The sequence below is a fragment of the Gavia stellata genome, chromosome 7 (assembly GCF_030936135.1).
Source record: "Gavia stellata isolate bGavSte3 chromosome 7, bGavSte3.hap2, whole genome shotgun sequence".
NCBI lineage: Eukaryota > Metazoa > Chordata > Aves > Gaviiformes > Gaviidae > Gavia > Gavia stellata.
In genome coordinates, this window is record NC_082600.1 from 10516283 (window position 1) to 10587453 (window position 71171).

At 42.8% G+C, this 71171-nt stretch overlaps 3 protein-coding genes across 5 annotated transcripts; all 3 read left to right on the forward strand.

The window, feature by feature from the left end:
* The first annotated feature begins 16735 nt into the window (after positions 1-16735).
* Positions 16736-21269, forward strand: GPR132 (G protein-coupled receptor 132). The gene is made up of 2 exons (XM_009819828.2): positions 16736-16792; positions 20142-21269. Exons 1-2 carry the CDS (start codon positions 16736-16738, stop codon positions 21267-21269), a joined length of 1185 nt encoding a protein of 394 aa, XP_009818130.2.
* Positions 21270-36942: 15673 nt separating this feature from the next.
* CDCA4 (cell division cycle associated 4) lies at positions 36943-45168 on the forward strand. 2 transcript variants are annotated; one of them, XM_059819510.1, is made up of 3 exons: positions 36943-36982; positions 40896-40976; positions 43266-45168. In XM_059819510.1, exons 2-3 carry the CDS (start codon positions 40938-40940, stop codon positions 44019-44021), a joined length of 795 nt encoding a protein of 264 aa, XP_059675493.1. In that variant the 5' UTR covers positions 36943-36982; positions 40896-40937; the 3' UTR covers positions 44022-45168. The 2 variants fall into 2 exon arrangements, with proteins under 2 accessions (XP_059675493.1, XP_009816790.1); XM_009818488.2 differs by lacking the exons at positions 36943-36982; positions 40896-40976 and adding an exon at positions 42962-43112.
* Positions 45169-53082: 7914 nt separating this feature from the next.
* Positions 53083-67857, forward strand: LOC104259919 (SERTA domain-containing protein 2-like). Of its 2 annotated transcripts, XM_059819516.1 has the most exons (3): positions 53083-53133; positions 56130-56248; positions 64222-67857. In XM_059819516.1, the coding sequence occupies exon 3, from the start codon at positions 64226-64228 to the stop codon at positions 65075-65077; it is 852 nt and encodes a 283-aa protein (XP_059675499.1). In that variant the 5' UTR covers positions 53083-53133; positions 56130-56248; positions 64222-64225; the 3' UTR covers positions 65078-67857. The 2 variants fall into 2 exon arrangements, with proteins under 2 accessions (XP_059675499.1, XP_059675500.1); XM_059819517.1 differs by lacking the exons at positions 53083-53133; positions 56130-56248 and adding an exon at positions 58461-58528.
* The last annotated feature ends 3314 nt before the right edge of the window (positions 67858-71171 follow it).

The window sequence follows — 71171 nt, forward strand, 5'->3', positions numbered from 1 at the left end:
GATAAGGGCTAGCATGCCTGGGGTGATTCCAGCTGTATACATGAGGGAATTCCTGGTGCAGGAGAATCCCAAGATGATGCAAGTCGCCCATCTTGTTAAATAAATACAGACATTTCCTTTTGAATCAAAGTACTCAGTGTTCATGTGTGACCGCAGACCTCCACAACACATCGTGATCAGGAGAAAACCCAGGACATTAAATCCTGTCCCCAGTGAAATCTGCCAACCTGTTTTGTTGTCCTGCAGCCTTTTTCCTCCCACTCCTCCTCCGTCCCATTTCCTTTTCCTGTGATGCTTACATGACAGCTCCTGTACATGCGAATCAGTAAATCAAACCATTTACAGACTATTATTTTCAATGTTATCTCTGCTCTGCAAAATGTTTCCTGCTTTCCTGTCTGCGGCATTTCTCTAAGGTGCCCCTCAGCAACGAAGTCCCAGCGCAGATGTGCTGGGGGTAACCCATGGGCGCCTGCCAGTTCAGTGGCAATTTCCCCTAGCAGGGTACAAGCTTCCTCAAGCCACTCACCCTCCGAGGGCTTGGTGCAGCTCTCCAAGGCAGACTGCCAGGGTCTTTGCCACGGAGAGCTGGCAGCAAGGCTCCCTGACCATACTAGGAGGAGCTGATGCAATGTAAACACCAGAGCCCTCTGAATCTCTGCTGCATCAGCCTGGTCAAGCCTAGCTGCAGAGCAACCCATTGGAGGCTAAGGGGAAAACAACAGGAGTAAAAAAATTTTTGGATATATGGCAGAGGTGTTTGGGTGGGATTTGGCTGATCCAAAACCCAGGTTTGTCCAAGGCACTTACTCCGTGTATGCCAATTCCGCGTCCTTCAGCCATTCACCTCACTGGGGATTTTGAATGAGGGGACAAATTTTATGACTTTGTTTCCATGGTTAACACAGTTTTTGTATTAACCTGAGATATAACAACAAAAAACAAAAGAGCCAGGCAGTAGCCCAGAGCTCTGGGTAGCCACATTAAAAAGTCGCGCCTCCTCAGTAAATCATCCCCTTAATGTGTACTGAAATACTGCAATTTCATCAGCTTTTGGCTCTTTCATGGAAGCCTTCCAAGTTAAAAACAAAGTGAGGCTTGAAATTAGTGAGCTGTGTGTAGAGGCTGCAAAACCAGCCTGAATTTCTGTGTATTTGCACCACAGGATGAATGTGGTGGCTCAGCAGTGTAGATCATGCTATAGATGCGCAATTGGTTCTTCCCTCCAAGTTTGCTAAGGTTAAACTGACTTCAGGTGTTGGCCGACCACTGCTGCTACTTCGAGTTTGTAAAAAAATCAGAAACGCGTATTCTTTGAACCGCACCCTTTTCCTCCCACACACACTAACAACTGTAACCTTTTTAACTTTGTGTGTGTTATAGTTTCCTAGTAAAAGGAGGGGTTTTTATAAAAAAAAAGCCAGACATATGTGACAAAAGGCTGCAACCCAGGCTGCAAGCGCGGCGTGAGCGGCAGAGCCGAGCCGGCAGTGCAGCACGGCAATCAAGGCGGCCGGGCAGCGATCGGCATCTGCTATCCAATTCTATTTATAGTTTTCAGTTGCCTTTTGTTCTGGCAGTTTGAGCTGAACAAAAGAACAACGTGGACAGGCTGGGATGTTTGGGGACATGCATGGTCAGAGATGGAGTTCAAAGCGTGGAGCCAAATCCATCGCTGCTGCAGCACACTCACTCATCTCAGCTTCGGCTGCGGGTGCGTCACTGGCAGCAGGCTCTGCCAAAAAGGCTGTTAGATATAACACAGCTGTGTACCCCACCTCTTCCAAAGGACCCCAACGTACAGACTGGCACCTCTTTACTCTTCCCATACAGAAGACAAATCTATCGTTGCCCCAGAGAAGTCAGTAGAGTCAAAGGTCTCTAAGATGCACCATGTGACAACCAGCTGCGCTATGCCAGGGAGCTCTTGCCAGGGTACATGTTAATCCCAGTGCATGAAGGGGTAGGACTGTCAAACGTGATAGGGATTTTCTCTTCAGGGTGAGAGACATTTCCTTGGTGAGGGCATGATCAGTCACATATCTGAATTAACGGATTTCCACCCCTGAGGCACACAGCACATCACTGCATCAGTGAAACTGAGGATGACCAAATTTCTACATGCCATTCACACAAACAAGCAAATCAAAAGCAGGAGGACTTTCAAGCACAGATGTGAGACATTTATGCAGCCTGACAAACCAGAACGAATTTGACTGCGTCACCCCCTCTATAATAGCGCAGCATGTATCACATGTAGAAAAGCCAGTGCATCAAAAATCTCAGCAGCTCACACTTCTGCGTTTCATTTCCAGCAGCAGAACAGGAAGGTTTCTACGTTCCCTGCAGACTGCGTGCTATGAACTGGACATGCATGGGAAACCAGAAAGCTATGTGAGCTCTGTGCAGGGCTCAGCTCAATGGTTTTGCCACTCAGCTGGCCTGATTGCCAGGGTGGAGTGGAGCTACACTGCATATGTAAGGGGAAGACTCTGCAGGTAGGCGGTTGCTGGGAGGAAGCTGAGCTTTGATTTTAGCACAGAACTCATCCCACACTATCTGGCTTGAGGGATCCAACCTATGGTTGATCCTGATATCAACTGAAAAAAAGACCACGGATGGTGTTTGTCCCTGTCCCAGATCAACAGCATCACAGCCACTGTCACAGATAAACCAAGTTTGAACCACAAGCTACTGAGACTCTTTATTAGGCACAGTTGTATATCATACCAGTGCAGGAGGACTTGCACAGTGCTTGGCCAGAGGAGCACGGAGTTGAGCAGACTTCAGTCCTCAATGCTTCTTAGCTCCTGGCCATTGCTGTTCTAGAGAGACTCTTGAGCACTTTTCTGCCTTGCTTTTTTCATAAAAAAGTCCTTTTTGCCACCTGTACATGCAGTATATCGCAGACAGGTCTGCAGCTCAGTCCCCATTCAGTGTGCTGTCTGATAACAGAAGAGCCAGACATTTGGCTTTTTCCTACAAAGACCCATACTTCAAGGAGCTGTTTTCATTTCCTCATTTTCCGCGCTGCAAAATTTAAAGCCATATTCCATCATTTTCAAAGAAAAACGAGCCTCAGTTGCTTACAAAAAAGATCCACAACTGTACAAAAATTGTCTTCTTGGGTAATCTTTTGCAGAGGTGTTATGTGAGTGTAACTCTGTGTTCATTTGTATGTGAAGGTAGGACAGGCAGATGATCTGAGGTTTCCTCCATTCATAGGTTCTTGTTGGTCACAACCAGGGGAAGATAACGCTAAGACAGAGCATTTTCATGTGTGGTGGAATAGAAGTGCCAAATATCCTGCCAGCTTTTCTCTTGATAGTTTCTAAATGAAAAAGGGAGTGAAAACCTCAGTCTGAAAGTTTTTCAAATACATTGGACCCAGTCAGTCTTCCACAGTTATTTCTGTTTACTGGTGAATGGTGCACAAGCATTTTCTCTATCACAGTGCTGTGAAAATCCCCAAAAAAGGTCTGTGTTATGCACCAGTGATCTAAAACAAAGCTGGATTCTTTTCTCCCTTATTCTTTGGACAGTCACTGTACCCCAGTAGGAAAATGATGAAGAGTGCAGAGAAGATATCTTGTATGCAGCATAACTTGCTTAAACATTTTACCTTAAAGGCAACTATGTAAATAGCACCCCGAAATTAAAAGGTAGAAAGAAATATGCTCAAAATGCCCAATCTAAACTCATTGAGGCTCAAAGAAACATTTCCATTACTTCAGTTTGGTTTAGACAGAGGCCAGAGCATTTCTGCCTTCTGCTATAAATGGTTCTTTATCTGATCTTTTTTCTGCCTGGATATGACATCAGTACAACACAACTCTGGCCAAAAATTTATATTGCTGTACTGCTTGTATTATCTCCACTGAATACAGACTAAACTTACTTGAAATGTTTGATTTGTTTTTGCCACCCACGGAAGTGCTAGCTCTGTTTTCATCTCCAGTCACAGAAGATCTTGTCAAACGTTTTTGAAAGCAGTTTCCAATGTGAAAACTTGGCATCAGTCTTCAGCTTGCTAGGGCAATGGTTGTGGGTGATGTTGATTGGGGCCATATTACTGAGAGAAGCATGAAGCAGCAGTGACTCTAAATAGTAATGATGTTTTTCAGGTCCATCTGGAAGATTCAAGGGCACAGAGATGTGTTGTCTTCCATTTCTATGTGGTGGACCATGCAATTTTCAATGTTTCACCATAAAATCCAGTTGGCAAATGCATATGTGTCTCTGAATATCCTAAACCCTGTATCAGTGTGTGCAAGTAAGCTTCACAGAGAGCATAATCAGGCAGGTAATTTGACTGCACAGTTGACTGCACCCAAATGGGAACTGTGATCTGGTACATCAAAAATACCACAGAGCTACCCACTGGTCTCTACGAAAACTCCAGTTCTTCATGACGGAGAGCACTCTCCTCTTTTCTGTCCCACATCTCTGAATGAAGATGGTCACCTACACAGAGAAATCAGTTCTAGCCATCTCAGAAATATTATTCCCATCCCTCTTCATAGTTTCCTTTGGGTTTGATATCTATGCAGAGGAGGATGAAGATGAAATCATGGAGCAGTGCACAGACTGGGTCCAGCAATCTGTCCAGCCAGGCTGAGCTGGTACAGACTAAAATTTCACGTGTTCTCCTCCACAGATGGAGGCTACCAAGCTGGCTTCAGCCCCTTCTTCCCCAGTTCCTTCTGGCCCCTGAGAATGAACTGCTCTTCACAGAAAGACCCTTTCTCAGAAACCCTCTCCAGCAGAACTGAACCAAAGTAACTTTTCCACCCCAGAATGAAAGTACATGCCAAGAATTTATTTAATTTTCCAGAAGAAATGTTTCACTTTCAATACAGCTATCAAAAGTAAATTCAGTTATCTGCTTTGCCTTAGGTTGCCACCCAGTTCCTTCCTGTCCTACCTTAGCCCCCAGCAGTCTGCAAGCACTGACAGACCCTCATGGGCTGCTGTAAGCACCTCACTGGAGGTGGAATTGGTAGAATTTGATCGGGAAGTTGCTTGAAAACGTAATAAATCTGGTCATAACTGTCTTTCACAGGGTCACACACACCATCTACAATGACACATGGAACAGGTCTCACAAACAAGGTCTAGGCTGGCAACATAACTTTGGGATCTTCTTCCTCCTTCACTTAAAGCCTAGGGCACTTGGTAAAGCTCATATGCTCCTTTGTATCAATGCTCTTTGCCATTAAGGAACTCCTGCAAATGAACTCTTCTTCTCAAAGCTGCTCAAACCACCATCTCATCTTTTTTAGCGTTCTTAGCCTTTTCTAGCACCACTGGCACCAGAACGGTCTTTCCCTCATGTCACCACCCCATTCTGTTGGGCTCTGATATTGTTCCTCATCCATTCAAATACCTAGCCATTTCATATATTTTCAAGTGAATATATGTGTAGCACGCAGAGCGGGTATTACCTCCGCTGTACAAATAAGGAATGAGCACCTACTGCAGGCATCCTGCTCCTGACAGAGCCTGGCAGCCCAAGCCAGTAGAGTTTGGGGCAGTTTGTTGGTCTCTTGTCCCTCCAGGGCACGTTAGCACCGTGATTAAGATGAACACCCAGAACAGGAGCCCAAGAGATGAAACTTCTGGTCACAAATGGAGTCTGGCAGTTACAAGAGTTGAACGTACATCTTCTCTCCCCTGTACAAGTGACAGAATTTGAAAGCAATCACTTCCCTTGTTAAGGTTTTCTTTTCTCTTAGCTGGTCTTCTGACTGCACTGGTCAGTCTCTGCTTCCTCCATCAGCCAGTCAGAGCAGCTCATCGTGCCACAGCTCCACATGCCCAGCAAAGAGCCTAAGCATACCTAAGCGTGTCTCACAGCCCTGCTGGCACAGCAAAAAGGATAGATGAAATGGAGGCTGAAGTCAAACAGCAACAGCCCAAACTCCCCCAAGCCGGGTTGCACTGCCTGGTTTGGCACAGGGGGCAGGAAACATGGCCTTTCTTACAGGTCCCCTCCTAAAATGCAGCCACGGTTGCTGAGCCTCTGACTTGTGAAAGGCAGCAGCCATGCATGGCTGATCTCAAGTCCACTGTGCAAGAGCGTGAGCACTATTTCATATCTGAAAGCAATTCAGGGGACAGCAATGAGAACAGGCTGTTTCAGAAGACTTTTTGAAACCTTTGACTTTGCAGCAATATTGCAGAAACTCTGATATCCTGCGTGCTGTGCTTGGTAAAAACATTATAGCCCTCAGTCCCTGGGCTGCACTTACACATAGACCCACCAGCACAGTGCTTTTTATTCCTTCTGTCTTCCTGCTAATTCCACATTTTCCCATCCTGACCATTTGTTTTTTCACCTTTCTGATTATCCTCTGCTTACAGGAACTAGTAAATAGTTTCTTCTGCCTCTTCTCACTCTTTCAGTATGTTTTCCGGAGCGGATCTTCCACGAAGATATTCCTTGCCATAGATGTCTTTTTACAATGACTTTCTCAAGAGATGACACAACTAAGATTTTCAAGGCTGGGGTATTCCAGTCACCCTCCTACCTATAAATGTGCGCCTAACTACAAGTGACACACTTTGGGAGCCTGATGAAGTCACGAGCAATCTACTTTCTTTTAGCTCACACCACTTATGACTGTGCATGGTATCGTTAGCAACTTCCTGCAGTTTTTACAGAGCAGCCTGTGAGTACGGCACGAGTTGGAGCACTTCATCGTCTCCTCTGCAAAAGACAGAGAAAAAAGAAGTAAGTGATTTCTGTCCCTGAGGCAAGGCATTACTTCTACTTAGCAGTATTTTGCTTTGTTCTGCTTTGATTACTGCTTCTCCATGCTGTGCGTTTGAGCTTCAGAAATGTAGACTCTGTTGATGTTTCACCATAGTCTAAATCTCCTTGTGACTGATATAACAGACATAAAGTGTTGTTGGGTCTGTATTAATTAGAGTTCATTGCAGCTGATGGAGTCTTTGCTACCTGTCTTCCTTATGAATTCCCTTTCCTATAACAAAATCATTTCCCTCTTACAAAACAATTTTAATTCCAATCAGGGATAGATGATTATTAGGATTAAAGGATTTTGGCAGGATACAGGTTGCTGTGAGGTTAGATTTGACTATCACTGAGCATGAGGCATGAATACAGAATTATATTAGAAACATGAATGCTGGGCTTCCTTTGGTAGACCATAAGGAGAATTCACATCCAGCCTTTCCTCTCATCCTTACTCTGCTGGAAAAGCAAGACAGGCATTTTACTGTGATGTTTACCTCCTGGTTTATTGTGACTAATTGGATGCACTACATTTCTTCCTTTTCTCCATCTTTTATTCACACAGTAGTTCCGATCTCGGGCACTCAGAAATGTGGAGACTGAGTTAAGATTTTTTTTTGACAAATTTTTTGGGATTTGACTAGTTTCTCTGAGACTTCAAAAATACCAGGACCAGGCTAATGCTCTCCTCAGCAAACCAAAGACCTTGCTTTTGAATGAAAGCTGATACTCCTTTGCACTTAGCATAGCCGTTATTTTGCGTAGTAGCTGCAGCTTTAAGGAGACCACAAGCCTTGTGATAAAGTCATAGGTTGGTAACAGCAATCGCACCACACTGGTAGGTGGGCAGAATGAATCAGTTTGGGTTCCTTCCTTTGAGACTTTAAAGGATCCTACTTTTCCTTTAAGAGATTCTGAGATTGGAAAGGATCTTTCCTACGCCAAATAAGATTTAGCAAAGGGTAAGCATCCTACCAGAGCCAGGCTGACCTGTTGACTTGATCAAACTGAATTGTTTCCTGAATTTAGTTTCTCATAGGGTCTTCTTGGTTGGTTTTCTTCTCCCTGTTACCTCCCCCATTTGTTTGTATTTATGTTGCAATAGAAAGCACTACAGATCATAGCTACTGGCTTCTCTTGAAATTTTAACACGAAGTTTGCTACTCTGCCAAAGACCAAGGAGCATCTGGGCGTAGTTTTAACCTGCCTGTCCCATAATCCCATTTAGATCAGCTGCTGCCTCTAAACCAGCAGTTCCTTAACTTCCAGTAACCTCATTTGTGGCGGCGGGGGAGAAGAAAAAAAACTCCACTTATTCTGCTCTTTAGCACTCAGTGGGCAGGGCTGATTTTCTTCTGAGGACTTTTCCACAGTTCTGTACCCATGACACTACATGTAAGCAAATACTCACAGTTTGAATTGAGCACCCTTCTGTACAGATTTCTCCCTGGAACTGCAGACAGCTCTTTCAGGTTCAGCATTTCCCATGTCTCTCCGGGAGACATTGATCATACAGCCTCATCACGACCACACAAATAGCGTTGCTGTCAAAGTAGAAGAGCCTAAAGGCAGTGTTTCAACTATCTCAGGCTGCCCTGAAAAAACTCAGTCCCACTTCGGGGCTGAAATGGAAATTTCACAGCTTTGTACAGATGATTTTGCCCTCCCAGCCAGGTTCCTTTATTTTTGTATACAAGAGGCTACAAAAGTGCATGTAAGTCAGTGGCTCCCAAACCAGAAAGAGCTGGGAGTGGGGAAGTGGAGACCAGTATTGCCGCAGTTACCAAGAGTAACACATTAGCAGTTGTGGTCCCAAGGCAACAGAAACGTGGCTGGAGCAGCGGTGGCAGTAACTGCAGTGCCAGACAACATGAGGAGAGGTTTCTGTGGCTGCTCTCCGTCACACAGTGCCTGTACATCTGCTCTGAGCTCAGCACGAGCTCAGGTGTTGCTTGCCTTTCTTGATACTCAGTGCAAACCTATTGTGTTCTGAGTGTGCCATGGGTGTAATTAGCAATGAGCAGTTCAGTGCTGAAACTAGTGTTGTCCCATTTTCACCTGAGGTTGTTGTTTCCCCTTTTACCCCTTTTCCCTCCCTGCACAGACTCAGGTGCCTGTCCAAAAACATCTGGATATCTCCACATTGCTGCTGGCTCCAGGGTTGCTGTGCATATCTCATGCATGGAGCCAGGACTGGTCTGGCAGGGTTTAGCAGATAGGACATCTTCTCGCAACACGTTATTGCCTCCTGAGTGGGGTGTGCCTCACTGTGTGAAAATCACTGCTTTAAACACAACCCTTTTGGGGCCAATGGATATGGGGGTTGCTATTTTTGCTTAGCCCTGTCTCCTATGCCGAAGCTGTAACGGAGCAGTGGAGGAGGAAGTAGTGAAGGATCCCACCGTACCAGCAGAAATCCCATCATCTTTACAGCTGCTTTCTGTAGAGCATGTCAGACTTGACAGAATCTGTTTCTTAGACTACCACTACTTTGATCTTATCTGCTTTCATGAATCAAGGCTACTTTTAAAGCAGGGTATTTAGTGCAGATAGGTACTACCAAACACATCTAAGGTTCAGACCTGGCTGCTGCTGTTGGTGGAGCGCAGCATGTGACAAAAAAGTTCTCCAAAGACGAAATATCCCACTGCAGACCTGAAGTCTGTAAACACAAAGGATTCAGCATTGAGTCTTGGACCTGGAAAATGAAGTGGGTTGTATCAGTGCACAGGCAAGCAGGGCCTGACTGGAGTGGAAAGGTCTGAGAGAACTGGGGAATTCAGAACAGGGTCTATCAGAAACAATGTATGATTTTGATATCGCTAAAGAAGGACACTTTGGGGAATAACTGGTAGCTGGGATTTTTACATCAATATCTTCCAGTCTAGACTCTAAGGTTCCCAACCAAGAATGAGATGCTCATTGTGGTTGATGAACAAACAGCTGGAAAAGATCGCAGCTGAGGGTTTGGACAAGGCACTACAGGAGATTTAGCAGTGGGGTAAGTGGGCTCACAGAGACGTCAGAGACATGTGTAGGTGCAAAGGGGAATCTTTGAGTGTCACAGTTTTTGCTGGTATAACTAAGGTCTCAAGGGGAAAACCCTGCCACTGGTATGTGAACTAGCTAGCTATAGGCGGTGACCAGATGGCAAAAAAAGAAAAATGGTAGTTCTGCAAGGACAAGAAGGAACAAAGAAATTGAGTTTCACGGTAAATGGAAAAGAAGGAAATACTGGTGTCTGAGTTCAAAGTACTTGTAAATAACATCTTTAACTCCTCTGTTAAAAATAGGATTGTTTCAAGTATAAAACGCACTGTGGTTTTCACAAGGCTTTGCAGATCCCACCTGCTGAGACACATTCACTTTAGCCAAAAGTAAAACAATTTTGAGCGGAAACTAGCTAGACTTTTCAGTGACAAGCAATATGTCAGTGAGCCCAAGTCTGGCAGGTCATGAAATGATTTTTGACATCTTTTTGCTGTATTTCCCTGACAGTCTCTTTAGTACTGATGATGCTACCAGCAGCAGTGCAGCTCCCATGTCACAGCAGCTCCCACGCAGACCCACAAGGGCAGTGCCAAGAGCAGTAAGTCCCCCACAGGAGAGAGTTAATCTACTGCCACAAGGTCAAAGCTCAGCACCATCTTTGCATTTTCCTACTACTGGCAGAGAGCAGCCATCCTGTCTACACTCACTCTCTTCAGTACAGCTGAGCTGTCCTGAAGGATTTCAGGGGGATGAAAGGGACAATCATATTTTGGGGATGGAGGAAAAGCCTGTGATCCCTGAGACTGTCGCTATTGCAATCGAGGTGTCAGTGCAGGAAGGGAGGAAGCATGTGAATTTAGGAGTTTGATCAGGAGATGTGTTTGGTTATGAATAAATATACTACACAAGCGTTACTGCCTGGTGGCAGTCCTGCCTGGACACTTGTCCCCTGAACCATCATCATCTGGCTTCCTTGGGAACCTGAGCGACGAAAGAGGTATGAGTTACCATTTGTGGATCTCCTGGGACAGCAGTGGTTTGAAAACCACCGACTGACTTGGGACAAAGGCAGGGAAAGCAGCAGCGGGATGGTGAAAGGCAGGAACGAACAATGGCAATGCAGAGACCACATATAGGGAAAGACAGACCCAGCTGATGACAAGCCGGCAGGATGTGACCAGGTCAGCAATGGAGGACAGAGCCTGGGCAGGGCTCAGCAGTGACAGGCCAGTGGCATGCAGGACCAAGCTGTGGTTGGACACAACCCTTGGCCATTCATAAAAATAAACCAATATAGGGAAACAAACAGAGCCATTGGCCAGCCACAATCCGCAGCCAACTTACAAACAAGCAAAGAAGCTGACCACAGGGTAGGATAACCGCATGGTCACTAAAACACATGCCCTCTACCTGACTCTGCTCCAACAGCATTGCTCTGTTCATGTGTGGCAGCAGTAGAGCCCAAGGTCCACAGAGGCTCTGTGGGTCCAGGAGCGGAGAGGTGCGGGGTGCCAGCTAAGGGCTACCCCAGGCCATAGGCATGTCTATGCCGTTCCCACGCCGATCACCCTGCCTGCCTGAGAGATAATGGATGGAATGCTCACACCTCTGGACACGGTGCTCCTCCTAGCAGGGACAAGTCCCTCCCCTGGCCACGGGGTGGCTGTGGTTGTCCTTCGCTTGCTCAGACAGGGACTTGAGGGCCTTTACTTAGGCCTTGCGTTGGTCCAGGTGTCACACATGGCCACCTGCCAGCATTCACTGAAGGGCGAAAAGGTATATGGCCTCAGTCCAGAAATCTCCAGCAACTCCAGCTGAACAGTTGCTGCCCCAGAGATGATTTTGAGTCATGATAGTTTGGGGTGAAAACATCTCTAGTACAGGTCTTTCTGCGGGTGCTAGTGTGTTTCTAACTGGAGATGCCAGAGGTTTGGCAGGAGTCTCCTGTTTGGAGGCCTGAATGACTGAGGCCCAGAAGAAGGAGGAAGGTGTCCATAAATAGCTGCTGGGGAGATCCTGAAGTCTAGAGGGTGACAGAGCATCTCTTTGTGGGGGCACACCTGGGGGTTTGAACATAGGTCTTGGCGTTTCTTTGTTCAGCCACCCAAAGTCAGATTTTCTTTAAACCTGTCAATTAGACACACTCAGCTCTAGCACCATGCCAGCATGTCCAGACCTTCTTGTCTTGTTAAAACAGCTGCTCCCTCATACCTTAGCCTGCTCTTTCAAGAGTCTAGAGTAATATTCATCCACATACAAGCCCTCAGTGTCAAATCTGCCGGCATTTGGCTGTGCTTTGACATCCTGGAGCACCCCGGGGTGGGTCAAAGAAGCTGTGCATGGGTATCCCTCCTCTCATCTCCTTCTTCCAAGACTTTGTAGTTCCAACACGAGCCAGCAAGAAAGTCTGGCCAGTTAGGTTTCCAAATGAGTAACTCAGGTAACAGAAGCCTTATTGAAGTAGCCCCCACTGCCAAGGCTATCAATTAAGCTGTGATAGCTTTAGGGCGGCATCGAGCACGAGTGCCTGCTGGTTTCCTGTGCGTGAAGAAGAGGGTGTGAATCAGCAGCACAAAACTAGCCAGTCTCAGGGCTGCTCTCAGCTCTTCACTTTCACTGCTGCTGCTCCAAAACCTATGCTTTCCTCAGCCTTTTGACTTGATGGGCTTTGTAGTTTAGCCTTAAATTTATGACAGCATTTCTGGGGTTCCTGATGGCTCTCCTGGCCATGAAGCCATTCCTCTGGCTGCAGGACATTTTCTAGACAAGCTGGGAGGTAGAAGGGAGCAAATCTGCCCTGCAACAGCCACCCTCTGATGCTTTCAGGGAGCAATGAGAAACTTTGCAAGGTCCAAAAGTCCCAAAATCATGAGTCATGGCCTCCAAATCATGAGACTGGGGAAAAAAGTCCACTGGTATGGGGGGGATTTTGGGATCTGTTTTTCTCCTGTGAACGTCCCCTATCTATTCCATATGACACGTATGTAATTTTACCTACCTTTAGATGTGTTGAATAAGATGGTTTTAAACCCTGTAGCAGGAGCTTTCATTTACACATTTCTCTCTTACCTGCCTGGCATTTTTCTCTCCTTTGCAGTCCCTCACTAGGTAGTGTAACATGGCACTAAGACACTCAGTTTATGGAAGGATCACAATTTTAAGCCAGATCCTTTGTCAGTCCTGAATTATGTGACAGTTCACTCACAGCTGCTTATTTTAGCAAAATAGTACATACTGGGAATCCAGCCTGAGCACAACTTCATCTTAAAATATCTGCCTCCATCCTAGCTTGATCAGAAGGAAACGACGGATGGGATTTGAATGCAGAGACAAATACAGTCCTGTAGCTTTAAAACACCCTTTTTCCTCTACAGAGCTTTGAAATTATATAGTTTCAAAATTACCTATTCATATATTATATCACCTTCAAATTTGAAACCATATAGTTTCAAATCCCACTATTATCTTGTGTGTGTCAGTAAAAATGATCAGTCTGCTGGGTAAATAAGTGGAGCCATTGCTGCTTTTTCTTTGTATGCTGAGACTTGCTTATAGGATTGACTTCATCTACTAATTTGTTTATTACTAATGGAAAAAAAAAAACAAAATAAACCAGTTCACTGACTTGCTGGGCTAATGGGTCATAATCTTTTTTTATCCACAAAGATACCACAAACATTTTTCCTACTTTCAAGAACAGCAGACCAAATAATCCACAGCAATTTCTTATTTTCTATTGAAGTTAACAGACACAAAAGCTAGTGTCTGGAAAGTTTAATAGTTCATAAAGTTTACAGACAGGTAATGTAGGTTCTGCATGAGAAAGAGAAGTCCAGGTTCAGAAGAGGAGTAATATTGCTGGTGATGAGTATTGTAGGTGGCATATCTGTCATATCTGGGAATTGATGTCTTACGATACTAGAATTGAGCAGTCAGACTGACATCATGTTAGTTCAATTGTGTCAAATAATAGTTACAGTACCACATGCTGCTAAGGAAAGCACACAAAACCTCTCAGGAGAAAATCAGGTCCTGTTTCACTGAAGGTTGATTTATGCTTTAAAACATGCAGGCTGTTAATATTTCCAAATACGGGGGGCGGAAAGGAAGGTGTGAAGGGATGGTTTGTTTTTATCTTAACCATTATAAGCATGACATTTTTTTAAATTATTCTTAATATCCACAGAAACTCCTCAAAATTTTCAGCTCTAACGATAATCCTTGGCATAGAAGGATGATCAGAAAATTATTAGAAAATGAAAAATATATAAAGAGTGTGCTCTGCTGATCTAATTGTACTCATATGGATTTTGCTGTGTCTTTTTTTTCTTGTGTCCCTCTGTATCTCAAGTGAATTAATCCAAAAACTTTCAACCACTGATTTTTTCAACTATTGTGCTTTTTTTGACTACTCCCTCTCTCCCCTGTAACTGTATCTACAATTTTCTTTTTTATCTTTCCTAATAGGGGTTATTTTTATCACTCCAACTTCTCTGTTGGAAATTGAAACAGTTTTACATGAGTAGCTCATAGACAAATAAAATGAAATAAAGCAAAATAAAGCCTTTTGCTTTCCCCCTTGTTTTCACTTCCCTCTTTACACCTCAGTGTTAGCAAAAACATTTCAGTCTCTTGAGGGAAGACCAAATATTAATGCAACTGGCCTGAATGAGCAGCAGGAGCCCCCAGTCAAGTCTCTGCACCTCTCAGGACCCTTTTCTGCTTCATTCAGGGACCAGACTCCAGTGAAAATCTTAACATTCACTCTGAAGCAAAAAGCTCTAAGCCAACAGGTTTACAAAAGTCCACACACTTTTCAGGGCTTACCGGTGGCATTTTCAAGTCAAAAGAACTGAAGAGAGTGATGTGGTTAGAGCTGCTGGCCACCTCCACGTGACTCCAACAGCCAGATGCACTGCTTGTCCAAAGCGCTCTGCTTAGCGCTTGCAGCATCCACAGAGAAAGAGCCTGGTGGGGAAATTCGGTTGCAAAGACCCCTAAATAGTCCACAGAGATCGGCAGCACCTCTGGAGACTGATGGAGGGTGCAGCTCACAATGCGGCCGTGCTGCTCTCAGTACAACCCCTACCTCCACCTGCCTCTGGCTGCTCCACTCCTGGCCGTGTGCTACTTACTACTAATTCCCTTGTGCCAGCCCTGGTGCTGCTTTGACCCTGGTGAGCCACTTCAGAAAGGTCAACTGGTGGACAACTGACCCAGTTAGCAAAAGGCGACAAGTTTTCTGCTAGCTTACCACTCTGTGGGCATTCACTGCAGGGGCAGCTGACCTACTGGTCAGGGGCATGGCAGAGAGGAAAAAAGGTGACAGCCAGGCTGTTATTCTGGCATGGCTGGTATGTGAAACCACATCCTCACAGATTTCATCTCCCATGAGCTGTGCAGGACACCTATGTAGGATGTTCAGCACCTATGTTCAGTGCTGGGTAGGAGAGAGGACAGATGACCATCGCACAGGCTCTCCTGCACAACAAAGCAGTGCTTTGGCCCCTGTCCACAAGATGGAAGATCTGATTTCTAGACCAGACACCAGTTTGGTATTTGAAATCTACCACTTTCAAGGAAAGCCTGAGAAAGAGCACCTTTCCATTCCTCCTGGTAAATCCGAGCCACCTGCCATGAGGAATGCAAGGTGCAGTGGATCAAAGACAAGGTGAGGAAAGGGCAGTCAGTCTCAATCTGGTTTCACAGCCCTGCTTGGTGGGTCTGCAGTAAGACACTTCTACTACTTTCTCACCACGCTCCAAGAAAATGGGATTTCACGTTCATCACGCCTCTTTCATCCACAATCCTTTTTACTTGGGCATCTCCAGGTGCCCTGTCCTTTTCCAGGGTTTTCCCTCCACAAGGTCTCAATACATTAGAGCATGTAGGCACTCCATTTTAGGAGTAAGAAATGCAATTACTCACCTAACAGTGTGAACATAACACAACAACATTAGAAATGCTAGGCCCACCTACCCCAATATTGTGGCTATAACCTAGGCCAAGAGCAGATGTCCAGGGAAGAGTGTAAATGCAGAGCAGGCACACAGCAAATCTTCCTTAGTGGATTACCCCATCTTCCAGTGATTCGTGCTCAGGTGCTACCTGAGCCAGAGGTGATGTCTCTGTCCTGGAAGATGAGATGTTTTGCACATCTTGACGGTGAGAAACATGCACGTGCTGACAGCTGTTTGTCGAGTCCAGTGAGTCGCAGGGAGCAAGGAGCCTCAGAGTGCTGCTAAATATATGTTGAGCTGTTGATGCAAAACACGACCAGGACCTGATGTAGCACCTCGTAATGGTTGCTGAGCCCTAGCAGGACAGGCCAGCTAAGAAACCGAATGCATCGAAATAGCATGTCTCTCTCACAAATGCGTTCTTGAACATTGCACATCCTTGGCATCACAGCTACGTTTGACCCTTTATAAATGCTTGAAAATTACTGGATGTGATAAATCTCTTAAGTTCTGCTGTTCCAACAAATGTTTCTATCGCTAAAATTGCTCACCACAAATATTAGCAGAAAATGAACCCTGAAACGGCATATGTTTTTTTCAGCTGTGTAATTATTATTAATTTTTATTTGAATTAATATCTGAGATGCAGGTTAGCCTGCTCCAGTCCTGCACCAGTGTGGGACAACAACGAAGTGCTCACAGGTAACCAGCTGCCTCTTTAGCTAAAGCAGTACAGTTATGAATGCTACATTTGAGAGATGTGGGGATACATCCATCCCAGCCCAGCTACCACAGAAGACGACAAACTGGGAATCTTCTGGGCTGAGCCAAGTATCAAAACAGCAAACTCTAAAGGCCTGACAACAGGATGAAAATGTGCATTCAGTTGCAGAGGGGCAATGTCAGAGGGAGAAATTTCATACATTGTTGGCTGAGTGCTGCTTTCTGATCTTCAGTTTAAGGAGGAAACCTCTCCACAGGACTGAAGAGCAGAGCAGAGACAAGTGAAGCTCAGAACTGGGGCTGGATGCAGAGGCCAGGGACAGAAGACTCTTTCCTGGACAGGGCAGAGAGCCAGGAGAAGGTGAGGGAGGGGAGCAAATGGATGTCCTACTCTCCTCCTTCCTGATACGGGGCTGAGACATAGAACATTGCTGCTGGGAAGGATCCAGGCTCCTGAGATGACAGTCCAGACCTTCAGGAGAGGCATTCAGCACATGGTTTTTCTCTACAAGTGTAAATTCACGTCTATGGCTGCACTTTGCCAGTTGAGGCTTTGCGCTTGGCAGCTGATAGTCATTTAAGGTTGAAGGTCTCTTCAGCTCAGTCTCAGCCCTGTGGCTTAGGTCATATACCAAAAGCCAAGAAAAAAAAGCATGCGCTGTGCAGGCAGCTTAAAAAATCACAGGCATCTCCTTCCTGAGGCTCACTCATGGGTGCTAAGTGCAGGAAGGAGACTTGGAGCAGAGTGGAAAGGGAGGAGGCAAAGGAAGGAGGCAAGAAAAAGAAACATTGGGAACCATGTGTCTACCGAATAACTCTTCTACCACTTCCTTCCTGCCCTGCACCATCGTCGGCTGCTTGCTGGCGAGACAGGTGCCTCCGGGGGAAGCATGCCTTCGCACAATGAGCAGCGAACAACAGGCGTAGGCAGTGCAGAAAGGAGAATATTCAGACAAACACAGGGTCAAGAGAAGTGTGCAAAGCCCAGTGGGAGGGGAGGAGAGCGCACCTTCAACCACTCTTGAAGGTTTTTTTGCTAAGGCACAAGGGGTAGACAGCCGCTGAGTAACTGAGATGGCGTGCAACTCTGCCGTGTCCCCACCTCAGCTGCTGCCATCTCCCTCACGTATGAGTTGTATTCACCTGCTGTGCTTCACCTTAGAAGGGGAGGTCTCCAAGACCGCTCTGTGGCGTGCAGGTGTACAGCAGCTCTCACATCAGTCAGACGTGTCTGAGTCAAGGACAAGCTCTCGTATGCCACGTCCCAGGAGAAGTCTGGGCAGAGAACCGCTGCTGACCCTGAAACCAAGCAGTGTTTTTATCCCCTCTAGACAGCGGCTCAGTAGGTGGCCCAGAGAAGACCCCACATCATTCACCAAGGGTGGCATATGCCCAGAGGCAGCAAAAATCTCAAGTTACCACCAGCCCTTATTGTAACCATCATTTTTCTGACTTAACACCAGCTATCAGTACACTTTCACTTCTAGGAAAGAAGGGAAGTAATTTTAAACCCTCTCACACAGAAACCTTGTGGCAGCCCTGCTATGTACAGCACCGTCTTCCCCCCAGGCAGCAGTGAGGATCCTCTTCTCCAGTCATTCTTAAGATGGAACATTTGAAACTAAAGGAAACTTCAGATCCCCCTTGAGAGGGCCTGAACATACCCACTGGACTCCAGACGATCCGATTCTCAGATGTGGAGGGACACGGCCCTCTGGCAAGACACTCTGGCCCAACTAGCGCGGTGACCGCTGCCTGCTAACCCTTGTCAATGTGTCAGCACGTGAGCGGAGCATGGTTTGCTGCAGGGGGAAGTGGAAGGTAGTCGCAGAGTGTGGTCGCACCCTCCAGTGTACTTCTTCCACACACAGAGCACTTTCTCAGTTCCTCTGTCTGTGGAGGCCCCTTCCAAATGTCCTCACCCTGGGGAACAGCTTACGCTGCCGACAGGGACAGGGACAGCAGGTACTGCTGCCTCTGCCCCGTCTGCTCGCTTGCCAGGATGTCTTCACTCAGAAGCTGCTGTCATTGAGCAGGCTCTGACTGCGTTGGGGTACTTGCTGTAAATGAACAACTTTTGGCATGGGCCAGGAGAACCTCTCTTGGTGTTTATGGCTGTGGCTAGCACCGTGCTGCTGTGAGGGTCTCGCAGGCTAAGACAACCCATGTCCATTTTCTCATATCGTTCTCATCATCTGGTAACTAAACTAAGTCAGGGGACCTGATTGCCCTTCCAGGTCTAGGGATCTTGCATGGCAGGTGCTCTGTCAGGCATTCAGGGTGGACCTGCTTATGCCACCCCAGGGACTGCTCTTGCCCACATGGACGGGAAGGAAGGTCCCACCACCTTGTCCACCCTTCCAGAGATGCAGGAGACAATCCCACTGCACAGGGAGCAGACTGCTTCCCCTTGGTCTGCTTGAGACGGGCCCAAACAAGCAACAAACAAATGTCTGCTAAAAGCTACCTTCTCCCCTGCATGAACTCAGGGTTAAAGAAATTGCTCATGCACAGTGTGGGCCAAGAAAGCTCATGCCCCTCCTCTGTCTGAAGGGACTCAATCTCCGTCAACTCATCTCCTTCCAGAGTTAGCTGACTGTTCCCTGGAGCCGGTGTCCACCCCATAAGAGAATGCCCAAAAGATTAGGCCAGACAAGACCTTTTTTTATCAAGGATGTTATACAGTGGACACCTTCAACTCACAAATACAGCAAAGTACAAATTTTAAGAGCACACAACACCATTATGGTGCACCCACCTCCATATTCCTCTTTTCATTTGGAGAAGACTTCTGCATGGAAATCATTATATGACTTTGCAAGAAATGCTTCTCCTAGCACTACTTAACACTAACCAAATGCCAGGTCTGCTCTTGTGTATGGTTATCTTGGAAAGATGGAGTTTTTTGTAACCACACCTGTTCAAAGAGCATTAATTTTCTTCGCTTCCATTTCTTAAATGTGTGTATATTCTTCTCTTGTTTACTTCCTCTAGCTGCCCTTATTTCCTGTTGTTTCCTAGAGGCATCATAGACATGTGGTGTACAGTGGGTGTTGTATCGTACTACAAGTTTATGTTCTTCAGCTGCAGTTACTCATTAAGAGGAGGGAGGAGAGAAGTACGAATTAGCTAGATCTGACCCACTATGTTGTAATACAGTGTGGAGGTAAACACCAGTGGCCAGATTCTCGTTCCTGTATGCTGGGTAGTCTCTGATACAACTACCACCACCACTTCAGACGGTTCCCCCATCTGACTTACCATAAATGATAGCTTCTTTTGCAAGTCTGCCTGTGAAACCTCTATGGTTTGCATTTTTTGCTACTCAGTTTGAAAAAAAATAATTGAAGACTAATGCCCTTCATTTCCTCTGGGAAGTGACTTTAGTAATTGATCAGCAGTTCTGTCTTATTTATGAAGCAGCCTGGTTTAGGGACAGTCCCCAATACCCTGTTTTAGTGAATAAGCATGCTGTAGTCAAGAAATTCTTTGTGAGGAAAGGCACTTTTTCCTAGAAGTAAATCAGACCTGACTCCCAGGGGACACTACAGGAGGTTTTGGAAAACTTGCCTGTCTTACATTCTTCCCCAAGACAGCATCTCACTTGTTGCCCTGACATGTCCTGTTGGCATCTATGGGACCATAACCTTTACTGACACATTTTTAAGTCATGCAAATGCTAACTTTCCACCTTATCTTCTGATTTGCAGGAAACATCAGCTGGAAAAAGAATAATGGAAAATTGTACAGACACAAATAATAGCTCCACTTGCCCAGGAATTCCCTACAAAGACAGCAAGACACTTCTGGTTGCTGTTTACAGCATCGTTTTTGCCATAGGCCTTCCAGCAAATTGCTTAACTTCCCTGCTTACGTTTGTACAAATCCAAAGGAATAAAGTAATTGCCATCTACATTTTCAGTTTATCGTTGTGTGAGCTGATGTATTTAAGTACCTTGCCTCTCTGGATTATCTACGTGCAACATGAGCACCAGTGGAATATGGGTCTAAATGCTTGCAGAGTAACAGGATTCATCTTTTTCTGCAACATATACATCAGCATTCTGCTTCTGTGCTGCATTTCTGTGGATCGTTATGTGGCACTGGTGTATGCTCTGGAGTCAAGGGGGAGAAGAGAACAGAAAAAGGCAATCATAATAGTGTGTTTTCTCTTTGCTGTGGTTGCAGTAATCCACACTCCAGTATTTTACATGGAAGATAATTCAGAACATAAGCGTAACAATACCTGCTTTGAGACTTTGCCCCTTGACATAAAATTGGCTTCTTTCAGCTTTGCCAGATTCCTATTTGGATTTGCCATACCTTTCGCAGTCCTCATTTTCACAAACTATAAAATTTTCCAAAGTACAAAAACAAGCAGCAGCTTGACTTGTCGCCAAAAAGCCAAAGTGAAGTATCTGGCTATCGCCATTATTGTCATTTTCCTGATCTGCTTTGCTCCCTACCATGTGGTACTCATAACAAGATCCATATACTTTATGTTTCATCAAAATTGCTCATGTCCATTTGAAAAAGATATCTATTCAATTTTTACAGTGTTTTTGTGTTTAGCCACTGCGAACAGCATTGCCGATCCAATCATCTACGTGCTAGTTAGTGAAAATGTCAGAAAAGATTTTTATAGAAGTCTCAGAAGATGGAGATTGAACTCAGCCAGGCTGAATTCATCCATTAATCATAAGACTGACAGCACAAAATCAAAAATGTCAAAAGAATCACAGGAAGGAGGGCTAAGAGAAGAAAACAAAGAAATACCAGGTTCATCTGATATTCAAAAGACCTGTAATAGTGGTAAAGACCAAGAAGATGGTAGCTAGCAGTTAGCTGCTAACACAAAAGAGAAGTTCCCAACACCAGCTGCGGGCTGCAGACTGCAGCACACAAGTATTTACACACTTTTTGTATTTACACACAAGTTTTGTCAGAGTGCATGGGCCAGCAACTCCTTGAGGACGCTACAGAAGTGATACTTCTTATTTCTGTTTGTCTCCTACAATAAAGTTTGTCCACCGCTATCATTGGTGAAAATATCGCTTTGCTAAGGACATGTGGAATAAACTAAGTAATCTACTTTGACTCAAATTGAAATCTTAAAAGCTTATTTTTTGGACTGGCTCTTTCCTTCATACGAATTCAGAACTAGTTTTTTCTTCTGAGATAGACAAAAAAACCCTGCTGACGAGAACAATGTAGGGCCCATTCTTATGGTTGAAACGTTTGGTTTTTGAGGAGGTACATGTTCAGGTTCTAATACACGTACTCTGTTGTTAACGTTTGTGGTTAACCAGTGGAAAATATTAAAAATGAGGAAGTCTTTCAACAAGAGCCTTGAAAATGTTCCTAATACTTCAGTATGGAGCTTTATCTACCTTGCACATTCTGGGGAGAATTAAAGGGCAGAACAGTGGCCCGATAACACAGACCAACAGTACTTCTACTGTATTAGTCAAGATCCTGCACTGTCCTGAAATTCTTAAGATGTACAATTCTACTGCTTGATATTTTACAATTAGTAAATTTTACTTATTTTGCAGTTAAATCTGGAATGCACTGAAGTATATAGAAAATTTATGCACTTCCAAGTGGTGTCATGGGCTGTTTTGATACAATCTCCGAGCATTTGTTGAACTTGTGTTTCATTTCTGACTAAGCTAACACTTCCCTTTTGGTATTGATCCAACTTTTACTGTGTAGGAGTCTGTACAAGAGTTAAGTGACTTACTGACAAGGAAGGGTTGGCAGCATGGAGAACACAGTCCCTTCTCCCCGTAGATGGGAACTCCCTCGGACATGCTGGTGGTGCATACATGAGAGTATGCTGGGGCAGATTTTGTTGTTGCTACTGCCACTTTTGCTATGAATAAATTATTGATGGTAGTTTCCTGTGCTTTCAAACCAGAAATTAAAAAACAAGTATGATACAAATCTGGCAAGATTTATCTAAACAGCTTCTTCATATTTTTCTGTGATCCAAGTAAAACAGACAAAGATCATGAATCAGTTGGATGTTTATTTGAGTATGAGTTTGTAAAGTGTTTCACAGCATCATTCTGCTTCATCTGTAATGTTGTGTTTCTGTAATATTTTTAAATTGTCATTAATGTTGGCATTTCTGAATTGAACTAACATTAGCCAATGTTAATGTAAATACAATACTTGTTAATGTTTTTAAATCGTCATAAGTATTTCTGTATATTATTCTTTATTCTTATACACTTTTGCAAAGAAGCACTGTGCCAAAATGGCATTTCCTCAAGTTATTGTATTTATGACATATTTAATTTTTGTATTATTTAATGACTCCTCTGGCATCTACCTGTGAAATGCTTGTGTCCTCAAACATATTTCACATAATACTGAATTGAATAGGAGATGATTGTTTCGTGGAAAAATGTCAGATTCTGTTGTGATGCTAATTAACAAACTGTGGGTTTGTATTTTCATGTGCATCCCAGCGATCAAACTAAGGTATTGAGGAGAGATCTGCAAAGTGCTGAATATCCGTAATTTTGCTGAAAATCAAACTTTCCATTACTAAAAAAATCATCAGCAGGCATTGCTCGTAACAGCCCCAGCTGACCAGAGCATTGTTGATTAATCTCTGAAGACGCATATGCAAACTGCCCCAACCTCAGGATTTTCATAGCCTAAATGTAAAACACTGATGAATAATAGCAGTGAATTTAGAAGAAACCAAAGATACAGACTTCTGAACGGATTGAAATGGATGCAAATTAGATATTCACCTCGATGAATTTTGAAATCTCTCTGATGTTTTTCCTCTGATAAAACATGACTGTCTTTAGAGCAACCAATATTGGAGCCCAGTGCCGTAGGTGCAAGGGACAGGGATTACCAAGGTCTGATGCAACATCTGTAATTCTTTTGCCTTGCCTAATTTACATGCTGTTCTAAATTACTATATTGTTATGCATCTTCTTTTAATGAAAATCCTTGGAGCCTCTTTGTTCAGACGCATTCTGAAATAAAAGCCTTAGGGGCGACAAAAGCCCTGTGCAGCCTGGTCTAACTTTGAGGATGACCTAGATGACTTCCAGAGTGCTTTCCAAACTAAAATATTCTGTGACAGATTACTGAAGGGATTAGGGGCCAGGTATCAAGGAATGTATCCACATGGGAAAACTGCAAATCCTGACTTCTTTGGATAAACGGAAAAGCAGCTTTACTTCTGAGTGAGGACATCAAGAAATATTATTTCCACGTTGTTAAAATATTCCATCAGATAAATGGACTGTTTCTCATATGATAAACTGAAGCACGTGATCCGTTTTGTCACACAGTATCTGACTGTGCCATACAGGCAAAGGAAGGGTCTCAGCACTGGGACACTTGCTAGAGACACAGCAAAGGACACTACTCAGGTCAGAGCAGATCTGAAGGGTGGATTGATTGTGTGGATCTTTCCATCCCTTCCTTCTGCAGGGACAGCACCAGTGAGCCTGCAGGCACTCCTTCGTGCTGTGAAGAAAGGTTCGCCTGCTACATCAGATCTGCAGTTCTCAGCCCAGTTATTTGGATCTGTCCCCTGACTTCCTCAACTCAGCTTAAGCTATAAGATGACTTGGAGAGAGTACAGAACCAAACCTAGGCTGTGCTTCCCAATTTGATCTTTAGACGGTCAAGTCTTCACACATATGGCTCAGAGTGGGTACGTGGCTCACCAGTGTAACAGGAGTGAGATTTGACAATTTCACTCTCCTTTGTATTCAGTATTTACTCAGGTATAACTTCCATAATTTGATTTAAAGAGTGGTCTACTTAATAAATAAAACATGTTTTTATTTTTACATCTGTCTCAGACATTCATAATGTACCTGGGAGATAAGTGGATGGCTGATTATTTTAAGTATGACTGTGAAGCATAAAGTGAACAATTTCTGGCTATGAACTAGAGCTGGCCAAACTAGTTTTTGTAGACAATATATCTGATTTGTTTGTTTATTCATCAGTTCTAAGTTATTTCTAAATACTGCATTTTTTAAGTCATTGTTTGGGGTAACTGACTTATAAAACTCTATTTCTGTCTAAGAAATGCTTTCATGTTCTCTATTAAATTTTACTTCAAGAGGATAGTTATACAAAACAGGCAAAACCAGATACAAATTAACTCAGACTCTCTAAGCGTGACAAAGTTTCATCTGCAGTTGGTGACCTGGTAGCTGGTCCAATTTAGTCCCTGCTATCATGTACAACCCAATGTCGAATTTCTGTTGAGTAGTGAGTGACGAAACCTAACTCAGAGCCAAGCCTTGAAAAACATCCACAATCTGATAGCTTTTCTTTGTAAGCATGTTGTCTTCCTACATGTCACGCTACGGGATAGGTCTTTTAGGGAACATCCTCTATATAGTGAAATGACGTCAAAGTCGCTTCATAGGTTGGAATATCTGTCTTATTTTCAAACCAGCACAAACTAAAGTTGGCAAATAAGGGTGGGGGGATTGCACCAAAGAGATGCAATGTTTTTTTTATCCTCTTTGGTGTGCAGGGAAGCATACGGGTGACAGCACCCCCAAAGCTGGATCGATCTCCCAGCATGTCTTCTGCAACTAGTGTCTAGAGACGGGGACATCTACCAGTCCTCTCCATCTCTTCCAGTGCCTGCTGGGGTGGTTTGCATCCCGCTGCACTCCCTCTTTCCCCTGCGCAATTAACCTTCGCACAGGAGAGGGCGCTTCTCATACTCTATTTGCACCAGGGCTGCCTCATTGCCTCATGACATGCAATCTTCAAGTGAAAGCAATGTGAACCATAAAAAGAGAAATCTGTTGTCCCAAATTAGACTAATACTAATATCCTGGTAATAGATGTTAGTTGCTGCCATCATGAGCAATTGGTAAGAAAGAGGACTCATTATGTCTCATCGTTGTAATTCAGATCACTGATAACTTCTAGGGTTTTACTCTCTTACTCCATCCTGTTAAGAAATGCTCAGAGATAACGAAGCAAAAACCAGCCCCACAGACAGATGGAAAGTCTGCTGAGGAGAGGTGACAAGCTATGTGGTAAGAATTTCATAGAACGTCACATGAATATCACCAACATGAGCAACCTCAAAATAAGCCTTCTCAGTTCGCCACGAAATGATCCATCCTGTTTGGCAGCCTCAGTCTGTGACAGGGCCCATACATTTCAGCCCATGATCACAAAGCATCCCCTGCATGTTCAGAGGTCTGTCTTGAAATATTTTCTTGAGGTAGATGAAGAATCAAAGAGAAGAGAGATACTGTGGGAAAAGGGTGTTGTACAATAGACAAAGTCCTGGAAAGCCTTGTAAACCTAAAGTCGCAGATGTTCTGAACAAGTATGCAAATACCTGAGTGTTCAGAAAGCTACTTACAAATGCATCAGTCTGTATCACAGTTCCCCATCTGTAAAATGGGACACTTCTTCCCTTGAGCATTGTCTGTCTTCTGGGTTTATAATACAAGCCCTTGTAGGAGATACTAGAAAGAGCAAGCAGGTGTGTCATATGCATATTCAGAGCTTACTGCAATATGGCAGTGAACAGCACTTTCAGGGTCAGACTCAAAGCACTTTATTTGCTTCTATTTATGCTGGGGCATCAGAAAAAAAAATATGCAGACTTGCATTTTAACTTTGGGTCTCCTTCTGGTAACATGGGCACTAGACCCTTGGGGACTTCATTGGGATTTTTCCTCACTGGGATATTCTGGCGTTTGGAGGTGTTTTGTTGCTTTCAAAAGGTAAGAGTACTACTGATCCACCGAGTTGACTTCTAGACTGGAAACACTCAGGGCCAAGTGCTCACAAGGCTCATAGTAGCTCTGCAGGTACAGGAGTGAAAACAATCAGTAACACTAATAGCATTTGCTGTTGCAACTTCTTACAGAGTAGGCCACCAGTAATAATCTCTAAAATCCTTCGCGTTTTGAGATCTATCCATGTGGACACTGCCTCTCAAGCTCTTCCCTTCCTGGCACTATTTTTGTGGGTTGGGAAGCACTTTCTTAACACCAGATTTCTGGAATGGGTCTCTAACAGTGTGAGCCTGATATGCTAGAGGCAACAGCACTACTGCTTTCCTATTTGATTAATTTAGGAGGTTTTTTGCCTTTCTTAAATATAGGTGAGAGACTAGGCTCACACTACCCACTACAGGTAGTTTTTATTATTGTATGTTTCACATTTATAGGTGACTTGAAAATAAGTTGGATAAAGGACATTCGATAAGGTATTAAAAAAAAATCCTGTAATTTTCCATTTAGCTGCATGTACGGTTCCTGTCTACTTCTAATTCTTTTGTTCAAATCTTTCCTAATGAAAGAAAATGAAACAGTCCATAGCTTGTGAAATGGATGGTCCATAGCTCTCAATGGAATGGTGCACTTAACTGCACCGCCTGCAGTAATAGCTGTGTCCTGAAGATAACAAAGGCACAAGCCTCAAACTAAACTCAGGACTGGATGCACCAATATGCAAAAGGGAAGAAAAATGTACATCAAATAACAAGGGAACTCAGGAGTATGACTGACTTCTTGCTTTCTTGACTGTTACTGTGCAGATGGCCTGTCAACAAAAGGCAGGACATTCTAGCCAGGCCAAGTACAAATCTGAAGTTTCTATCAGAAACAAGAAAAAGGGGATGAAGGAGAATTTCCTTTGTATGCAGGGATGTGAAGCAGATACAGACAGACTGTAGCACAATAATAGAAAAGATTCGATGGGAAACAAAAGGTCAGCAGGTAACTTCAGTACTCCACAAAAGCAGAATTCAAAGGTGTATGTGATTTCATAACTCGGCAAGGGGTTTCCCCTAATGAGAGGCTGCGTGGACCCTGCTTGCTTTATTCAAGAACGAGTCACTCCCTCTTCTGACCAGAAATGTTCCCCTCTCATGAGAGGGGAGAAGCTGGAAATTATATTAAATAGTTGTCTTTTTGTTTTCTTAGCATTCCATTTCAGATACTAGAACCATTTCTTAGTCAAATTCCAAGATGAGAAATAACACTGTACAAGGAAAAATCCCAGAAAATAATCTTTTTTTTCTCTGGAGATACTGAAAACCATTACAAATAAATCAATATGAAGTTAAACCAAAGCTGTGAAACCAGCCATCCTCCCCTGAAGGCTGTGGAAAATTGAACACGAATCTGAACTTTTTTTGCTGGCCCATAGTTTCAGGTCATAATGACTTTAAACCTCCAGAATTTGGAGAAAAATCTCCTTTTATTTTTATGTAGAAATGTAGCTTGAACATATTCTTCCATGATGTAAAGCAATATTAATGTATAATCCTGACTTGTCTGTGCTTCAGTATCATGTCTAATTGACTAGCGTGAAGAAAAGCTTTTATGAAAGCTACGTATCATTGAAACATTCAACATATCAGTCAACCATGGGTTGTGAGTCTACTGCCTCTATTCTGAACCACGCAGCAGAAGTTTCATTTCAGAAATGACACTGAGAGGTTAATTCCCCTTTTCTAGTCTTCCAGCTTTTGTTTTGGATAAATTTCTTTGTGTTTTCCAGTGTAATTCAAGCCCTGATCACGTCTTTTAAGTCACAGGATGATGTTTTTCCCGGAGTTTAATGTAGTCACAAGAGGGCACCAGACTCTAGCCGATTTCCCCTGCTGGCCATGGTGGACTTCACAGTGGAAGAAAAAAAATGAGTATTTCTTAAATCTCCTAAGTTCGCAGCCTGTAATCATAAATTTGTAAGACTTCGTGCTGCTAGGTAAAACAGCCCGTACAGATGACTGCGTGTGTATGTGTGCTCATGCTTACCATCCAGATAGCTGTTGAGGCAGACACAAGATCGGGTTATAATGTTTATTCAGCTACGGCAGAAACACGCAACCTTTTTCAAATGGTGGCTACAGCAGGCAGAAAAACAAGAAGCAAAAAAACAGAACTGAAAACAAGCAAGAAAAATCACAGGGGGGGAAAGAGAGAGACAATTCCCTTGCATCACACAATAAGAAATAGAGGATGATGAACTTGCCAGGATCTGTCCATGATTCCCTGGAGAGGATGTAAGTGGCAGGAGGCAAACATACCATCTAAGGCATCTAAGCTGAGCCAGTCCCTGCGGTATCTAAACACCCAGCAAATTCTAAACAACTCTTTCAGAAGCCCCACTTTGCCTCCCTGCCTCTGCAAACGACTCTCCACATCGTCCTGCACCACTGCTTGCTGCAGCTCCAGTGACTTTATCCCAAGTCTATTGGCATTCAGTGCTATTTGTTAGTCAGATTAAGTAAGGCCAATTAAAGATTTATTGTTCCATTAACATTAGACATGTTGAAATGACTGCTGGGAAACCACTGGCTACCGACAGAGCACCAAGAGACATGAGTTAACATTCCTTGATTCCTACCAAAGTCAAAGCTGTCATTCCCATCGAGGTACAGAACTGGAGCAGAGAACAAGACCAGCTCACAGCCTGTTATCTGTGTTCATACTTGTGCTTCTAATTGGGTTAACCCTTTAACCAGATAAGGCAGACAGGCATTAGCAATCATTCTCTTAGGAAAAAATAGGGTAAAAAAATCACATTTTTAGTTTACCTACACCTTATGCTCATTTTTGGATACACTCATTAAACTATAATTGCTATGGTCCTACTATAATTTATGATACACTTTTTCTTATAGACTGTGTAATTCAGATAACTCACCATCAAATCAACAACACCAATAATTTGTGGATACAGTACGTTTTCCAGTTTAACCTATCAATTCACCAGACTCTAAAACAAAATTTTAAAACAATCCAGACACTCCAACAAGTCATTACAGCCTTTGTCTACTCTCCCAAGGAGCACAGAAAGTCAATTTAACTTGCAGATGAAGTGTTAACGTCTATGCCAGCATATTTCTCTTACGGATGCTTAATTTTATTCTCCTTGTTATTAACGATGGGTCTAAGGCAAATCACATTTCACTAACGTTGTCAACGGCTTATTACTAAAGTCTTAACCACTAGAATTAAGTTACTGCGTTAAGAAACTCAATGTCCTTATTTTTCTACTTTTTTCCCCTGGTTTTCATGGTCCAAATGCTTAACAACTTTAAGGCAAACTTAAAAATAAACAACTGACCTACATATTCTTAAAAGTTTTGTTAGCTTTAACTGTGCTTTTGAATTATAACTCTCCAGTTTGCCACTACTGCAGAAATTAGTTTCCCACTGGTATTGTAATTTTCAGGGACACAAGTTCTAGAAACAGCATAGCGCCTTCCAAAAGGCTGGTTTCAAGAGCAAAACACTGTAATATCAAAAGATGCATAACAGCAAAGGTGTAAGCCTCAAATCTGGCCTAAAAGATCTGAAAGCCATACTCTAATGTATGTTCAAGTATATATGAAAAAGGAATTATTCATTAACTTCTTCAGTTTGCAACTGCTTCAGGCTCTTTTGTTCTTACAGTATCTGCTGTTTTCAAAGGAAGGTAGAGCTGGTGGGGGAAAAAATATCTTCATATGCACAGCACAAACACATTCATCAGACACAGACTGACTCCCAAGATGAAAATATGGTACTCAGCTTGCTGCAAAGAAAGGAATACCTTGTGTAGTGACAGGCTGCACATGTTTTTTGAGCTTGTGGGTGCTATTTAATAGTAGATGCTTAGTTGCTATAGCAACTGTCATACCCTATGGTATTTATGCTTCGATATGAAACACATATTTTAAGCACCACTAGACAACGTAGCATTCAAGTGTCCAAAATGTATGTTTGAAAGAAAATCCCTGTTATGAAGGAAGTTGGTGTTTTCCTCTAGTTATTAGAAAACCTTTATAACGCACCACTTTTGCAACAACAAAACAATCTTGTCCCTTACAAACATAAAACAGAATTACCATGATGATCCAGAAGAGGGCTTAGAAGCCTTAAAATAAAACCCCGAACAACATTCAGCACTTTAAAATCCATCTTTGCTGACTGCTACTGCATAATCTGGAGACTTTTGTTGTTTGGTACAATGCACAGTGCTTTGCGATTAGAGGTTTCTATTGTAGTTTTAGTATCTCACTAGGTACTGCTTTGAAAGTCTTAACTTCGTGTCATCTGGGCTTTGTTCCTACCACAGATGTCCGCTACTAACACAAAGCCACATACTGGCTGTTGGCCCCCACCTGCCAGTGTGCATACGCATTATTTGTCATTTCATGGCTGGAATTTCTCAAAAGTGCTTTGTAGCCTCTTTGGCTTTTATAGTTTCGCATATCAGCCGCCACAGAGAACACTTCCTCTGAATTGGCTGGCACCTGTAAATGTTGCTGAAAACACTTCTTTAATTTTAATTTTGTCACATCCTGGTGGTTATAAACAAATATTGTAATATAAGGGCACTCTTTCTTTCAGGTCCTTTCCACCATAAGAGGAAACTGATGGTCAGCAACTTCTACAGCTGTCTGTGAAGGGTCCTTAACTCCAACACAACCACTTTAGCCAGGCAAGCTAACAGAGTTTGCAGACTAGTACAAGCCTAACAGCTTTCATGTGTCCTGTTTCCACTGTATTTCCTGCAGTCAAAACATATTAATACCTCTTCTTACCAATTTATTATTGGTTCCATAAAGTTATTAGCTGACCTGGATAAACACAGTGGTGCTGGTTTTAGCGCATAGGGTTTCTTAGTCTGAACAAATTCTTTTTCTCAGCTCTGGGGCCCCCAACATAAGAAGGACCGTAAGTTGGAGCGAGTCCAGAGGAGGGCCATGAAGATGATCAGAGGGTTGGAGCACCTCTCCTATGAGGACAGGCAGAGAGAGTGGGGGTTTTTCAGCCTGGAGAAGAGAAGGCTCCAGGGAGACCTTACAGCAGCCTTCCAGTACCTGAAGGGGCCTACGAGAAAGCTGGAGAGGGACTTTTTACAAGGGCATGTAGTGATAGGACAAGGGGTAATGGCTTTAAGCTGAAAGAGGGTAGATTTAGATTAGCTATAAGGAAGAAATTCTTCCCCATGAGGGTGATGAGGCACTGGAACAGGTTGCCCAGAGAAGTTGCGGATGCCCCCTCCCTGGCAGTGTTCAAGGCCAGGTTGGACGGGGCTTTGAGCAACCTGGTCTACTGGAAGGTGTCCCTGCCCATGGCAGGGGGCTTGGAACTAGATGATCTTTAAGGTCCCTTCCAACCTAAAACATTCTGTGATTCTATGATTCTATGATTTTTAGCTCATTCTTTGCTCGTTTCGTAGCTCATGTCATCCCTAATCCCCCTGGCCTCCTAGTAGATAGATCAGATACCCACAGCCATAAAATTTTAGGTGTGAGGCTGGTGGCCTGAGGCAGACAGACTTCTGCCTAGGAACAGATTTGCTTTGCCACTGTTGTACTGACAGGCACATACCCTCCCTCCCATCACCTGTCTACTACTGCTCTTCAGTTTTTTGCCAGCATGAACACCCATCTGAGCCAGTACAGCCAGCCAATTGTTGCCATATTCAGACATGTATTAGCTGGTGCATGGATTAGTTGGTGTGATGAGTGCTCTGACCATGCTATTCTCATTTTGTAAGCCAGTAACATTTGATGCCAGCATCATTATCATCCAACATCAAGCTACAGTTAGCCCACAAATGCTCACTCACTCACTATGAATGCTTTGGTTTGTTTTACAGGCACCAGATGCCCGCTGTTCTTTGTCCAACCCCCTCCTACAGGTAGAGCAACAGCCTTTCCAGGCTCAGAGCAGTGAAGGAAAATCTTACCCTCACTGAAGGCTGAGCAGAACTTTCAGCCACCTTTGGTGGTCCACACATTAACACACTGTAACGATACAAAACCACTTTCTGTTAAATTCAGTGCACTGTGACTGCAGACCGCACGTAATGAAGTTGTATCCTGTACCTGGCTTATGGGGCCCCGCTGAGCTGCTACAACAGGCTTACTTCTTAGGGAACAGCCACATTTAATTACCTTCCTCAGCCTTTCTTCCATCTGCTCCCAGATTTTTTAGGCTAGCTCTGCTGCAGGAATGTGCTCATCTGCAGAAGCACTCAGGACTGTTTCATAATGCTGCCTATCTCAGAGGTAATCAGAATTTGCCAGGTTTGGCTTAAAGGAAACGGTACATTACGAGTGGGCCTCCTGCCCTACTCTGGAGCCAAATTAAAAAGACAAACATATCTTAAAGGCTTTAATCAAACAGTAATTATGAGAGAAACAATACAGACTCGGTGCAAGTCCACATTGTCTTTAGCAGGCAGAGGCAAGCAAGTTCTGTCCCCATTCTGGACCAGCGGGATCACAGCCAAAACTCTTCCAAACCTCACGCAATTGTGCCAGTACAGCACAGAGCTTGAGCTAACACACCTAGTCTCTCAATACGACTCGCTAGCCAGAGCACAGCACTGCACTTACGACAGCTCACAGCTTCCAGTTCAGGGCTGAGTCATGTCTGGTTGGCTCCAAGCACCAGCAGTGCAAGCACACGTTTTCCTGTCTCTGACTACAGAGCTGTACTCTGAACTATTCGCCCAGCTACACAAATCCCAGGGCCCTTGGACCAGGCACAGAAAACACTGCAGCCACACATAAGTGCAGAGTGGGAAACGCTTCATTGTCAGCTTGCTATTGGTACTGAGACAGGACTCCGTCCTATCTCACTGAAACTGTTTGTTTCAAAGCTTAAGCAACCTCCTGACTAATTTTCCTACCCTCTTTATCTGAGGGCTTGCAAGCCACCAGTTGTGAAACACTGCGCTAAGCCTCATACAAACACCAAGTAAGAGACGGTGGCTGTCAGAGACCAAGAAACACTCCCTCAGAGAGACCTTTCCACAGGCTAGAAATAATATCAGTGCAGTGACCCAGTGGAAAGTGAGGAACTTCATTCTGCATGTATTTCTGTTTCTTATTCACCTACATAAAGACTATCTGCATTAGCCCTTTAACACTATTAAAACCCACTATTATTATAATCATTGGTAACATGGAAATGTCATGGACTGAGATCCTTTGTGCAGCTTGAAATTGCACAAATAAATGGGAAATTCCACCTTCTTTTTTTTGGCTTTTAAAAGTACAATTTCAGCCCTGCTCCCGGCCATTGAATTCCTATTAATTTCTGCGGGTTTATAAACACTGTTCAACTCTAAACCAGCCTTCCCGTCACCACCGATGTGTGAAAGTCTGGCCAGCTCAGCAGGGGCTGAGCAGCTCTGAGAAAGGAGCAGCAAAGCTCCCGAGGCATCAAGCACAGCCCAGCACAGGCTTGCTCCAGAAGGGAAGGAAGGGGGCTGGGAGGGAGAGAGTAGTGGCTGCTTTCCAACGAGCATGGCACGCAGGTCACACCACCCGGTACCAGCCACCGCCGGAGGAAGAGGCAGGCCGGGGCTCCCGGGAGAGCAGGCTCTCTGCCGGAGCAGGCGGGCTGCAGGATGGGGAGAGCTGGAGCTGGCTGCCAGCACAGTTCCTGCAGCCGCTCAGCCGTGGGGGAGGCAGCATGGCTGGAGCCTGTGCACACATGCAGCTCTCACAGATTGAAGCCAGGCCCATTCTTCATCCACGCCGAGCACAGGCTAACCACTGCCCAGTCAAGGGAAGGGGCCCAGGGTAGTAGCTCCACTTGACTCAGCCCTCCTGCTCCAGGGCAGGGGCTCCAGTTTGAATAAGCCCCAACATGTGCTAAGGATAGATCTGCACCTTGGACCCGCTCGGAGAGGTCGAGGCAATGCCTGCTCCTGTTAAACCAGACCTGTACCTCCTATTTTTAAACAAAAAGGGCATCCTGTTCAGTGATTTCCTCTTTGGTGATCACACTTTTATAAAGGCTGCCAGTGCTTTTAAATCCCTTCAGAACTGCCACTCGCTCTGAAGATTTTGATGGGTGCCAGCGGTGATCCATCTTCCCAGGAGAGCGCTGCTGTGCTGGTTTGCATCATTTCCTTCCCTGTCACCCGTGTTTGTCATTTCATCAGCAAGCAGGCTGCTCTGCAGCGTCTCACCAGGTGCAATGCCTCTCAATTGTCTAGAAGCTTTGAGTACATATTCTGAACGACCTTTCGATTTAAAAGTCTCTTGCCATTTCTGACCTGTAATTTCCCCCTCCCCCCCTTTTTTTTTTATATGCAGTTATTACCTTCATTTCAGTTTCCCCTATTCAGGTTGCTTTGCAGACGTTTCTTTCCAGTTCTGCTCCATGCTTTGTCTCTAGAACTTCAACTTTAGGCATCAGTTCTGCTTTTGCTTGCACATTATCTTAGCTGTGAAAGTTTCATGGGCTGAGATAGCTTTCTCAGTATATTAATATCTGTTTAGGAAATTACCAGGTTTTCATCTGTTCTTTTTAACTCTGGTGTTAAAATTTCATTTACTGAACCCAGTGGGAGGATGAATAACTTCAGTGTGTAGCTAAAATTTGATCATTCGCTTTGTCACGTCATGGTTACAATTCAATTACATTCTTTATAACACTATTTTAGTCCTATCAGAGATTGTTTGCTTTCTAGTAAATACTTTGGGCTGTATTGTTTTGCATAGGTCTGTCCAGATTTTTCTATTTTGACTTTTCAAGTTTTGTTTCTCACATATGTGAGACGTGAGAGTTTTCTCCTGACAACAATCAAATCTTGTCATACCTCGAGGACACAGAGATAGTTTCTCAGCTTTTCAAAGAAGACAAGACTGCTGAGAACCTTTCACAATTTTTCTTTTAGTGGCTTAATCAGAAACATAGATGATGTAGTTTTAAAGCCATCAGACATCCTCTCGTTTCACTGGAGAATTTATTGGGGGAAAAAAACCCACGAACAAAAATGTCAAGACCCTCTCATTGTATCTAAAAGGAAAAAGGAAAGATAAGAAGAAGGGACTTATGTACCTTACTGTATAAATGATGCTGTCACGAGAAAGATCAATACCAATTAACTCTTCTAGCTGTGATCCTGCAGGGAACAGCACCCACATTGCCCCAAAAGGGAAGTCCAGAGATGCTCAAAGGTTCTTGCAGGATTTATTGTGGGATTACTTATTTGAATTCTTTGCAGCAAAACTAGAAGTCAATGTCAAGCTGAATAGAACATCTCTCTTCGTGGTATTGTTCTTTCAAAGTTTTGACTCTTATTTTTGCTCCATGATGTCATAAGCGCAGTGCAAGAAACTGTAAAAAACCAAAGGGAAATCCTGCACTTTGTAACCTGTCTTGTCCCAAAAAGCTGATCTTGCTTTGCTATGGAAATGTTACTTCCTCTTGGTTTCTTGTACCAAGCTACAGCTCCCTGTTGTTTTACAGCCTTTCCTACCGAACCTCAGCCCCAAGCCCGACTGATGGGCCCCTCCTGCTGCCTAGCCTACCCCTTCTCCATTTTCTCCCTCTCCTCGCTCCCCGCCCCACCGCGGGCAGCTGATCCCCGCCCTGCCCGAGCTGCAGGCCGAAGGCAGCAGCTGCCGTGCCTCTGCGGCTCTCTCCCGGCAGCCGCAGCCAGGACAAGCCCGGCTCCCCCCGCCCCTCCTTCTGGCTGCTTTGGAGACAGCCGGCACGTAGCTGCAAGACCGGGAAGGCGACCGAGAAACGCTCGGTCGGCCTAAGTACTTGCAGATGTGCAGCAGCATCGAGCTGAAAGTCGCAGCAGCGTTCAAAGCTTTCAAGTTTGGTGTTGTTTTTTTTTTTTTTCGCTCAGCGGGGGGGTTGGAGCTTTTGGGACGGCGGCTTCCTGAGGGGTGCGAAGCTTCACCACCCCTTTCCTCCCTCCCGCCCCAAGGAAGCGGCTTCTCCGTCCTCTGACTCGCAGACCTGGGCTGGGAGGCCAGGCCCAAACAGGAAATGCCACAGGCCTTGCTAATGGAGTCATGAGGCTTGGCACCCCCTGCGGGGCGGCAGCACCGTGGGGGGGAGCGGCTGCGAGGGCGGGCCGGCAGCGGTTGGCGCCGGGGGCTCCCCGGCCCTGAGGGAAGCGGCGCCCGACGGCAGAGAGCGGCAGAGAGCGGCCGGGCCCGGCGGGGAAGGCGGCGCGGCGCGGCCTCAGCGTAGGGCCCCCCCCCACTCCTTGCGGCTCCCTGGGCGCCCCGCGGGCTGCAGCGGGGCCAGGTCTGAACCTGTTCCCGCCGGAGCCCGTGGCCGGGAGCCCAGACGCGCCGCGGGCCCTTGGCCGCCGTTTGAAATGGGGGCTCCGCCTCACCCCCCCGCCTCTGCCTCCCGCCAGCCTCTCACGGCCGAGGGGAAGGGCTCGGGCGCCATGGCAACCCCGCAGCCTCCCGTGGGCGGTGCCTGGGGGCGGGAGAGGCCGGGCGCCATGACAACCGGCGCCGCCAATCGCAGCGGTGAGCGGTGCCCGCATGGTTTGGTGACAGCCAATAGCAGCCGCCGTTCCCTTGTAGGCGTGGCTGCCCGCGAAGGCCCGCCCCCCAGCGGGAAGACGGGGGCGGGGGGAGGAAGCGAGTTCCTTTGTGGGCTTTGACAATAAGATGGCGGGCGGGGGGAAGGCGGGGCTAACCGTAGAGGCCGGCCCCGCCCCCTCCCTCAAGCGCGGAGCGGCCGGTGAGGCGGGAGCGGGGGTTCCTGCACTGGCAGGCGGCGGCGACAGTAGCGGCGGGGTGGTGAGTAGGGCAGGCAGGTTGGGCTGGGGTCGGGCGCGGCGCAAGGCCCCAGGCCCGCCCGTCTTCCCCGGGGCTCCGCGTGGGGACGTCGCGGGCGGGGAGCCAGTGCCGGCGGAGCCCGCGGAGGAGGGAGCTGATTCAAAATGGCGGCGGGCCGTTTGCCGGGAGCGCGGGACGATGAGTAACCGCCGCCCGGGGCCCTTCGCGGCCGCGCGCGCGTGTCCTTGGAGCGGTGAGGAGGGCTGGGGCGGGCGGGCCAAGGGGACCCGTTTCCCCGTCGGTGCCGGGCGCCCCTCTCCTCCGCTCGGTCCCTTCCGCAGCCGCACACCCTCATCGCCCGCGCCTCCACCCCCAGGCACCCATCCGGCGCCGGCGCTCGCTGCGGCACCGCTGCCCTCCTGCCGCCGGCGCGCTGTGGCTGGGGAGCTCCTCCAGCTCTCCAAGCGCACGGCTGAACCCCCGCCGCGCTCCCTCCCCAGCCTGCGTGCGCTGCGGCTCCCTCCTCGCCCCGGCCGCGACCGCCGGTCACGCCTCTCCCCGCCGGCTCTGGCTGGCCGCCCCGCCCCGCTCAGCCGCCCCGGCCGTCTGCGTTTCCACGAGCTTTCTGCTCCTCGCACTGCCTGCTATCTCCCCTGCGCTGGGCGTGCGGCTGCACCAGCTTCCCGGCCTGCCATTCCCCGGGAGCTAGTGCCCCTTCCCGAAGCCCTCGTGTCCTGGAGAGGTGCCTGCCAGCCCCCTACGCCCGGGGAGTGGACCAAAACCAGTGCTTTATTAGATGCCTTTGTCCCAGTCCGAATAGGGATGTTTCTGGCCCTACCAGCCCTCTGCTGTATCTGCAGTCCACCTTATAACTCGACATCACCATAGGCACACATATGCTTGCCTAAAGAGGAGTACCTGGCTTTTCATCTTCTTTTCACCATTACGCATAGCTTTGATTTCTTCCTACAGTTGTTATAAATGACAATTTTGGAGGGGGGGGAATTAGAGCGGTAGAGGGGAGATACAATACCTTCTTACCTTCCCATGCTAACCATCATCACTATATTTACGGCTGTACAAAAAGAAAAAGCACCCTGCTTAAGTGAAGCTCCAGCCCTGGCCTAGGTAGTTCTTGTCTGCTTCCTCCTAAAGATGAACAGTGCTAAAATCTCCTATCTTCACTGTTACTCCAACTCTTAGGAAGCAAATTTTTCCCTTAAGTACTTAAATATATTTTTGGCAGCATATTACTACCTGAATCTAAACTGAAGGTGAATCTGGAATGTGTAAGTTGATGCTCTAGTAAGAATTGGATCGAATTTCAAGCACCTTATTTGTAAAGCAGACTGGGAATTTGTCAATCCCAAAAGCAAAACTTACAACGAATTGCATAATACTGTGCTTCCTGTGCTACTATTAAAAAAAACCCAAAACAAAAGAAAAAATCCCCCACTAAAACTCACAAAAACTCCTTTTTTCATACTGTATTATGCTAAAGATAGCTGTTGTCTCCTTGACAGCTTTTTTTGTACAACCATTTCAAACAGTAGTTAAGTTTAACATGCTAAATTTGGGCTCTTGACACTCGGATACTAGTGGAAGAAGGGAGATGATGTAGCTAGTCTAGATATTGCCTCTTGGACAGAGACAGATGCTGCTTGAAATTATCGGGGAATTTGAACATCTTGCTTCTAAAGCAGCAGCAGCAATCTTGTTCTCATGTACCAAGAGGTTTTACACGATGGCTAATACCTTTTTGAGTATGTTAATATGTAAATCAATAGAGAAACATACTTACATTTTAATTAATTAGGTTTTAAATTTAGTATTCTCTTGAGATGAGTGCTTGTTGGAGATAGTGCAGGGAAGTCTGGGGAAGGTTGTTTATTTGCAAGGTTTAATTGCATCTGATAATGGCTATGAAGTTAATATTTATTTTTTTTTTACCGAGAACTTAGCTTCTGAGGCACGTTCGTATGCCAGTTAATAGAATCTGAAGAAATAATTGTTGTGATGGGTATATTCTTTAAGTTTATGCTAACTTAGAGCATCAACTTATGGGTATATTCTTTAAGTTTATATTCTTTAAGTTATGCTATTCTTTAAGGTCCACATGGTTTGTTTATTGCTCTGGGGAAGAACCTGGAATCCCATGCGGCAGATCTTACGCATTATTATATTGCATGGGAAAACTGTTTCCTTCTTCAGTATGTGAATAGATTACAGACTGAACTGGTGTGCCACCATCCCCTGTGTCTTTTCATTTGTGGATGTGATAATTGCTCTTTTACCAAGAACACGTGCGTTCCCATCAACAGTCCCCTCCTGTATCAGTCTGCTATTTTGGGAGGCAAGCGGCCAAAGCCTCCTCCTCTAAAATTGTCAGATATCCAAAATAGCACCAGAAAATATTTTCATTTATTGTTCTCGTGACTACATCATCTTTTTCTGTAGTTGTTGTGGGGGGTTTTCTGGGTTTTTGTCTGGGTGGGTTTTTTTAAAGTTTGCGCCCTTGTCACCTAACCTAAACTAAAAGGGTATCTAGTAGGAATTTGGGGATTCAAATAGTTACCAGCTCTCAAAAAGATTGCCCTTCATTTATAGAGTGTTTTAAAAGTATACCCGGGGAGCAAAAACTTCCGAACTTTTATAGCATCATAAGGTGTTTGACAGAATTAAGATATACTTTATTGACTTGATATTATGGTGTCTCACTGGAATTGTAGTTCATATGCCTCATGACCCTGTCTTGAATGTTGCTGTGAGCTCTGTCTGTAAAAGAGAATGAGACTATGAGTTGGTTGAAATACAGTTTCCATGACATAACAGCTTTTTAGTCTGAATATTTTGGGATCGAGTCAAAAGATTTTGGCTTGAGAGCGTTTAAGGTGGGTTTTTTTGTTGTGGTATTTTAACAAGTATGCAGCTTCTTGAGGAAAAACATGTTTTATGCCCCTCCCCCCAAGTCCTTTGTCAACCATCTCCTTTCCCCCCAATTTTGACAGCAAGCACTCTTAAAAAATTTTAAATTAGCAGCCACAATAGAAAACAAAAACAGATGTCCATATGCATCCTTTTTACTTGTTTCTTTTCTAGGTATGTACTTCAGTTGCAGACACTGAACTGTCTTGTAGTGTACAGACATGTCTAGAAAAGTATCTGAATTGTTTTCATATTTTATCATACAGGTTTTTGTAGCTTGTTGAAACACAGCATTCTTTTAGGTTTCAGTAATTAAAGGAATTTTTGCATGTGTTTGGTAGTTGTATTCGGTATATAAAACCTTATTTTGCTTTAAATGTGTTTTAAAAACTCAGCCTTTATAGTTAAAACAATCTAATTACTGTCATTACTTTCATTATTGTCATCTTGCAAAGTAAATCTTAGTCATAAAGTCTCTGTGCTGGTAAAGGAAAATTCTCCCTGGTTTTGCTGTGTTTCAGTTTTGTGTTTGTGCATGCTTGCTCTTTTTCTCTAGATGCTACAGAGAGATACATGGTTTTGTACAACAAAGGTGAAAACTGTACAGTTTTGTGATAAAAGTAATGAAGACTTGCTTTCAGTATGCTTTTGTGCGCGTTTAAATTTTTCAGATGATTGCTGAAGATTTTATTTGCTCTTTAAATGGCAAAGGCATACGGATAAGGGAGAGGCTGGTCCAAAGGTCAGGGTAATAGCCTAGGACTTGGACTTAAACATGGAGTTTCCTTCTCCTGCCACAGATTTTGCGTGTATTGTTGGGCAAATCACCTTTGTGCTCTAGCTGTAAATCGGGTTTAGTAGTACTATTCAAGTTTGTAGGAGTGTTGTGAAGGTAGAGATACTGAAGCAATTGACAAAAGGTAGAGGTATGTAAGTTTCTGAAATGGGAAACTATTTTGTTCTGCATCTCCTGTACCTGGCTGACATCTCACTTCCCGGTACTTGGTAGGTGGTGCTCTAACTTTTACTGTATGGACTCTTGCTCAGTAGCATGGGAGAAGAGGAAGGACTACATCAAACACAATTACTGGTATGTAATTTTTTGCTGCTTAAATGAAACCGTAAGCTAGTATTTTGTGTAGTCGCAGGAACAAGGTGACAAAAACCTGTTTTTATGATGTAAGATACTAATTGGAAGTAAGTGTTATAGAAAAAAATCCAGTGAATGCTGTGAAAGGTTTACCTTTAAGAATCTATAAATATTTTTTCCTCTGCTTTTGCACACCCAAGTGCGTGTGATGTATTGAGGTTTTCAAGTTTTCTGCTGTGTTCTGTTCTTCCATTGGTGTGCCTTACAACAGTAGATGTATGAAAACCAGGTTAACATTCAATTGCAGTTTTAATTATTCTGCACAAGAATATAATCTCAAATAAAAGAAGCTTAAAACTCTGCACAGTGTTTAATGTTTGATGACCTAATCAACCATGTAGGTTGATTACTAGTCCCAAAAGATGTTTCTAGAGGTCAAGTTTCACATGGGAGATATGTGTTTAGAAATTACTGCACATACAACTTTGTAGTAAAAATTAAATGGGATATCCTCTGATAGGAAGTTGCAGGAATATCTAAAAATCTGGAAAAGGCACTGTCAAGCAAAAATTTGGGTGGTATTTAATGGGAATAATGCAAATATGATAGGTTGGAGGAGAAAATTTTAAAAGATACTTCCAAAGCATTTAATAGATTGGTAATCCATGGATAGCTTTTAAGAAGTCTATGGAAAGTGACCGTAAGACTAAGTTCACATATTCTATATTGTAGTCTCTGCATATTACTATTTCTAAAGAGTTTTGTACCTTCAGTGGAAAGAAATCTTTAAGAGTTGGCAAATCCAAAAAAAGGTTATTTCATGGATATATACAGCAATGTGAGAAGTGTTGTAAAGAGTCAGACCAAATGTTTATCTAGCTACTGTGCTATCCCCAGGTTTTCGGAGTAGATAAGTATGTAATGTATTTTGAAAGGAACAATGTTGTTGCACTTTTTTAGTGACTCTGAAAAAGCTGAGAGCGAGCTCTCTGAAAATATCTGGAACGTACCGTAGCAACCAGAAGAGCAAGGCAGAGGTTGGGGCTTACCAAGGGAAATGGAAAATTATAGAGAAAGACACTGCAATAGTATTTTGGTTTTATCAGCTTTTAGTTGAAAAACTTCGTTTTGTTTGGGTCACTCCATTAAAAAAAATCCCCAAATATTGGACAAACAGGAATTCTGAGGACAGAAGGCTTAGAAGGGACATAACAAATGTGCATAAATGTAAAGATCAGGTAGTAGCTTTCATTTGCACCTTAATTTTTATAAGACTAAAAGAAGTGATATCTACTGCATTTAAAAAAAAAGTTAATTTGTATTTCAAGAGATCAGCTGCAATATTTGCATGAGGTACTGTTGTCAAAATTAGTGCAGTTCAGAAGAAGATCTGGAGTTTAATTCTTGAAAGTCATACCTTGGCAAATTCAGCAAGTGATTTTTAGATGTAAATAATGAGAAGCTTGGATGCACCCCACTTATTTTTAGCTGGTGAACCTAAACTAGGAATACAGGAATTCTGCTATCTTAAGTCAACTGGGAAAGAAGTACAGAAGCCCATACAGAGGATGACTGTGCCTATCCTTATTGGACTTGCACAGTTTGTATTGGAATTACACAGTTCAGCTACTCACCTGAGTAAGGGAACCAGAAGGACTGCTTTAGGCACCTTGGTTTAATATCTCAAGTTATATGGAACAAATCTAGATCTTACTCTCCCTGTAGCCAAAATAAGCTAACCTTTTCAAAAATGCCCATGGTATTTTTTTCATGTTACTCTGTTAGGCATGTTGATGTTCTGGAGGGTCAAATCTTTTAAAGATGGTGTGCCAGGTTGTATTTTTATTTCCAAAATTAGAGGTTAAGCATGCCAGTAGAAACTCAGGAGGAGCGAGGAGAAACTGCCTCTCCAATAGGTGAAATACAGCCATTGAGATGTTTGCTTCTGTGTGAAGCAGCGGCTCCTGACTTCCATCAAGTGTGGAGCTTGATGGGAGCCAGGAGCTGGGAGCCCCTGCCTCTCTCCGAAGCCATGACTTGTGGACCTGCTCACCCCTGGTTCCCGAGTGCCGTCTTTGGGACCCAGTCCATACGTTCCTGACCCCTGTTGTACCACAGTGGCCATTCTATAACCCGGTATGACAATTCTGATGTTTCTTAAAATTCTTAAAAGAATTTGCTGTTTAAATTTAATCTTGAAGTTTTCTGTTTTGTTTTTTTGGTCTTTTTTTTTTTCCCTTCCCTCTTGAGCTGTTTATGTTGTACAAGATTTTTTTTTCTTTTTAACAGGACACAATGTTTGTGCGAGGATTAAAGAGAAAATGTTTTGATGGTGAAGAAGATATTGAAGGAACTCTGGCTGGTATTAAGGCTATTCCTTCATATAATCTTCAGCGGCAGTCACTTTTAGATATGTCCTTGGTTAAACTTCAGCTGTGTCACATGCTGGTTGAACCTAACCTTTGTCGTTCGGTACTTATAGCCAACACGGTACGGCAGATCCAAGAGGAAATGACTCAAGATGGGACTTGGCAGATGATAAATACACAGAGTACAGGGCAGGCATCCCTGGATCGTCTCGTTTCAACAGACATCCTCTGTCGTTCATCTAGGGAACAAGCTGAGGGAAAGCATGTTCCAGGCTATAGTACTTTCAATAAAGACTTTGAGGGTGACCAGGCACAAGATAGTTCAGAAACTATGTCAACAGCCTCTTCAGTGCAAGCTCCGAGAAACCTGCAGAGCAGTGTGTGGGAAATGGAGAATCCACAAGAAAATAAAGGAAACTTTCAAAAATCATTAGATCAAATATTTGAGACACTGGAGAACAAAAGTCCTAATTCTGTTGAAGATCTGTTTTCAGAAGTTGACAATTCGTATTATGATCTTGATACTATGTTAACAGGCATGATGAGTACCACAAAAATGGGACACTGTGATGGGCTTGAAACGTTCTCTGCTCCAACAACTACAACTTCTAACTCTAATTGTAAATCTGATCTTAATGAGCTTGATCATATTGTGGAAATCCTTGTAGAATCCTGAAACTCCTTGTGTAGGAGATAAAGATCTGTTAATGGGAAAAAAAAGACTTGAGAAAGCTATTTCCACAGTTTGTTCTATCAAATCTGCACAAATATCTATATATTATATAGATATATATATTAAAAAAGCACTTCATATTGCAAAATAGTGTTAACTCTTAAAGTTAACCTGCAACTTGTAGTGTAATAATCCATGTCCATTGAACTGTAAGTACATACGGTAAATGTTTTTAAGTTTGGGGTCCAAGGCTCTGGAAACTGGGTTCCTTTTACCCATTTGTTTTAGCCTTTGATGGAGGATCTGCTCAGTGAGAGGGATTCTCTCATCTTTTTCTTATACTTCTCCTAGTAAAAATGGTAATAAACATAGAGAGAAGTTGGATAACTGGTTTCCTATTTTCCTCCGGTTTCTACTCTGTTACACCACAGAACTCCTACCATATCTGCTGCTTCTGTTCTAAGTCGCTACATGGCTCTTAAAGAGCAGTATGCAATAGTTCCTGTTATCCTAGCTAGCTTATTCTGTTTTTTGCTACAATTTTTACTTCAAAAATAGTTTTAAAGTGTTTATTGGTGTTTAGATTTTTCCAGGTATTTTCCTAAAATATATTTTTACTACAGATGTTATGTCAGCTGCTAACTTAGTAACTTTTGATCATATCTGCAGTTGATGTATTTTTTTGAAAAATTTTCAAAAAGGGATGTTTTTTACTGTGAGCTACCCAATGTAGTTCAGTAAAGTGTATGTAAATGTAAATATACGATTTTATACTTTACATTAAAATGTAAGAGCTGTTTTCATGATTTTGTTTTATAGAGTAGTACTTTACTAAATTGAGAATTGTACAATTATGCTTTTCATACCCCGTATACTTGAGTATCATTAGAGGAAGAGCTTTGATCCAGCTAGATACAATTACATTTAATTCATTTCAGACCATATTTTTTGTTAACTACAAACCTAAATTACGTAGGTTTTTATTTATGTGTATTTATATGTAAATGTCATCAAGTGAATTGTTTATCACTGAAGTCTACCATCAAATATTTGTTTATATGGGATAACTATCTTGCACTAATTACTACAAAAAGTGTTATTAGCGGCCTTTAAATCTCAACTGGTATGTCATGATGTCTTGTCATAATTAATACACTCCACTCTTACCAAGGGTTTCCTCTTGGCTTTTTTTAATAACAAAAGATAATACAACTTGGGATGGTGTTCTTTTCTTCAAGTACTCACATTTGTTTTAGAGTGTATATAATTAAGCTTATTCCTATGAGACTTTTTCAGGGGAAAGGAGTAGATCAAGTACAGTGTATGATTTTGTTATAAAATGACAAATGTTTACCTTCACAAGCTGGTACTGGGGAAGAGCTCCGAACTAGCAGGGAGGTAGAGAAGGGGGAAAAGATTGATTGGTTTCTGGAATGTGTTAGCATTGGTTGTGCCAGGGGAAGACATCCGCCAGTAACTCAGTTGTTTTCTGCAGACCTGAACCAAGCAAGTCACTGAACATGAAGAGAGTACATTTCTGCATCTGACAGACTCTGCCTTCCCACAAGTGACCTTAACTGCTACACATCATGCTTTTCAGATTCTCAGACCCCTAAAAAGGGGAAGGTGGGGGCAGGAGCAGGGGGGTGTTAAGGACATTCCAGTGTCACCTCCACAAAAGGAGGCTGCTGAGCTTATGATTTCAACAAGTGCTTTTGAAGCATCTGGTTTGGGGAAAAATGACATCACTTTGCTAAATTTCTCAAATTTGATAGCTGCATATTAACTCAGTCACATGAAACCATGCAGTTGGTGTGAGTCTTCAGTGAATTTGAAAATGTTTTTTGTATTACACTCAGACATGAGATAATCCATAGTTACCGTAGTAGTTAAACATTGCTTCCTCAATTAAAGCTTGATTAATAACTTCGTATGAAATACCATATAGATACTTGCAAGTTCAGTCCGTATAATACAGCTGGACCAAAGAAACAAGCCAATACTACATGTCTTAATCAATAGAGACATCACTCGTAACTGAAAGGTGGTGTGGTAGTATATCCTGCTTCAGGAGGATACAAGTATTGATGTGAACTGTCATATCTCACAGTGACATAACAGACTGTTTTACTTGGCAGTGTTTGTTGCAGTATCAGAGATTTTTCCTTCAAAATTTTAAGTCCGCAGGAAATTTTTCTTGATGCTTTTCTGTGTGTGACTAGATCCACTGAATTGGACAGCAGATGCCTTAGGGTAAAGCAGAAAGCCAGGCAGTTTCAAAGTTTTATAAAGGGAACATTAGCATTGAGTTGAATAACTAAATATCTTCTCTCCCTCTGGAAAGTTCCCCAAAACTGCTATGAACTGTCGTTAAAAACCCACAGGTTTGAACAACTGTGGGTGTTTCCCTCTGCCCCCTCGCCCTCCATTTTCATTAAATGAGCAGTTGGATGTTAAGATATTTGAAAAGATGCTCTCCCCCGCCTCCTTAGCATGCATCAGTCTCCATGTTACAGGTAGGAATTAGTATAATTTGTTCATAACTCTTAAACTGTATATGTCAAATGCACATGTGTATATGTGTATCTATGTCTCGCTGTATGAAGCATCTAGCTGGGTGCATTCCGTTACTGAGGAAGCTGTCTATGCCTAGTTAGAGCAATTTGTAGAAGCTGCTTGGTTTAACGGGAAAAGTATTAGGTAAGTATGCATTTAGGTAGTTAAGCATTTAAACGGAAATATATATTGTGTTTTATTACATTCTTAAAACTTACGCTAAATCTTAATGTGCTTTTACATGCCTGGTGTCTTGGCTCAAGTCTTCAGCAGGTGTAAGAATTTGTGTTGCTGAAACTTGCACAGTCGCTGTGCAGAACTGTGCCTAGAACTGGTCTGACTTTACAAGGACCAGTCAGTGTAAAATCAGTGTGTCTCCCTACTGCTTTATTGGGGTGTCTCAGTCTAATTCAGCTGCTCATTCTGAGTAGCTTCACTCCTTTTTGTTTTTTTTTTTAAAAAAAAAGCTTTATTTTCTAACTGGCATTGTCATTTCTTTGCTAGTCCAAAGAGGTCTTAGTTAAATATGTATAACTTAAAGGTTAATACAGTATATTTCCCCTCTGTGTATTCCTCTAAGATACTGAGAGACATCAGAAATGATAGGGTGCCTGTAAGACAGGGAATTTCAAATTATTTATTTTGTGAACTGTTAACTACAAACAGGGAGAGCTGATACTGACTGGTGGCGATTTTCTTCGTTTCTACATATAAATGGGAAATAATTTAACCTGTTAAATTAGAAAAGGCTTCTGTAAGATTTTGCTACCGCTTCTAGCAGCCTTTTTTCTTTTATGTGTTCCTAGGGAAAAGAGTCATGAAACTTGCACAGCAGTCAACACTGTGACTGAAACAAGGCTTTTGGTCTGAATGACATAACTCGGCTGTAGACTTGCACGAAAGAAAGTACTTTCAAGCAAATAACTAACATCAAATCTGCTTCCTTCTCAGGTAACCTTGAATATCTATCCCCTTCTGCCTCTGTGCCTGTGGTTTTATTTCTCCTTCTCCCTTGCCAGAAAATCCAGAACACACAGAGCTCTGGAGCTTGGCCATTCAGCAAAGGCAAGAAATGCGAGGATCCAGGCTGCATTAACAATAGCTTGCGTGCATGAAAGCTTGTCTGCCTATCACTTCCCTGTTTGTTTGGTCTTTGTTGTTTTGGTTTTTTTTTAAGTCCTCTCTCTCTTCTCCAGCTCTGTGAGTTTATCTAGCAAAAGGTGTTGCCTGTCTCTATGAATGTAGCTATATTTGCCTAAAGAACAAATCTGGTAAACGAAGAGGGAATTGTTTCTGTGGATGCAAAGCACCTCCCCAGACTGCCTTCAAGGCGCAGCAGTGAGGGGTTTCAGCCTTGAGCGGGTTAGGGATTCACATGCGACTCTTCACACTCACCAGGAATTACCTGTTTTCAAAGCTGTCCTTAAGCTGGTTTTGAAGTCTCAGGTATGTCTGGACTGCCTTAGTAGGCATTTTAAAAAGCATTATTGTAAATTGACTGATGGTATAGTTTTATATTGTAATTATCAGACCATTATGGATGTCTTGTGCCTCAGACTATTGATTTGAGCATATGACTGCTTTACATTTCTGCAACTTATTCCATATTCCCATGTAACTACACAAACTGTGAAAAGCTAGGATGAAAAAAAATATCCATTTATTTGCTGACATCTAGGATAAGAAATAAAAATGCTTTCAAAAGTGACTTCTGTTCAAAGTGAAAGTATGTGTATGTCTCAGGCCTAGGATGTATAGTCCCTTGTGCAGAAAAACCATGACTGATAATGACAACTTTGATTGCTCATCAACTCTTAAATGAGTGTGATTTCACACTATGTGACTACTACTAAAAGTACAAAACCACAAAGTTCCAAAGAAATTAAATATACATCTTAAGAAAAGATGTATTTTTGTCAGTTTGGCTTGTTCAACTCTAAGCTTTCACAAGGATTGTCTAAACTCCTTTTGGTGTCTCTTGCAAAGTTGACAGTTAAGATAAATTTTTCTATTTTTTCAAGGAAGTTTCATGAAGAGATTAAATCCTGCTGAATAATTCAAGTTGTCAGGGAAGAGATTTACTTCAGATGTCTAGTGACTTGACTTTTTAAAGCCAGTGAAAAATACTAAAATTTTATTATCTGACATGATTTTCACAAGTTTGTATGGTAGCTTTTTTTGAAAAACAATTACTCCTTTGCTTAACCAAGATTCCCCCAAAATGAGTGGTTTATGACCTGAAGAATTATTGTGGTAAATGTTGATGCATGACCAACAGGTCAACAGGAAAATATAAAGCTAGAGGCAACTTTGCATTGCAGGGAAAAGAGTCAGTAATTTCAACTGTCATCTTTTTAGGGAAGAATAATTACAGATACAGGTGACTACATGATTTCTTTCATAAACAGAATTAAAAAGAAATTGTATCCACATGTCTGCTGTATTTGGAAGTTCCCAAGGAGCATGTGGGAAGTGGCAAGTGCATACTGTGATAGTAAAATGCTACAACAAAAGAATAGGATATCATTTTTCATGTGTCAGTTACAAACAAATTTTGCAGATCAAGAAAATGTAACGTCAACCTCGGGTTGTGCAAGCTTCTAAAACAGGACTTCTAAAGCAAAGAGCAGGTATGTTGCTGAAAAACCCCACCAAAATAATTTTAATACTCAGAGGATGAAAACAGTACTTAGAACAAATCCACTTTTCTGTGTTTGAGATCATTACTGAGAGAAATGCTAGATATGGAAATTACTGGGTGTTGGGATTTTTTTTTTTTGTCCAGTGAGCTGACTGAAGTGCAAGATAAAATTGTTGAATGGTTATTTGTTTTAATTGAAGCTGTAACATGGTTTGCTTTTGTGTCTCAGCTTTGTTTGAAAGGCAAAGGGAGAAAACGTTTTTTCTTGTAAATTGTGATTCTTTTGACAAAACAGAATAATGGCTTATTTAGTATTCTAACAAATATTCAATAATGTGTGGTTCTTTTTTTTTTTTAAAATTACCACCTTGAATCATGGCTTTTTTTTTTTTTTTTTTATAAAACTTGAGTAAGTGTAGGATTAGTTAGTAGTTCAGGGAGGTTTTACCACCAAAAAGAGGTGGTAAAACTAACCAGGCTCTAGTGCAGCAGGCCCTTTCTCACTTTCCTGTGGAAGTATGGCACACATGATCATTCTGTCATTCAGCTTCAGAATAGCTAATTGATTTCAACCAAATCTCTCAGATCTCACAGTCACTACATTTTTTAGATTTTTTTTTTTTAAAGTGTGGAGGTGAAAGGTCAGAAGAAAACTGCATTCTGTACTGATATCCAGTAATCCAGATAAGGGAGAGACATTTACAAGTTTTTCAGGCATGAGACCAGCTTCAATTAGAGCTTGTACCTTAGACACAGAAGCAATTACTCACAGGCATAAATCCATAGGAAAGCAGTCTTCATTAGCTTCTGTGTTCCTGGAACCGTGTTTTTGAATAGATGCCTCGTACGAAGGTAAGTAGAAGTATCAGACCTCCAGTAATCCTTTCAGATGAGTTATATAGAGATCCTGATTGGTTTTGGGGTTGGGGTTTTTTCTGGTTCATGTGAAAGTTGCTGCAAAAGCAAAAATGCTGCTCGTGAGAATGGTGTGCTGGCCTGCTGCGGTGAGTATAGTCATACTGAAAGACCATGTTTAAATCATAAAAAAATCATATTGTTAAGTCCTCTGCCTCGAGGTTAGTTTAAGGCAAAATGGGAGAGCATTAAAGATGCCTAGAACATGACCTCATTTGAGAAAGTAAGGGCCTTTTAAAGAAAGTTTTTGTCAAGAAAGACCTTATATGCAAGCTCAGACCTCTGGATTCTTAAGCCTGTGAGACAAGCATGGCTTCTCTAGCTTAAGATGAGTTGCATGGGACATAAACATTGCAAAGCTGAACTAGGTTCCCATTCTCTTATATGGATCCCACTGTTAAGCAAAAATGTGAGAGAAAACTTTGCAAATAATCAGTGTATTTTGTGTAATTTCTATTAACTTCTCCAAATATTAGGCCATAAATCCAAAATTCTGATGCGTGTATTTAAGCAACTCCCTGTACAGAGCATGTATGAAACAGAACTGACCTTTCTAAAAACTCCTGCTGTAGAAAGCATCCTTTTCTGTTAAACAAAAATTGGTTACAAAACAGCTGACCGCGTTCAGTTAATAACTTCAGAAAGTGGGGAAAGCAGGGTGACCAGCGTTGGTGTCTTTGAGAGGTCTGCTGAACGGGAGAGAATGGCAGGGTGGTTCAGGTACTGCATTATCTCGCTGTAGCTCTAGAGAGGATTGAATCTTCCACTGTACCAGTGCTATGGGGTTGTCCGGAGAACGTATAGTTTTGGCCAACGGGTTCAAGTCTAGAAAACCTGATTTTTGCTTAAGTTATTAAAACATTTTGGTGGTAGTGCTGGTTAAATTACCCCTTTATATGCTGCATGAGACATAATCATTCCAGAGCTGTCCCTTCTACACCAGCTACCTTTGTATGCCTCTCCCGCATCTATTCCTCGGAGGTAATCCCTAGCATACGGCAGGGATCGGTCCTGGTGCAATACTGTGGGTTGTCCCTAGCTGACTTGATCAGACAGAAGAATCCTGAACATCTTAAGAGTTACTCTTCCACTTATGCCCCAGTGTGTGGTGGGAAGGGAAGGGGATATTTGGTCCACTCCTCCCCCTTAGCGCTGCCACCAGTCCCCTGCTAGTACTTGGTGCAGCAGATGGACCGTGGGGGTGGGGGTGTCACCCTTCAGCCATTCGGGGAGGCATCCTCCTCTCCCAACAGAGCCCCGGCTGCGTGTCAAAAAGGATTCATTCGTGCTTGCGGCAGCACTCGCTCCCCTTCTGTGCTCCATGACCCCCGGCAGCAAGGTCAGAGCACAGCTGTGGCCCAGAAATTGGTGGCGGCACGCTGCGGGAGAGAGGTGGCCTGGGGAGACGGTCCCCTTGCCTCTGGCGATGGATCCTGCCGGGGTCAGCTATGGCTTTCTGTGCCTCTCTGCCCTTCGCCCCTTCCTTTGGGTCACAGCCCCTACGTGCTCCTACCCCTTCCCAAATGCCTATCAGGAGGGCAAGGGTTAAAATCTATTGGACCAGAGGGGTTTCCAAAAACCATCGGTTTTCTTTGGCTGAATAATCACAAAAAGCAAGTGATCCTTCATCAGAGTTGTAGTTCATCTCCACCAGGCAACTGCAAGCGTTTCTGTAGTAGTTATTAGACCAACATATAATCTCTGTGTGAATTTGGTCTGCGCTCACAATGTAGAACCTCTCCCTGCAAACGTGCTTGCTTTTTCCTTGGTTTTACTGTCCTATGGATTAATCTAAACCCATCTCCGAGAGAGCGCTGAGCAGCTTTTTGGGGATTCGTCAGGTAAGCCGTGGCAGGGTTCGACAAAGGCTCAAAATCAATCCTTACAAATACTTGGACGTGGGATTTTGAAATCTGGTTTGCACAAACACTTGTGCCAATAGAACTTGATTACGCAAATGCCGGTGGAAAGCAAACAGAAGAGGTTTGAGCACGGCCAAAACCACCTCATCTTTAAAGGAAGAAAAAAATCAAGTGAATATTTATGGAAGAATTGCGCAATGTTTGATGTAGCTTTATCGCTGGTTGAGAGACGTGAGCGCCCAGTTTCCCAGCTGCCCTGGAAACGGGAGTTGCAGGAATGCGGCTGTATGGAGGCCCTTGCGATTTCTCTTACTTAAATTCGGCAATTTCCGTCAGAGGATGAGTTTAAACCAAAAAAAAGGGGGGGGGGGGGCGGGATGTGCAGGGCTCGGGTCAGGGCTGGCCGGTGCCGCCGCGGGTGGTTTCAAGCCCCAACACGCGGCAGCAGCGCCTGCCCGGCCGGGGCACGCTGCCCGCCGCCACTGCGGCCCCCGCCGGGCCCGGGCCCTGGGGCGGCGGGCGGGGCGGGGCCGGGCCGCGCTGTGCCGTACCCTGCCCTGCCCTGCCCTGCCCTATCCCGCCTTGCCCGCGGGCGGCGGCGCGTGCGGCCCCGCCGCGTGCCGCCCCGTGCCTGCCCGCACGCTCCGCCCCCCCGCCCCCCGCGCTCTCGTCAGCGGCACCCGCGCCGCGCGGGCGGGGCCGCCTCCCGGAGCGCTGCGCCGGGGGACGGGGGACGCGGCGGCGCCCGTCTTCCGATTGGGCGAAGCCGGCGCGCGGCCCCGCCCGCCTTAGCTCTCCCAGCTTTCTCATTGGGCGGTGCTGCGGGGCCAGTCGGAGCCAAACCCCCTGGCTCACAGGCCAGTGAGAAAATGGTTGCTGGGCAGGTTGAAAGGGCCGCTGGCCAATGGGAAGGCGGCCAGCTGGCGGGCGCCGTGCACGCAGCGCCCCCCTCCCCACCCCCCCCACCCCCCCGCTGTGGGTGCCGCGGGCGGAGGGAAGGGCGGAGCGGAGGCTGCCGGGGCCGGCGCTCGCCTCCGCCTCCTCCCGGTCGGAGTCCCAGCCCCGCCGAAGGGAGCCCGGCCGGCTGGCTAGGGAGGGCACGGCAGCCTGCGAAGGAACGGGGGGATTCCTCCGCTCCCAGGTAGGACGCCGGGCAAGGGTCGAGTCGGGCCGGGCGGCGGCTCTGAGGGAGGCGCCGTGAGGGGCTAGGGGGCGGGAGGGCAGCCCCCACCCTCCGCGGGCGTGGGGCTGGCGAGCCTGGGGGCAGGGAGGCGACACGGCGGGAGGGGGGGGCAGTAACGGCCGCAGGAGGACGGTTGGGCATGGCGGCCGGCCGAGGCGGGGGCAGTCGGAAGCCCCCTGAGGGGGCAGGGGGCCCTGCCGGGGGGGTGGGGGCAGGGCACGGAGGCCGGGCGAGGGGAGGGCGGGGGCCTGGCGGAGCGCGGGGACGGGGTGGCGGAGACAGGTGGGGAGGGACGGCGGGAGGGGGGAGTGTGGGCACGGCGGGCCCTGAGGAGTTACGGCTGGGTCCGCGGGTGCGGGGGAGAGCGCGGCCGGGGCTGGGGAGGCCGGCGGCCGGGGCTGCGGGAGCGGGGACCGCGGTGGAAGTTGTTAGCGCAGTTATAATTAGCTTGGCCGGGGTCTCTGGTAAGCTGGGGAGGAGGAAGGGGGAGGAGTGTAACTTTTCGCAGCTCGGGAAGCCCAAGGTTGTCTCTGGTTACTGCTGCCCATTGCTGCGGGGGGAGGCGCGGGCGGGCGGGCGCCTGCAGGAAGTACCAACTAGTCTCCTTCCACAAAGGCCAAATGGTGGCAGGCTCCCTTGGGTTTTATTAGTACTTGTGCACTCGGCAGGAGTGGCTGCAGGGAGGGTGGCAGGAAAGAGGCTTTCCCTGAATTGCAGCTTTTTAATTCTGGCACTCGTGATCGCTGCCTCTTGAGAGTTGCAACTTGTGTATTTGCTGCAGTTACATATTTAATAGCAGGTTTTGTTTGTCTCAATAAAAGTGTATGTTAGTCTCAACTACAAGTAGGTGGATAAGACTGGAGGAGTATAAGCTTGGTCTCTTGTATGCATATCGTAAATTCATCTCACTAATAGATGCAGTTAATAATTTCTGCCCTAGATAGGCCTGGAATTTTTCGAACTATGTTGGAACAGTTAATTTCCAAAAACATAGGTAGGAGCCCTGTGCAGTAGTTTTCTACTTTGTTTCTGAGTCACCTAAGATTCTTTAGTTCAGGCAGTTAACTGCAATATGGAAAATACCATTAACATTGAAATTAATGCTATAATCTCAAATTCCTAAAGTGACTCATAAATGGGTACTAGGAAACTGCGAGGGAAGACAGTGAAAGAAAATGAAAGAAAAAATAATCTGCTGCACATATAATTCATAGTGATTTACAGCTACCGTGTATCTTCTATATATTTTTTTTAACAGATTGTAAAAACTAAACCTACTAACATCACCTCTGTACTTCTTCCTGACACTTGTCCCAGTGTGAAATCATGTAGGGGGAAAATCATGACCTCAACAGTTAATTTCGCAGGAGTCCTTTAAAGTTTATAATAAAGGAAAAGGTTGGACTTCTAAAATACAATTATCAGTATTATTTTTTTTATCAAATGCTTTTAGCTTTTTATTAACTAAGGTGCTAAAGTCTAAAACTTCTCAGCATTTCAGTATGCTTGTTAGCTTTAATGCTAAAAAGACTTGACTTTCTAAACATTTGTTCTTTTACATTCGTTGTATAGAAAATGCAATGAAGGTACATCTCCCCCTGTGACCTAACAAGTACACTTTAGTAAACCTCAATAGTGATCTTCTGAAGTCCTGCTGTTTCAAGCAAACAGGTTATGAATTTTCATTTGTCTGTTTGTTTGGGGTTTTTTTATTATTATTTACAAAGAGCGTGGTCCCCTTATGATGGAAAAGAAGTCAGCTTCTAGAAGGAGGAGGGAGATATTAATGGGTTTATTGCTGTGGGTTAGATTTGGTGTTCTTAGGTCACGGGCACTTTGCTGTTTTACTGCATCTTCACAGTTCTGAGATTCTGTAAACGGAGGAGCCCTTTGCTAGCATCAGGCTATGAGTTGCTATGTAAGATGAACTATATTCGTTTACTTGTCCATCTAAATGTAAGACTGCTTTTCACTACGTATTGTTTTAAGATTTGTAAAATAACATATGAACTCCTGATCATGAAGGACTGTATTTATCTGGATAAGTACTGATCCTTGCTCTTCTGGTGAATTTGTGAAGTAATTGTTTGCTGTAGTTGGGGGGCAGGTGTCTTTGTGTGTATGTATGTATATGGTATACACATGAACATGTTAAATACAATCCAGATGGTAGGCTGTTAGCCTGTATAAGGGCTTTAATTCTTGGAATTAAAAAACTTTGATTCCTCAGGTGGAGTTGAGACCTCAAGAGCATGGATCATGCAATTCCCTCCACATCTCCTAGCCTAGTCCATAGTTTACTGTCAGTTCAGCCTTTTCACATTTCCCAGAGTTTCTAATGCCTTGATTTAATCCATATGGTCTCTAGCCAAACTGCAGATGTTGCTTTGTCAGGGTTTTGATGAAAATGATGCCACACTGAATATTATATGCAATCATAGGACATGCTGCCAGCTATCTTCTCATATTAGTTTTGTGTATGCTGAAAATGAGGAAAGTTCGGGAATTTAATAAAAATCTAACTCCATTTGCAGCCTGTAAATGGTAGGGGATAATTCTGAGATGTACTTCGTTATAGTTCATGGTATTGTCTCTCCTGATACGTGATTTCTGAGATGATTACAACTGTAAGTTGGTGTTCAGTAACCTGAAGAAGTATCAATGCAAGTTCTTATTCTAAAGTCTAACACTTAGAGGATCAGCGTTCTGTTCCGTAGTACTCATTTATGAAAGATAATTTCCGTGTTTTATGTGTTCATAGGTGAAACTACTAGGTCCTCTTATTTCAGTGTATTCATGAACGTCAGTTTTTCTTACTCAGTTTAACATTTACTACGACGTAGCACAAATCGTTTAAAAAGTTGTATTGAATTGTGTGCTTAATACTTCTGGTTTTAAAAAAAATTCACATAGTAATGAAATACTCTGGTTTTTGTTTTGTTTTTCCCCTTAAGTCACATCATCCTACCTCCGTGGATGGCTTGGCCTCTTCAATAGTTCAGGATTCTTGGATGACCACACTTTATGCAAAATCTGGAATCTTCCTGCCTGGACTCCTTTCTGTTTTCTAAGGGTAACTACTTGTATGTTTTTATGAAATCATACTTTATGTGCATAGTGCATGTTCTGATAATCAGCTGTAGATGTTATTTTTGTGGGTTAGAATGGTAAACTGAAAAATAATTTTTAAAAATGGGACATATAAAGTGAAGTGCTTTAGGCTTACTATAAGCTCTTTGGTTTGAATATTCTGAATTTGCATTACTCTTTTTTTTTTTTCCGCCCTTTATAACGAGGAAGTCCTATAATTAACAAAGAATTTAATATTGCCATAATATCACATTTCTTGGAAATTTGTTAACTAAGGTCTCAATCTTATAGTGAGGTCCACTGTTCAGCTACTGAAATTGAGTGTTACAGTCTTGTCTTGCGAGGACAAGGCACTTTGGATACTGAAGAAAAGTTGCTGTGTGCTACTCCGTTAGAGAAAACTTAAAGTGATTTCTGATTTGGTTATTGAAAATTATTTACCTAAATACCCCATACAGAGAGTTAGAGTAAATGCGTCGTCCTCTATCAGGAAAAGAAAGCTTTGGGTTTTTTCTTGGTTGCTTTTACTGTTAATGGTCCATTTTTTCTGTTAAAATATGGGCATGCTGGTTTGATAAAGTTAATAAGCTATAACTTCTGTTATTAATGGATCTTTATTTAGATCACTGTAACCCTAAAATACATATCAGTGTTATGTAGGTGAATACATCCAGTATCTCTGTATTTGAGGTAAATAGATAATGTAAAAAAAATGGATTGAGAACTGTTCAGTTGATTAGAACAAGCTGTGAAGAGGTATGTTATTGCAGTTCTAATGATCATTTGTTTCTCTAGTTAAGATACTTTGGTGGAACCCTGGTGGCTTGGTTCTTGTTGGTTGGATTCCTTTATGTTCTCATTTAATTACAGTTTAGTTTTATTGTGGGAGTTCTAGATTTAGTAACTCTTGATCATGTGTTAGCTTTTGCTAACTACTGTTGATCCTTAGTTTAAATGATTCCAGGCCCTTCTTCCATTAAAAAAAAAAATCCACCCAAAATTCCTGAAAAAAATGGGCTAAATACACTCTCATTAAAAATATACATCTGTGAGTTTTGTATTTAAATAGAAGAGTGACACTGGTTTAGTTTGTTTTCTTTTAAGGATGGAAGTTTTTTATCTACCTAACACTGGTACTGCCTCAGCAGGTTTCTGTATTAGCCTCTAATGATAGATATCAGCTGCTGAGAATACAGTTCATTTAGTGTTGTAAACAGCCCAGATGCACTTGTTTTAGCTTGTGGAAGGTACACATCCTAACAGAGAAGTTTCTTCTCCAGAGTGAAATGTTGTGCTCTGAAACTTAGGTGTGGTAGTTTGTAAAGCAAGGCTCTTACCAGTGCTTTATGAAGTAAAATGGAAGTAAGGAACTGAGGAAGAAGTCCTTTAAGTGCAGGAATTTTCCAGATCCTATTAGACATAACAAACAGGTTGTGTGTGTGTGGCTCAAACTATTAATTCAAGGTAAAACTTACTTCCAAGTGCTTTGTAAACATCATTTCAGCTCCTAAAATATTAATGTATGATACATATTTATTCTCTACTTCCACAAATAGTGACATGACAGTGGGAAGGTTATGAATCCTGGACTAATTCTGTGCTAGACTGTCTTCCTCTCGTTGCTTTCCTCTACTTAAGAGTAGGCTGAATAGTATTCATTATTTTCGAAATGTAGGATGTTAGGTACATCCATAGGTGTGGGGTTTTTTTCTGTTTGGGTTGGGGGGGCTGTTTTGTTGTTTTTTTAAAGTCGGAACAGTAGCATATCTTGGTTTTGTGTTCCAGTTGCTTTAGTAGTTAAGAATTGGGTGTATTATAGGTCAGGATTTGGTGACCAAAAAGTTGACATTAATTCTCCCTTCTTTGAGCAGCTATTTTCTGGTCATTTCTAACTCCTGTAAAGAAGTTGTTACATAGGAGTTTAGGTATGGGAGTAAGCTGGTAGGACTGCACTCCTCCCTGTACGCACACTTTTAGCCACTTGTGCCTTCTCCAGCAGTTACTCATCTTGGCTAAACTGGGGCAGGGCTGGGGGTTGTGTGGGGAAGCAATGGACTTAAATAAATTTTGTGTATTTTAAAATGTCTTCAGGTCCAAATTACTTTTTACTTTGGTGTTTTCTAAGGTGTTTAATTCTCCTTCCCTCACTTCCTCTTAATTTTTGCTAACAGCCAAGATGTGATGTTATGGGGATCTCCAACACTTGCTGAGGACACCAGATCAGCTACACTGTTCTGTGTAGTCTGACAGCTTACTGTGTTACGTAAGTCATGTTTAAGTGATCAGTGTTAAGACTGGATGGGAGGAAAGGATTTATACTGTGTGTGTTAACTGTACCTTCAGCCTTACCTTTTTCTTGTGCAGCTTATTATACATGGAATACTAGTCAAGAGCCAGTCCACCACTTCATTAACAGTTTTAATTAAGTTGTGTTGCTTAAGCTAAAATGTATGTCGGGTAGGCAAAGATTATAATTAAAAATAGTATGCAGCATACATCAAATAATTCTAGGAAATAACCATAACTGTATGGATGTTTGTCTTCCTTTGCACTTCCTGCAGATAGATGTGTGCTTGTGAAATGTGTGTCTGTGGAAGAGAGGGGCAAGCAGGAAATTGGGTTATCAATCAGTGTCGGTCAGTCACTAAGACCAGTTTACAATCCAAAGAGACTTCTGTCTGTTTTTACTGTTATATGCTTTCTACAGTTATGAGCCAAAGGAAGCTTTGAAAGGGAATTACCCAAATTACAATAGCAAGGAGATTCTAATTTTGATTTTAATACTTAAGCTGCATTACTGAAAACTAGACAGGCAGCTCTCACTCATGAGGTGCTTACACCTATTCAAGTCTGCTGTTTCTATCCTATGAGAAAAAGTAATTTATCACTTTGAGACAGTCTTACACTGAAAAATGCAACACTGTGGCTGTATGAAAGGAATCAAGCAAGTCTGAATTTAGTAATACCCTAAAAAGAAAAGCCAGAAGGGACCACTATCAATGAAATTCTTTTGACCTGCATAGTGCAGGCCAAGTACTTTATTGACTATCTTGCTATTTAAACATATTCTTTAATGGTAAATTAATAACTCTTGTGTAGTTGACTGTAGTGCTTGTTTTCTGCTTGAAAAGTTCATGTTCAGACAATAGTAATTGTGGCAGTCATTTTTTATATACTCATGTTTATTGAAGCTTTTCTCTACTGAAAATTAAAGCTGTGCGCAGTTCTGAGTTCTAAACATTGTTTAACTTGCTCTTAAAATCTTTTTTTGAAGGTGAGGAAGAGGAAATTAAGAAGTAGTTTGCCCAGATAGAAGTAATTGAGGGTTTTCACATGCTGCATTCTTCTTTGTGACTGTTTCCAGCTGTACTTCCTAACCATGTGTCAGTGGCAGCTGCACTGCACTATCAGACCCTGTGACAGATGGAGCTGTGTTTTTCTTCTAAAATGGTGGCACGAGTCCTGTATTGTCCACAATGCATTGCAATGTGAATTTTTCTTGGTAGCCTGGAATGTTTCTTCTGAGTAGCTGCACACTGACCAGGCCTGTTTGTTTGGTATTTGTGTGGATTTGCCAACCCAGGACATGCCTCTTCCCTCCCAAGTTTTTTCAAACCCTGGTACGGTGTAGGATTAGAGTACATGGATGCTTCTTCCCATCTTAGCAGGGAGGACTTGCTATGAAATGTCCTCCATGGAACTGGAAGGAACTGAGGAACACGCTCTCAGGGACAGAATTTCTACATACAGACTCCTTTGTAGTTCAGTGACATGGATGGAGAGTTTGGCACTCCTAAACATTGAATTCACTTTGCTTCCTTCTCTCTATATCTGCAAAATAATTTTAATTAAAAAAGCATTCTGCCATAAATGGCCTGTGGCTCAGTTTGCATTACTATAATGAGAGAAGATGAGAAAATGCCAGAAAAAAATTATTGAGATGTGGTGTTCCTCATTGTTCTTGTTTTTTTCATGACAAAAGATTCTAAAATAGAGCATCTGAACTCAAAAAAATGTGGTTGAACTTTTTGTTAGAAGTTCAAGAGAAGGACGACTTGCAGCTTGCTGCTTTTATTATTGAACAGCTATGTATAGACCTCACATTTGAAGTTGGCATAAACTTTAATTTTTGTTCAGTTTATTTACTTACAAATAACAGAGTTATCAGATTGGCACGTTCCAAAATCCTGTTACTTGATCCAATTTTTTGAGATCTGACTAGGTTCCTGGAATTAGGCTGGAGTAAGGAGGGTCCAGTTTCTAGACACTCTTTGTGTTTTGGTGTGCCCAATTTGAGCTTCTTTGAACTGGCTGTGCTGTTCTGTCAGCTGATTGAAAGGACCGACAACTGTGCAGCAGTCACTCAGTCATACAGGATTGTCTGGGCATGGTAGTGTGGATTTTTGTGTGGACTCTGTTTTTCTTAGTACCAAAAATTGAAGTGGGGGCAGCACTGCATAATTAAATAATGTGATCAACATCTTACATTGCAAAATAATGCTATCAAAAGAGAGCATGTGACTGGTGTGTGAATTTTGGGTTTGGGATGTGTGTGTTAATATGCCATGCCACAAAAGGACAAGTTGCTTAAAAAATACAGAGTAGTTTAAGGATATGACCCTGTCAGAAATTCTTGTGCTAGAAAGTAAAGCAAAAGGCCTGATAAAATGTAGATTAGCTGGTAACAAAGAGGCTTTGTATCTTTTGTAGGTCAGCAGCTGAGTGTGTTTGACAAGAACTGAAATTTAATGTCTCCTGTAGCAACCATGACACTAGTCATTTTTAAATCCACTGTACCAGTGCTACTCCGGTATTCATTATCCTTTTCCAAATTTTTATGTAACCTCTGAAGTCATCTAGCTCCTGGAGGGAAACTTAGGGATCCTTGCAATTAGGCAAAAATTATACTAAACAGGCAGAATTTCTAAAACACAAGATAGAACTATGTTTGTGCTTTAAAAAAAACAAACCAAAAAACTTTGACATCTAGAGAATGGGGAGTCTGTTACGTACAAATGTTTGAAGTTGGAGCAAGTACTGTTTCTTGCACTTCATTTTTATAGTTCAGAGTGCTGTCATGCTCAAGCTTTGTTACATATTTCTAGAATGCTCTGGGACAAATTTTATGAGGGTACTGGAGGTATGAAAAGGAGGGTGTCTGTATTTAAGCATGAAATATTTAGTTTAATGAGACTACTCTATGAATTTAAAAGTTAAACGTTTTATTTTAAGTTGGTTTTGTGAAATTATATATCCTCATGTATGATAGTTAGCTTGCTCTTTAAGCTTGCTTACAGAATTTAAATGCTATACATTTTTGAGATGTTAGAAATTAACATTATATCATTCAAAGAGGTAAGTCTAGTATTTCCTGTGTGTCTAATGAAGTGTAAATACATATATTTTAAAATATATTAAAAGCAGTAAATCATCAAAACTAAGCATTCTGAATGTATAAAATGTCAGAATTACTGTTCCCTGTATGGTCTTAATTTCATTCGCTTGTGAGTGTGAATTTTGGTCTGCTTTAATTAGTTAGTGGAGAGAAAAAGAAAAAAAAACAACTAGTGTGCATGGGAAGGATGGCGCTTAGTGAACAAAAAGCCATTTTGATGTATATTTTTATTCTTTATAGTAATGGTATGGGATGATGACTCAAGTAGTACACATTTAAATGCTACTTAAAATGGAGAGTTAATTTTATTGTGAGTTTTCTATGATTTGTAGACACTAATTTTCTTCATTATATGTTATGAGTTGGTATATTTAGCAACAGTTTACAATAAAGTCCTGCATAATGGTGATTTTCCATAGATTGTCTCTAACATTATCAGTTACTGACAGTGTTGTTGATAGTTTGACTGAGGATGCCTGACACACACACTGCTCCCTGAAATACTTTCTATTATGATATTTGGTGCCTGAACTTTTTATCCAGATTTTTTCTGATTTTGTTTATAATTGAGTACTCAGTACTGTCTGGTTCTATTTGCTCTAAATGGAATGGGGGAGCGGTACTTGGTAAGTGTGGGAAGATCACCTAGGTGAATAGGCACACCACATCCAGACACCTTACCTTTTTTTAAAGAGATTCAGCTGGTGCTGTGGCAGTTTAGCAGAAAACTTTGGAGTAAAACACGCTTCGAAAGTTAAGATTGCAGCACTGGTAAAATTACAAGTAATTAAATTTTTTTGTTGTTGTTTTAATACTGAATGTGTTACTAAACTGAACTATAGGCCAAACTACTACCTGTTATGTAAAAATGCATTCTTATGACAAATTTCATTTCATCCAGATATGTCCCTAAAAAAACCCAAGTGGGTATGATCGAGAAGTCTTAAACCTAAACTCCTCTAGCAACTGTCTGTTTTTTCTTGTGTGTTTTACTGAAAAGTATGCACGGCTTGCTTACTTTCTGTTCCTCCAGAGGAGCCGAGTTCTCCAACAGTCTTGTCTAGGCAGGTGGATATAGCCATGGAGCTCTGCAGTGCTTCCTGCAAATCTGGAGAAATCCCAAAAGTAAAAGAGGCTTTATCCTGCTGCCTTCTTGTCTCCAAAAGTCTAGCAACAGGCTGGCAGCTGTGGCAATCAGCTGAGCTGTTGCTGGCAGTATCCAGTGCTCACATGAAAAGGAAGTTGGGAGGCCCTCTGCAACATGCGGGGTCTGGATCATTGTGTATGAAGGATCTGCCCTTAATCTGCCACTGGGTGTCTTATTTATGATTGCTTAATTTTTTTTAATTGTTTGGGAGTGAGGTGTCTGTATTCCACGGACACATCAAGATGTGCGTAATCAAGATTTTACTAGTGTTCCCTGTGCATGGTATACTCCTTTTCTGCGTTCAGACAAGTGATTGCATAGTGCTTGTTGTCTCTAATAAAACACTTTCTATTTTGAATGGTAATTGCAAAGCATCCAAGCATGTATTTGTTTGGATCACATGTATTTTAGGTGTGTGTGCATATAGGTTTTTTGTACCACAGTGTTCTAGACCTACCATATTTCAATGCAAAAGCACACAAAGCGGACTGAAAGCCATTAAAATCTATTTCTTTTAGCTATTTACCAAAATCAGTCACTTTTAAAATGCCATTTGATAGCCTTCTGCTGGATGTCCATAGTGTTAAGTCAGTAGCAGGTTGTGAACCAGCAGCCATGAGCACGGATCATTTTGTGAGCTCTGTGGCCCAGCCAAATTTCCTCCCACTGTTCAGCTAAACTACAAAGCTATGGAATGGATATAAGGATGCCGTGGGAGGCCCTGTTGTTGGTCTTGCTGGGTGGTTCAACCGCAGTAAAACAACTTTTCAATCACCAAAGAAGAGGGAGACAAATGAGTTCTATAGACAGTTCTTGGAGACACTGAGGAAGACATTAAGGATACCTTAATGAGATAAAAATAGGTGTTGAAACTAGCTTTAAAATCTTGCGTACTGTACCTAGGAACAAGTGTTAAAACGAAAATGTTGAAATATTCTATATAGTTATTATAATCCTTAATATAAGCATCTTTTTTACTTTGTGTGGACATTCAAATATTTCTCACTAAGGAATTTTGGTATGCTATATAATTTAAATGGATAAGAGGCTAAAAAGCTCACCTATTAAAGAATTTAATTATTTAAATTAATATTCTCATAGAGTTAAAAGTAAACCTTAAAACCAAAACTTAGTATATAGCTTTTTTAAAAAAGTTACTATAATTCTTTTGTGTTTTCTGTTTAAAAAAACCAAACAAACAACTGTTGTGAAACAATAGAGCTGCAAAGTGCATCTTCGCAATGAAAGTAGTATCTTGTGTAGGATTTCCTGCTGTCTTTCAGTGTTCCTGTGGCATTAGAGTCTAAGTTAACCAGTACATTGTATGCTACAGACTTTTCAAAAGTGTCTGTTGAGATCTTGCAGAAGACGTGATAGTCTTGCCCAAGGTTAATACATAATTTCTCTCTTTCAGGTTCATGTTGGGGAGAGGTCTAAAACGCAAGCTGAGTGACTATGAGGAGAACGTGGCTGGTCTCTCGAGTGCCTTTGATTCCAGTCGAAATCTGCCATATCCGCTTAAGAGGCAGTTCGTGCTTAATATGTGCCTCACCAAGTTACAGACATACAAAATGCTGGTGGAACCGAACTTGCACCGCTCTGTCCTCATAGCCAACACAGTACGGCAAATTCAAGAGGAGATGAGACAAGAGAGTAATCAGCAGCCAATTAATGTCTGCCCTGGCATTACTCCTAGTTCTCACAGCTACACAGGGATGGAGTCATCTGGGATTTCTCTTCAGTTGCCTTCAGGTATTAGTCAGCAAGAGTCTAACTGTTGCGACTTGCGGTCTGTAGAAGACCCAATTGAAAATAGCCTGCTGATAGTTTCAGATGATGATATGTCATCTGCTATTTCATCTATTCTGAAGGATTTAGACTTTGTAGAAGATATAAGCCCACCTACTTGTCTGGTTCCTACTGGAGATGACCAGCCAAAGTTTCCAGAAACTGCTGGTCTAAGACTAGAAGATGATAGACAGGATTTGAAGGGAGCTGAATGTGTGTTTGGTTCCTTTGAGATTTCAAATTCAACTAGTTACTTGAAGGATTTGGCAATAGATGACATTTTTGAAGATATTGACACTTCAATGTATGATTCAGACTTTTGTTGCCCTCCATTAATGCCGCTCAGACCACCATCTCTTGCTACAGAAGAACCATTGAAAACCTTTCCATCTTGTAATTCTTCTTCAGCAAGCAACATTCAGATATGTAGAACAGATCTGAGTGAGCTGGACCACATCATGGAAATTCTCGTTGGATCCTGATACTTGTTTTACCCAAAGATACTTTTTAACTGCCACTTTCATTTGGTTTCAGGATAAAAGCCACTGGAAAAGTTGTAAAGAATTCTTTAAAACACAAACTAAAAATAATTTGTCCATAGTGGGATTTTCTAAATAATTCCAAAACTTATAAACCAGAGAAGTGGCAGATTTTTTTTTTAAATATTTATTTATCAGAACTGTGCAATCATCTTTTTCCTTCCAGGGTGTGTGTGGAACAATAGGCACATACCCTTATCACCCCTCATGCCTCTTTCAATAAACTTTTTTATGTGCAATTTTTAATTTGTCAGAAGAATTTACATGCAAAACAAATTTCATATGAGATGATCTTTTACAAAGCCTCCACTTTATTTTTAATATCAGAGTCTATGCCAAGTTGGCATATGTCAAGTTGCATAGTTGGATTGTGTGGATTGCAGACGCATTACTAGAGATGGGTATATTTTAAAAATGAGACACGCTTTGCTTTCTTTTGGTCAGAAAAGCAGATCAAGACACTTATCAACGAAGTCTCTTGCATTTTCTAAAGCATTCAGAACTATTTATTTTTGTAAATTTTATAGTCTTTCTACATTTTACTACGTTATTTCATCATAGTTCAAATATAATGGACCTCTAGTTGGATGTGTTTAGCACTACCTCTGAGCTGAAATGCTTTAACTCTTTCCAGTGCTTCGTCTAAGACTGCAGATCTTCTTGTTTCTATTTTTTTCTGGGGGAAAGTACTTCTAACTCATTGAGCTGATTTTTTTGACAGTGACCTAGCTGATTTGTGAAATCAAGGGTATTCAATGTTTAAAAACTTTTAAGTATTTACAAATGTAATTTATATGTAGATTGTGCAATTTAACATTTTTCTGTCAGTATTACGTGCTTAGATTTTGAATAATCTTGGCGTTCTTTAAATTAAAACTTACTATGTACAGGTAGCTTTTTAATCTGTTTTGGAAAACACTGTCCTTCAACCCTGCTTTCACTACAAGTTTAAGATGATTTTTATGTGCAATATTATTTAAAAAGATACACATTTGTATACCTGGCATTGTGGGAAGAAACGCTTCAAACTTAACTTCTAGCACCTTCAGAGGATACTCAAGATAGTCAACGTTTCTGTATCCTTTAAGAAACAAAGCTGAGAACGCTTCTTACTACCCCAGTGCTTACTGCTTTGAATACTCCTGAAGTACTCGTTGATATGTGGCGAGTCAGTGCTGATGCCTAAGAGCCATCCTGCTGCTGTGTCCATGAGCTCAGGGGTCTGACCGCTGAGATGCAGCGCCAGGGCTGGGGCCCAGGTGGGCTTTGCAAGCATCGTGGTGGTTGCTGCTGACGGTGCTGCAGATCGTGCTGGGGAAGGAGGGGTGCATGTGTGTATGGCAGGTGTGTATATAAGTATATATAAGAGCGCTCAGTAAGTGAAGATGAGATTTGAAGTAAGAACTATTTTTCCGTAAGACAGTTTGGATGCTGTGTTTCAGCTTGAACTGAGGTCTGTATCGATCCTTGCTATCGTCTTCTGAACTACACACTTGCACATTAGTTTTTTTGGTTTCTTTTTTAATTATAAAAAAATTACTTTGTTCTTGAAAGCTGCAGCACCTGTCTTCTAAGAAAATTTGCAGTTGCAAAAGCTTTGCTTTGGTTTGTTGGGTTTTGGGGGTTTTTTTGTTGTTGTTAGGCTAAGATTTTTCATGAATGGGGCATCGGCAGAGGAAAAAATGTTGCCTGTGTGTTGCATCTCATGGGAGTTGAAATCCTGGCCCTATTGAAGGGGCCAGGGTGTCACCTACTATTTCTAGTCTTAACTGATGCTGTGGCACACCTACCTTGTGCAAAGATCTCCATTTTTTTACTGTGACTATTGTGGTTAACAGTTAGCTGCCGATACAATTTGGTATCCCAAACCAATGGAGAACCAGTTCAGGTCATGTCCTCGCAGCCATCTGGGTTGTTTAGCAACCGAAGGGTATAAATGTATTTATATGCATATAATGTATTGATTCTAATATAAAACTTCTGATCTAAAGTATTTTGAATTGCTGGATAAAGGGATTTGTTTGAAGAGTGTATAAATAGTTCTTGAAGAGGTACAGCTTCAGAATGTACACAGATTGTGCATTGTGTATAGACTACTCTGGCTTTTCCTCAGCCTCTACTTTTGTATTAAAAATATGACTGAATAAATCCTTGAAATATTAAGGGCCTTCTGCACTGTGATGAAGCAGAGTTGTGGTTAAAAATGTCTTTAAATTCAGTGATGAGGAGTAAAATAAAAAGACTGCATCTGATTTCTTTTTTGCATTTGAAAATACGGAATGTTACTATGCAGTAAAGATATTTTGGTATGAAAATTGTATCGTAGCAAATAGTGAACACTTAATAAATCCACTTACTCACCTTGCAGCCCCTACAAAAAGACAGAAGACAACTTTTTAGCATTTACATGCTGAAGTGTTTTGTATACTTCAGAAATAGATTAAATTGTTGGTAGATGTTTAAGCAACAATTCAAAATGCAATTTTTGTTCAAGTGCTTGCTATGAAGCTCTGTTTCTAATTGGTTGCTTGCATCACAGTGCCAAGACCATAAGCTGGTATGTAATGCAGTTTGGTTATGTATGGAATTATGTGCAAAGGGAAGTTTAATTTTTAAATATGCACAAACTAATTTTAAAATCCTTCCATGTAAAATGAAGTTAGAGGCTAGTTGTGGTGGACCTATTTATTGTATGTTTGGAAATAAAAGCCACAGTTTTGCAGTTTAACCATTTATATTTTGAAGCCTTCAGTATCTGTTTAAAACAAAAAAAACGCGGTACCTTGCCACCCCTCGTTTGGTCTTTTACTCACCAAGGTGTAATATTTTCCCTAAGTGATTGCTTTTTATACCTTTTTTTTTTCTTCTTCTGATTTTCTCCCCGGAAATACTACATACCTTACACAGCTTCGCGTCCCCTTTGTGTGTTCTGTCCCCACAGAATGGGGGATGGCCCACAAAGCATTTTTTCTAGCCAGTGGGGTGGGGGGATTCCTGTTGTGAACAGGTGACGCAGCTTTGGCAGCACTTAACTGTCCTCTGGTTTTTGTCCCGACTGCCCTATGTTGTCTTCCCGGCCCATGCAGTTCTTAGTGTTGCTGCAGGGGTGCTTGAAAGCAAGTGTCAGATACAAGTGTCCTTGATGCACATACTGTTGACACTGCAGACTTGCATACTTGTCAGTCTGGGACAAAAATACTGCCACTCAGTGCTGGTGGAAGGTTCTTTGCTAGTCTGTGCTAATATAAATTACACCAGCGACTTCAGGTTTAAAGGTTTCCATCCTTTTCCTGTTGTGGACCTCTAAAACGAGATCCTGACTCTTGTGCAATGAACTCCATTTTATTGATGAGACTGCATTGGCTGCTGCTTACAGACCAGGCATTCTTCCTGCCTTTTGTCCTGCAGCCTGCTGACCACAGAGTGAAAAGCATAGATCTTGAAGTAACTTCACAGAAATCTGGTTTTGGCTGTGAGGTGGTTGTCATCGTGATGTTAGCCCTGTGACTGTCAGCGTTACTGAGCAGGACACTACTGATCCTGCAGTACAGACCTGCTCTTGTCCTGATGGGTCTTGACATTCAGCAAAAGAAAATGCTGCATTGGCAAGGTATGCTGCAGTTTCATGTTTTTTAAGAAAATATTTTTGAAGGATTGCTTCTGGGTCATGTTGAGGCTCTTCAAAGGTGGTGTAGGGCTTCATATACTTCCATCAATTTTAGCCACACTGAAAAAACTGAATTTAAAAGTATGCTGAGCAGCACAGCTCAGTGCAGTGCTGGTTTAAAACAGGGCTAGCTGGGGAGGTGCAGGTACTGCCCTGAGTGCCCTGTCTAGCTCAGTATTCTGTGTACTGGAAGTGAGACTTAAAAAAACCTAACTTTCCATCTCAAGCAAGAGTAAGTTACACAAAATAATCTATCCTTTAGCTCTGTGAGGAAGATGAGTTATAATTAGTTGCAAAACTAATTTTGAGCTATTAAAAACCAGTATTAGAAGTGAAGAGTTAACCTTAAGATGCAGATGTCTGTCTATAAAAGTATATATTATTAAAGCAGATGTTCAGGGAAGTTGGAAGACTTTTAGCATTTAAGTATTTCCCCAGCGTTCACAGGCATCTTGCCTTGAGTGAAAGAGAAAAAAATGTTGCAACTTCATTCCATACATTTTTCCTTCATTAGGACCCATTTAACCCAGCAGAGCACTAAGCTAGGCTGGCTGTGCTTTGGCACCCAGGCTGTGCTGCGGGGTGGCAATTCTGGAGATTCTCATCTGTATTTCTGTAGAAGGAACGGAGAACTTCTGCTGGAGGTGACTGAAGCGAACCTGTTGCATCTGCTGGCTGGGTTGTTTGGTTTTGTTTTCTTTGAATCCTCCAGGGTGGATCTGGCAAGTTAAACTCAGATCCATGGAGAAGTCTGGCGTTTAGCAATTAATTTGGATGCAGCTCATTTTTAGCCAAATTCCCACTGCCATCTTAACTGGAGTAGGAACACTCCAGGAAGTCTTCCCATGAAAAAACAGCAGGACTATTAAAACTGATCTTCATTATTAAAAAGATCAGAGTGCTTTTAAATCCTGCAATGACCCTGTACTTTGAAAAGAATTTTCAAGCTTTTACAAGATTTTTGTTGTTTTTTTACTCCCAAGTCCTCTGCATATGTCCAGCCACTGGGGGGTTTATGGTATACTTAGAAATCGTCCTAGGGTCTGCAATGCCCCCCCCCCCCCCCCTTTTAATTAATCAAATTCTACCTATTATTTGGACTTTTTTAAAAAAGTCTACAAATACAAGCAATATGCTGTTTTTAAAACAAAACTTTGCCTTCCTGCTCTGCTCAATTTTAACAATTGTTTGTTGAAGTAAGTTCCTTAAAATTTTACTTTGAACAGAATATGTATGGAAATAATTTCAGTCTTTCACAATGTAGTCATTCTTTTTTTGCAAAGCTGTTTCTAGCGTTCGTTCTACAAAGGAAACATTTCAGTAATTAAAAACTTTGTTCTATGGGTATATTTTCCCTCTAATCCCAGTGGAAGAAAAAGGCATTTCTGCGTAGCTCTGCTGTCTAAAACTCCTACCTTGCTTTAGTTCTCACCTTTTCCAAATCCTAAGCAAATGTCAGAAGTCTATGGTATTTGCTTTCTGCAAACACAGAGTACAGTAACATGTTTAGTTCATCAGAACTCAGTATTTCACAGCTGAGACCTTACAACTAAGATGAGAAATGATTAAATTAGTAGATTAAAACGCACTAAGATAGAAAGTTCTATTTCCTCTGCACACCATTTTCACAGAATAAATGCATGCTACTTCTCAGTGCAGCCATGCATTCGGAGAGTGGGTGCACAGCGGTTGCTGGCACGCTGGGCTGGGTGCTGGGGAAGGCAGGAACGAGGAAATGACTAAAGGAAATGAATAGCCAGTATTTGTGCGAAACACACCAGCGGGGTTTCTGGCACCCCTCGTTTCCCAGGATAGCAACAGAAGGCAAGGCTACTTTATACTATGCAATACACCTGAAAATAGTCGGCTAAAATTTGGTTTGTCTCCCCGAGCATGCTCTCTTGTCAGATAAGAGAAACAGAGTGCAATTTTTCTCTTTGCAAATACTCCCGAATATGTAGATTGTGTCCAAATTCCGATGAGGGCTGGAGGGCTGCCAGGACTCCACACCTTGAAGCTGAATTGAATTACTTTGTAATTTCAAATCTGTTAGTCTTTTTCTTTGAAGAGATGAAGTTGTTCATCTCAGACTGAAGACAGGCATCAAAGGTCTCTCCACTCTCTTGTACAGGCGGTGTTTACAGGCAGTAAGGCCTCAGGTGGCCCATAGCATCTGTCCAAGGAAGAAAAACCTGAAACATGGCGCCCATCCCCTTTGGAACCCCTGTAGTTCTTTCCCCACTGAACCGTAAGGGCTGAGAACATTTTTTTCCCCAATCTGTACCTTGGACTGGGCTGTAAAACCTGCTACTATGAGGGGAAGATGGTGTATTCACCCTTCTCCTGGGGTAACAGTGCGAAACGTTCTTC

Excerpts from the sequence above, each read along its gene's own strand:
- LOC104259919 (XM_059819516.1), top strand. The coding sequence starts at position 64,226 with ATGTTGGGGAGAGGTCTAAAACGCAAGCTGAGTGACTATGAGGAGAAC.
- CDCA4 (XM_059819510.1), top strand. The coding sequence starts at position 40,938 with ATGGGAGAAGAGGAAGGACTACATCAAACACAATTACTG. Across the intron at positions 40,977-43,265 it reads TACATCAAACACAATTACTG|GACACAATGTTTGTGCGAGG; the intron begins GTATGTAATTTT and ends TCTTTTTAACAG.
- GPR132 (XM_009819828.2), top strand. The coding sequence starts at position 16,736 with ATGCAGAGGCCAGGGACAGAAGACTCTTTCCTGGACAGGGCAGAGAGC. Across the intron at positions 16,793-20,141 it reads GGGCAGAGAGCCAGGAGAAG|GAAACATCAGCTGGAAAAAG; the intron begins GTGAGGGAGGGG and ends TCTGATTTGCAG.